The sequence below is a fragment of the Manihot esculenta genome, chromosome 15, assembly GCF_001659605.2.
Source record: "Manihot esculenta cultivar AM560-2 chromosome 15, M.esculenta_v8, whole genome shotgun sequence".
NCBI lineage: Eukaryota > Viridiplantae > Streptophyta > Magnoliopsida > Malpighiales > Euphorbiaceae > Manihot > Manihot esculenta.
The window spans coordinates 20,207,778-20,279,866 of NC_035175.2; the positions used below are offsets into that span (position 1 = coordinate 20,207,778).

The following is a 72,089-nucleotide window of genomic DNA, read 5'->3' on the forward strand; positions in this document are numbered from 1 at the left end:
GCCGCCGAAGGTGCCGCCGAACATGCATGAGTTTCGCCTCTGTCTGGGAGTTTCGGCCGCCGAAGGTGCCGCCGAACCTGCCTGACTTTCGTCTCTGGAGGGACTTCCGGCCGCCGAAGGTGCCGCCGAAAGTGCCCTGTCCAGCCTTTTCTTGCATGTTTCCTAGGAGTGTTTTGAGGTATTTTTAGGAGGTTTTTGGGGGTATGTTTAGAGTTATGTTCTTGTTGTTTGGTGCCTCATTTGAGTCCACCTGTGTAGGTTCGGACCCGAGGAACCGAGACCCCCGGTTGTGAGAGAGTTCGTTGTTAAAGCTTCAGTCACCAGGTGAGTGGAACATCCCCTTAAGTTTTAAAGTAAATGAATAAATGAATAAATGAATGAATCATAAAGCATTGCCCATGCATCATTATGCCATGCAATATTTCAGGATGTTTGCATTAGAATTCACGAATATGCTGCATTGCATAAATTGATGTTGATGTGGATGGTTGTTGGGTGATCCATAGTCCTCTGATGTTATGTTATGATGATATGTTATGGAAGACCAGTGAGGCCCATTCTACGCCCCTGGCACTATGTAAGAGAAAGACCAGTGAGGCCCATTCTACGCCCCTGGCACTTTGGAATGTTATGTTATGTAAGAGAAAGTCCAGTGAGGCCCATTCTACGCCCCTGGCATTTGGAGATGTTGAGGACTAATGGTGACAATACCATCCTTTATGTGATTAGCTGTGATGTGTTGCATTTCATGAAAGCATGAATAAGAAAGAAAAAGTTAAATAATAATAATATACCTAAAAATGGAGGAATTAAAACAAATAATAATAATAATAATAATAAAAGGAATAATAATATACCTAAAAATGGAGGAATTAAAGCAAATGTTTTTAGTTTCTGCTCACTGGGCTTTATAGCTCACCCCCTCTCCCCTAACCCCAGTCTTGCAGGTGCAGAGTAGATAGAGAAGTCAGCAGAGTAAGAGAAGTTTATGTAATAGCTTAGCTGTGGACATGGTTTGTTGATAATGTAAAAGTATGAGATGTAATGTAATGTAAGTTTGATAATGTGCTTGACTAGAGTCTGTTGTATTCCCTGTACACATGGTCTTGTATGAGATATAATGTTTTTATGATGCCTATGTATTCCAAGCCTACGTTATTTTATGTTACCCCATTGGAGTATTTGATGAGGACTCCAATGAGAGGTTTATGTTATGTTTGTGCATGCACAGGCTAGGCTTGGCAAAGAAATGTTTGAATGAAAGAAAAGTTTTAATTTTTATGTATGTTGTTGACCATGTATGGGATTAAACAGGTTCACAGGATGTATGTTTGGCTTGCTACGGGTTCTGGCGGCCTTAAGCCGACCCGAATCCTAGCGCCGGTAGCGGTCCGGTTTCCGGGGCGTTACAGAGTGGTATCAGAGCCCTAGGTTCATATGGTCGGACCTAGAGTGTCGGGCTCATAGATGTGATAGAAAGTCAAGCACAATAGGAAATCATGTCCACTAGGATAGGATGTAGAGTCTTGTCTAGAATGAAAGTATGATATGCCATGAGATATGCTATGTATATGATGTGGGTTCATGTGTTTCCACGTGAACCATTGGATGCTAATGTTTTGTTATCTGTGCCGTTTTCAGTAAACAGAATGCGAGGAACTCGTCGATCAGCTAGATTGACCAGAGTACCACCGGAGGATGAGGGCACGAGCGCCCGTCCTCCAGCATTGCCAAGGGCAATGTCAAGTAGGTCCAACAGGGACAGAGCAGTGGGAGATCCTAGAAGATCTCTGGATCTGGGTAGAAACAGATCAGTAAGAGGAACGGTTCAAGGAGGTAGGTCAGTGGATGTGGGAGAAGAGATGGATGTGGACCAGAGGAGGGATGGTAGTCTTGGTGTGAGCATGCCAGAAGAGGGCATGGGTGAGTCTCAGGGAGGCACTCAGGCCTCGGGGTTTGTTCCACCACCCCAGTACCCACCTTTTTCACCATACCCCGGGTATTCGATGGGAGGTACATCGGATTACCCCAGTTTTAATCCTTACCCTTCTCACATGCCATACCCACCTTTCTACCCACAGTATCCACAGTACCCTATGTACCCACCTTCATCCTTCCATCCAGGCACAGCAAACCCTATCCCAGGGGATGCCGCACCTCCACCACCAGCAGAAACCGCAGTTACAGAAACCCAAAGACCTCAACCTACCTCATCTGGAGGGAGCAAGGCCAAGATGACCGACTATATGAAGTTGGGTGCTCCCCAGTTTGATACCGGTGATGATCCGTTTGTGTACCTGGAGAAGGTCAAAACAATTACAGATGAGATAGGGGCTGATGACAGTAGAGCCATTCAGATGGCTGGTTTCACTCTGAAATGCAAGAAGGCACGAGAGTGGTTCAAGAACTATGTGAAACCAAAGGTGGACAGTCTGTCATGGGAGGAGTTTGCGAATGAGTTCGCAGGATGGGCTTTCCCTGACAGTTCCAGGGAGCTGAAGGTGATTGAGTTTGAACAGCTGAAGCAGACAGATGAGATGGGTGTCGATGAGTACACCGATAGATTCTTAGAGTTGTTGCCGTTTGCTGGGCAACATCTGGACACAGATCCGAAGAAGTCGAGGAGGTATATCATGAGGCTCAATTCCAGGTATTCCTCTTTGATTCAGTCAGCTGATAGAGAAAGTTTCCATGCCATTATAGACATGGCCAGAAGAATGGAGGCTAGTGCCGTAATAGAGGGAAAAGTCAAGCAGTCAGTGGCACAGCCTTCTGGTTCTAAGACCCCAGGTGGGGGAAGGATAGACCCTTCATCCTTGAGTTCAGCTAGTAAGAAGTGGGGCAGTACCACTAAGAAACCAAAGAAGAATAAGTTCTGGAGCAAGATCAAATCAGGTTTGGGATTAGGAGGTGGCTCAAGCTCTGGTGCTGATAATGCAGTGTGTGCAAGGTGTGGTAAGCTACACAGGGGGGTATGCCGGTTTGGGACGACAGCCTGCTACAGGTGTGGGCAAGAGGGACACATGTCTTGGGAGTGTCCGAGGGCAGTTCCTACGGCACAGCCCCAGCAGACAACTTCGGGTAGCGTAGCACAGCCAGCAGCTTCAGCCGCAACACAGGCTAGTGGCAGAGGCCGAGGGAGAGGGTCAGCCTCTTCTTCATCAGTTTACAGAGGGGAAGGTCCGTCAGCTCCAGCACGGATCTTCACAATGACGCAGCAGGAGGCAAACGCATCCAACACCGTGGTGTCAGGTAATATCATCATTGGTTGTTTAGATGTTTATGCCTTAATGGACCCGGGTGCATCCCATTCTTTTGTTTCTCCGAGAGCAGTCGAGAGGTTGGGCTTGATGGTCTCTGGGTTAGAGTGTCCCCTATGGGTCAGCGGACCCAAATGTGACCCGTCAGTGGCAGAGTCAGTTTGCCAGTACAGTCCAGTTTTCATAGAGGGAAGATGCCTATCCGCCGACCTAGTGGTTCTAGACTTGACAGATTTTGACGTCATTCTAGGGATGGATTGGCTATCTACCCATGGTGCTACCTTGGATTGCAGAGACAAGGTAGTTAAGTTCAGATGTCAGGATGGGTCAGAGGTTGTCTTTAGAGGAGACAGGGGGAGTACACCTAAAGGTTTGATATCAGCCCTACAGGCTCGTAGGCTGCTCAGGAGGGGTTGTCAGGGTTATCTAGCTCATGTGAGAGAGCTAGACAGAGATGTCAGAGAGCTCGCCTCGGTGCCTGTGGTTAGAGAGTTCTTAGATGTTTTCCCAGACGAGCTGCCAGGTTTACCGCCTCCTAGGGAGATAGAGTTCGAAATAGAATTGATGCCAGGAACCAGACCGATCTCTATCCCTCCCTACAGGATGGCGCCAGCAGAGCTGAAAGAGCTTAAAGAACAGTTGCAAGAGCTGGTAGACAAGGGTTTCATCCGACCGAGTGCCTCGCCTTGGGGTGCTCCAGTGTTGTTCGTGAAAAAGAAGGATGGATCCCTCAAACTTTGTATCGACTATAGACAGTTGAACAAGGTTACTACCAAGAACAAGTACCCGTTGCCTAGGATCGATGATCTATTCGACCAGCTAGCAGGAGCAGGTTGTTTCTCCAAAATAGATCTGAGATCTGGGTATCATCAGCTGAGGATCAGAGATGAAGATGTGCCAAAGACAGCATTCAGGACCAGATATGGGCATTTTGAGTTCCTGGTGATGCCGTTCGGGTTAACAAACGCCCCTGCAGCATTCATGGATCTCATGAACAGAGTATTTAGCCAATACCTGGATCACTTCGTTATTGTCTTCATAGATGATATCTTAGTGTATTCCAGGAACGCAGAAGAGCATGCCCATCATCTGCGGTTGATCTTGCAGACTTTGAGGGAACATGGCTTGTATGCCAAGTTCTCTAAATGTGAATTCTGGCTGAGGAGCATTTCGTTCTTGGGGCATGTAATGTCAGAGAATGGTATTGAGGTGGACCCCAAGAAGACAGAAACTGTGGCTAACTGGCCTAGACCCACTTCAGTGACAGAGATTAGAAGTTTCTTGGGTTTGGCAGGTTACTACAGGAGGTTCGTTCAGGACTTCTCAAAGATAGCAGCTCCTCTGACCAGGTTAACCAAGAAGAATCAGAAGTTTCTGTGGACCGACCAGTGCGAAGAGAGCTTTGAAGAGCTTAAGAAGAGGTTGACTTCAGCACCAGTTTTAGCTCTGCCATCTAGTGATGAGGACTTTACAGTCTTTTGTGATGCGTCCCGTGTGGGACTGGGTTGCGTACTGATGCAGAATGAGAGGGTGATTGCTTATGCTTCTAGGCAGCTGAAGAAGCATGAGTTGAATTACCCCACACACGACCTGGAGATGGCAGCAGTAATCTTTACACTCAAGATGTGGAGGCACTACCTCTATGGGGTAAAATGTGAGATCTTTACAGATCATAAGAGCCTGCAGTACATCCTGAGTCAAAGAGATTTGAATTTGAGACAGAGAAGATGGGTAGAACTGCTCAGTGACTACGATTGCAAAATCCAGTATCATCCGGGTAAGGCTAATGTTGTAGCTGATGCCTTAAGCCGGAAATCACTCGGCAGTCTATCCCACATCACAGCAGAACGAAGACCAGTAGTAAAGGAGTTCTACAAGCTCATCGAAGAAGGGCTACAGTTAGAGTTGTCGGGTACAGGTGCCTTGTTGGCTCAGATGAGAGTGACACCCGTGTTCCTTGAGCAAGTCGCTCGGAAACAGCATGAGGACCCCGAGTTAGTGAAGATTGCCAGGACTGTTCAGTCAGGCAAGAATAATGAGTTCAGATTTGACAGCAAGGGGATCCTCCGCTATGGGAGTCGATTATGTGTACCAGATGACATAGGGCTAAAAGGAGACATTATGAGAGAGGCTCATAATGCAAGATACAGCATTCACCCCGGAGCCACCAAGATGTATCAAGATTTGAAGAAAGTTTATTGGTGGCCAGCGATGAAGAAAGAAGTGGCACAGTTCGTGTCAGCCTGCGAAGTGTGTCAGAGGGTGAAGCTGGAACATCAGAAGCCAGCTGGAATGCTTAACCCGCTACCGATTCCAGAATGGAAATGGGAAAACATAGCTATGGACTTCGTAGTAGGGTTACCGGCGACGTCCAACAGAGTGGACTCCATATGGGTGATTGTGGACAGACTCACCAAATCTGCTCACTTCATCCCTGTCAGGAGTGGCTACTCTGTGGACAAGTTGGCGCAGGTGTATGTGGATGAGATTGTCAGGTTGCATGGGGTTCCTGTTTCGATAGTGTCAGATAGAGGGCCCCAGTTCACCTCCAGGTTTTGGCGGAGTCTGCAGAATGCCATGGGTACTAGGTTGGATTTCAGTACTGCCTTCCACCCCCAGACTGATGGACAGTCGGAAAGGACCATCCAAACTATCGAGGATATGCTTAGGATGTGTGTGCTGGACTTTGGCGGTTCTTGGAGGCAGCATCTACCTTTGGTGGAGTTTGCCTACAACAACAGCCATCATGCTAGCATCGGGATGGCTCCATATGAAGCTTTGTACGGAAGGAAGTGCAGATCACCTGTTTGCTGGGAGGAAGTTGGAGAGAAGGCCTTGGCAGGGCCTGAGCTAGTAGAGATTACCAGCAGGGTGGTACCCATAATCAGAGAGAGAATCAAGACTGCTGCAAGCAGACAGAAGAGTTATGCAGACATCCGCAGAAGACAGTTAGAGTTTCAGGAGGGGGACCTGGTATTGCTCAAGGTGTCTCCAATGAAGGGAGTGGTTCGCTTCGGGAAGAAAGGTAAACTAGCCCCACGATACATCGGACCCTTTGAAATCTTGCAAAGGATTGGGAATGTGTCGTACAAGCTGGATTTGCCTGCTTCAATGGAAAGGATCCATCCGGTTTTCCATGTTTCCATGTTGAGGAAGTTTGTGTCAGATCCGAGCAAGGTTCTTAGTGAGCCGGATGTGGAGGTCCAAGAGGATCTCACCTATGTTGAACAGCCAGTACGGATCATAGACACCCAGATTAGAAAGTTAAGAAACAAGGAAATCCCGATGGTGAAAGTCCTGTGGAACCACCACAATTTAGAGGAATGCACTTGGGAGACACGGGAGTCTATGCTCCAGCAGTACCCTTATCTCTTTTAAGGTTAGATCCCTATGTGTTTATGTGCCTAGTATGTGGGTTATGTTCTTTGCCATGCTATGTGTGCTAGTTGAGGAACATTCTGGGACGAATGTTCTTAAGGGGGGGAGAATGTAATACCCGGCTAGACTCCGGTATCGGAATTCCTACCGTCCGGTGGAATCTCGGATGTCGGAGACCTCTAGAAGGGTAGAACCATGTTTTATAAAATGTTTTCATGTATTTTAATGTTTTAAAGTATGAAACTAAATGAGTTTTGCATGAAAAGTCTTTGGAGGAAAACCCAGGTTCGGCCGCCGAAAGTCAAGTTCGGCCGCCGAACATGCATGCGTTTTGGAGGCACGTTAGGCCCCCGAAAGCATGAGTGAGGAAAGTGCAGGTTCGGCCGCCGAACCTCATGTTTGGCCGCCGAACATTTGCATGGATGTGGAGGCACATTCGGCCCCCGAACGTGGCCTGGCCAGCCACTATAAAAGGGTCCCTTAGCCGAAAACGGGCGAGCTTTTTCTCCCCATTTCGGCCAAGGTGAGCTCTCCGCCATCTTTGCTCAATCTTGAGTTTTTCCTTCCTTTTTCCATGATCTTTACAAGTTTATAACTTTGGTTTTGAAGATCTTTGAGCTTAGAACGAGTTTTGGAGCTTGGAGACCAAAAGTTGGAACTTCTCCCATCTCCAAGTTTAGATCTCCTCAACCCTCGATCTTCAAGAGGTAAGGGCCGATCTTAAGCTCCTTATGTGTTTTAAGTAAGTTTTAAGTTGTTTTATGGGTAGAGATGCATGTTTAGGCTTGTTGATGAGATTATGGGTTTTGATGTTTTGATGAACAATGTATGTTGGTTGTGTGTGTTGAAGTGTTGTAGTTGGGGTAATTGTTAGTTTGAGACCCCTAGGTGTGATGTATGGTGTTTATGCATGTTTTAGAACAAGTTTATGCATGATTTGAGAGTTGGGAGGCAAATGTGCTTTAGGGAGCCAAGTTTCTGCCCTTTGGCAGAAACCAGGTTCGGCAGCCGAAGGGAGTTTCGGCCGCCGAACATGGCTTGAGAGGCAGCTTTAGGCTGCCGAAGCTTGCCCCCGAAAGTTGGAGTTTCGGCTCTGTCCGAGACTTTCGGCCGCCGAAGGTGCCGCCGAACATGCATGAGTTTCGCCTCTGTCTGGGAGTTTCGGCCGCCGAAGGTGCCACCGAACCTGCCTGACTTTCGTCTCTGGAGGGACTTCCGGCCGCCGAAGGTGCCGCCGAAAGTGCCCTGTCCAGCCTTTTCTTGCATGTTTCCTAGGAGTGTTTTGAGGTATTTTTAGGAGGTTTTTGGGGGTATGTTTAGAGTTATGTTCTTGTTGTTTGGTGCCTCATTTGAGTCCACCTGTGTAGGTTCAGACCCGAGGAACCGAGACCCCCGGTTGTGAGAGAGTTCGTTGTTAAAGCTTCAGTCACCAGGTGAGTGGAACATTCCCTTAAGTTTTAAAGTAAATGAATAAATGAATAAATGAATGAATCATAAAGCATTGCCCATGCATCATTATGCCATGCAATATTTCAGGATGTTTGCATTAGAATTCACGAATATGCTGCATTGCATAAATTGATGTTGATGTGGATGGTTGTTGGGTGATCCATAGTCCTCTGATGTTATGTTATGATGACATGTTATGGAAAACCAGTGAGGCCCATTCTACGCCCCTGGCACTATGTAAGAGAAAGACCAGTGAGGCCCATTCTACGCCCCTGGCACTTTGGAATGTTATGTTATGTAAGAGAAAGTCCAGTGAGGCCCATTCTACGCCCCTGGCATTTGGAGATGTTGAGGACTAATGGTGACAATACCATCCTTTATGTGATTAGCTGTGATGTGTTGCATTTCATGAAAGCATGAATAAGAAAGAAAAAGTTAAATAATAATAATATACCTAAAAATGGAGGAATTAAAACAAATAATAATAATAATAATAATAATAAAAGGAATAATAATATACCTAAAAATGGAGGAATTAAAGCAAATGTTTTTAGTTTCTGCTCACTGGGCTTTATAGCTCACCCCCTCTCCCCTAACCCCAGTCTTGCAGGTGCAGAGTAGATAGAGAAGTCAGCAGAGTAAGAGAAGTTTATGTAATAGCTTAGCTGTGGACATGGTTTGTTGGTAATGTAAAAGTATGAGATGTAATGTAATGTAAGTTTGATAATGTGCTTGACTAGAGTCTGTTGTATTCCCTGTACACATGGTCTTGTATGAGATATAATGTTTTTATGATGCCTATGTATTCCAAGCCTACGTTATTTTATGTTACCCCATTGGAGTATTTGATGAGGACTCCAATGAGAGGTTTATGTTATGTTTGTGCATGCACAGGCTAGGCTTGGCAAAGAAATGTTTGAATGAAAGAAAATTTTTAATTTTTATGTATGTTGTTGACCATGTATGGGATTAAACAGGTTCACAGGATGTATGTTTGGCTTGCTACGGGTTCTGGCGGCCTTAAGCCGACCCGAATCCTAGCGCCGGTAGCGGTCCGGTTTCCGGGGCGTTACAGTGGGGGAGTGTGTTTCAGCTGTAATCCAAAGGAAACTTCCAACCAAATGCAAGGATAGAGGGATGTTCGCGGTTTCATGCAAGATAGGCAATGTGGGAATAAAGAAGGCCATGTGTGACCTTGGAGCTTCAATAAATGTCATGCCACTTTCCATTTTTAACTTGTTGAATGCAGGTACACTCAAGGGCACCAGTATTGTGATCCAATTGGCTGACCGATCCGTCGTCCATCCCAAGGGAGTGCTAGAAGATGTGTTGGTACAAGTTGACCAACTAGTCTTCCCAGCTGATTTTTATGTGATTGACATGGAGGAGGATAAGGGCAACATCACCTCTGATATCTTACTTGGGAGACCATTCTTGAGCACAGCAAGAACAAAAATTGATGTGCATGATGGCACATTGACTATGGAGTTTGAAGGGGAAGTTATCAAATTTAATGTTTATGATGCCATGAAATTCCCCAATGATGTTTCTCCTGTTTATGGCCTTGATGTTATTGATGATTTAAGTCAAGAAATTTTTGATTTTGATCAAGAAAACTTACTTTATGAAGGTCTTTGCAGGAAAGGAGAAGTGGACAGCAACATCACTGAAGCAGAAAAAACAACAGACTGCTGTAACTTGCTGGATGTGGGAGATTTGCCCAGTGATTTGCCCAGACCACCAGATAATCTGCTCAAATCACAGACCAAATCACTGAAGCAGACAGACTTGACAGAAAGTGATTTGCCCAGACCACCAGATAATCTGCCCAAATCACAGCCCAAATCAGACAGCAAACAGCAGAAATCAGCACTAGAACTGAAACCATTGCCAAGCCACCTCAAATATGCCTACTTGGGAGCTGGAAATTCACTTCCAGTCATTATTTCTAACTAGCTCAGCCAAGAAGAAGAGGAAAAGCTCATTGATGTGTTAAAGAAGCACAAAAAAGCAATTGGGTGGACCTTGGAAGACATAAAAGGCACCTCAAGACCATTCGGTGGAGGCTCATCTCACCAGAATCAGAGACAGGATACAGCACATGAAGCTATTGACATACGAAGTCCACAAACAAGCAAGGTTTTCAAGGTTAATGGGCATCGTTTGAAGAGATTCTATGAAGGTTTTATTGTCCATGTTGTGGAGGAGGTTCCCTTGGATCCCCCTTCCCAAGACTGCTGAGCAAGACACTGAAGTCCAGCCCAAGACAGAAAACAGGGCGCTACTGGGAGGCAGCCCAGATGTAGTGATTTGCCCAGTGATTTGCCCACTGCTTGCCCAAATCGCCGGGCAAATCGACTGAATGTACCATAGTCACAAGTGATCGGGGCAGTGATTTGCCCAATTGCCCAGATAATTTGACCAAGATCACCGGTCCAATCGCAAAATCAAGCACATCATCAGAAAAGGGCGTGAACAGTACCAGCCCAGCAACTGCAAAGGAGCAGCGATCTGGCCAAGTGATTTGCCCACTGCTTATCCAAATCAGTGGTCAAATCACCCTGTCAAGAATCTAGAGGGCCAGCATTAAATGATCAGGGCAGTTCACATACCCAAATCACTTTAAGTAGTCTTTTCTTTTATTTTTACTTTTTACGCAATTTACTGTTTTTATCTCTTCTTCTTCAAGATCTCTCCTCTCCGACCCACCACTCACCCACCGGCAAACTCAAGACCACCATGGTCCGAATCAAGATGAAGGCCACCGGCGGACCGTTCATGTGGAAGAAACTAGGGCTGCCGAGGCCCATCCCTTCCGACAGTGATGACGAAGCACGGGACACCCCTCCACCAGCCACCACCAGCACTGAAACACCACCGGCCACTGGAACAGAGACAGGACGCACCGACTCACCGGCCGTCCAGACATATCACCGGCAAAGGAAATGGCCAAGAACGCCGACACCACCTCCACCGTCCACATCCCCAATAACCCCGACGGCGAACCCTAAGGGCGAAACGCCACCAGAGGCCACCACTTCCTCCGGCCACGGCCAGAAACGGCTAAGAACTCAGTCGCCACCTCCACCGCCGATATCAGAGCTAGAACCAGAAACCACCATTGCTACACATCCCGCAGGACATGAGGAAGGCGATGCACCCACTGAAGTGCCCAGCAATTTGCCCACTGACGCGCCCACTAGTACGCCCAGTGATTTCACCAGCAATTTGCTAAGCGCTATGCCTAGTGATATGCCCACTGATGCGCCCAGCAATGTGCCAAATGCTATGCCCACTGATGTGCCCACTGATGTGCCCATTGATGCGCCCACAGACTTACCAAGCGACACACTCAGTGATATGCCCAGCAATTTGCCCAGCGATTTGCCCAAGCCAGTATACCCAGATCACATCGTTAAAGCCCTGACATTCAACAAAATTTCTGAGCGCACCAGGCTGGTTAAAGTTTCATCTCTACCATATCACCCAGGTAAGTATATCCACCATGGCACACTAGGAGCATTGAGACTCCATTCCCAGATGATATGGGGTTGCTTTGCAAGGTGGGGGATGCTTTTTCCATTGCACCTGCAGGTCCAGTAATGCCACGCCATGAGCGTGTTTTCAGAAGGAAGAAGGCCACCACAAACACCACCACTCAGCAGCCAGCCTCCACAGCAGCCCCTACAGATGGGACAACACAGGAAACAGGGCAAGAACCAGCAAATACACTTCCAGCAGACCCCAGCAGGATGCTCCTCAGCCACCAGAAGACGAAGCCCCCAACCAGACAGTAGAGGCTCGTCTCAGTAGGATTGAGGACCGAATGCAAAGGATGGAGCACTTGTTGGACCTGCTGGTGGACCATTTTCTGCCCCAGCACCGTGACAGATAGCGATCTGCCCAGTGATTTGCCCAGTGCTTGCCCAAGTCACTGGTCAAATCACCCACAGGCCAGGAAGTCCCTTTCCCTTTTCTCCTTCATTTCTCTGTATATATATATTCAAACATTGAGGACAATATTTGGGATAGGTGTGGGGGTACTGGAGAGTATTTATTCACTGATCACACCATCTTTTGATTTCTATTTGTTTCTTATTGTTTCTTTTTGTTTCTTTTTACATTATTCTTACCCCTTTTTGCACACACCAGAATTTTTTTCACACTTTTAGCACACACACACAGAATTTTGTCTTGGTTTTTGCTCTACTCAACATAGATAACAAGGTTAAAAGAGTTTCCTTATCTCATGACCCCATTGATTTGCCACCCCTTTAAGCCTAAATTGAATCATTCACAGTATGTTACCTTCACTTAGAAAGTTCTTTACTTGAATTGAATCCTTAAATTTGTTGTGGTCAAGGGAAATAAAAATAAAAATACATGCAAACACAAAGTTAGTGTAACTCCCTATGAGCTGATTTGCCCAAACTATCATAAAAAACCAGCATAAAGCACAAATCATAAACTTGTTCCAATGGTTTAAGACTATGAACTGAGCCTAATAGCCACTTGGAGAAGTGACTGACTGAGTAACCGGGGGAGTATCACCCATGTACACAATCGCGTAAAAAGGTCAGTGACTTTTCCAAGCAAATAAGTTTCGATGGTCTAGACTATGAACAGAGCTAGTAGCCACTTGAACAAGTGACTAACTGAGTAACCGGGGATGTATCACCCATGTACACAATCGCGTAAAAAGGTTAGTGACTTTTTCAGGCAAGGATAAGAATAAGTGCTGCTGAAAATAAAAATAAAAAAATAAAAAGGAAGAAAGAAGAAAAGGGGCAAGTCACTCCTAGGGGCTGCACTAAACCTAACATAAAAGAATAAGCATGATTGAGTCAAAAACCTTTCTCTTGACTATGGTAGGTGAAAGGAAACAAGGAAAGGAGAGGACGACCTTGGTGCATGTACTCTATACTGTGATACTTCAGCTTAGGAGTCTAGGGGGGGCTGATTAAGTGGTACTTAGGCTCAAAGGAAAAAGGAACTTGATTAACTAAGTTATTTGTTGCTTGAGGACAAGCAAAAAGCTAGGTGTGGGGGTATTTGATCAAGCATAAATTAGCCGCATTTTTATTATCTTTTCTATTGCTTATTTACACATTTTTTAGTTTAATTTATGGTTTTTATCTTGTTTTTACAGAAAAGGAAGAAATTGGAAAATTGGAGAAAAAGTGCAGAAAATTGACAGAAAAGTGATTGGGTCAGTGATTTGCCCAGTGATCTGCCCAGATCAAGCTGAAGCAGAAACCTGGAGGCAACAGGCAGAAGTGATATGGGCAGTGATTTGCCCAGGACACTCGAAGACACTGGCCAAATCACTCGCAGAAGACAGAGAGAACTGACTCGCAGAAACGTGATCGGGTCTGTGATTTGCCCAATCACTTGAAGAAACTGGTCAAATCACCGGGCAAATCACTTTCACAACAGAAACTGACAGCAGAGCGGGAATTTGGGCAGAAAACAGAAATTCGAATTTTCAGAAGTCCAAATCTAACTCAATCACTATCAATACAAATCCAAGAGCCACGAAAAGAACTTCTCATCCAAGGAATTCCAATTGCAATTAAATTCAACATCAAAAGAGGAGTCAAACACCAAATCAAAAAGGGATTTTGAAACCCTAGATGGATGGAAATCTGCAGCTATAAAAGGAGAGCCTCCAAACCAGCAAGCCATCTTCTGATCAGCAACTCAACTCGCCAGAAACTCTCCAGCATCTTCCTTTTTTCCTTTCTTTTCATCTTTTGTGTACTTAGTCCACCATGAGTGGCTAATTTCCTTCCTTTCTAGTTGAAGTTGGTGAATTTCAGATTTTGTGATGAATTGGGAGATTTAAATCTCCATTGTCAAACTTCTATTTATCTTCAATATTTATGCAATTTGAGCTTTCCATAATTATTACTTTGCTTTTAGAATCAATAAGGGCCCATTGCTTTTAAATTGCTTAAGTAATATTGTTTGAATGATTTAAGTCCGTAATTGCTTAGGTTGTTCAAATACACATTTAATCAAATTGCATAATCTAAACTTGACCACGCGGTTGGCAAGGATAGAATTGGGTTTCTCTAAGTCTTAATGCAGTCAACAGTTGTTCGATGCTACAATGCCCCAAGGACGTTCCTTGGCAATTTGTTGATTAGTGTTTGATTAGCGAAAGTTTCCTAATCAAACTAGAACTAAGGAGGAATTTGGATTGTGAGAAGCGTCTTCCACATCCTAAACTAATTTATTGAGATAAATAGGAGTATTAAAGAATCAATGATCAATTCTAAACAATCTGAAATAAGATCCATACTTCAACTAGAAGCTTTTCTCTTATTGATTTACTCATCTTTAAATTATTTTCTTTTGCTATTTAGTTTTAATTCATCAACTCAAACCCCCCTCTTTTAATTATTTGTTATTTACTCATCTTGGTTATTATTAGGAGGATCTTTAGTGTCAATTCCCTGTGGTTTGACCCTATTGCCACTATCTACAAGTTTATTGTTGATTGTTTAATAGGTTTATTTTTTACGGCTTCGACAACCGCCTATCACCTTGTTATATATGGAGTGTAGTATGATGAACTACATTGATTTACCTATCTTCTTACAGGAATATAAAATAGAAATGACTTTGTATCTTTTAAATTGAGTTTCACCTAATTCAATTTCAATAACTCCATAGAGACATGATTTGGTAGAAAATTTGAGTTTTAAGCATGTCAAATTTGGGGTTATCTTGCCTATATTAAAAGGTTAAAAGTTGGCAAGTTAGAAATAAGGTTTGTAATGGGTTGTTTTGTTGGATAATTAAGAAAAGAATTTCGTGTATCATTTCTATTTTCTTAAGGAACAAAGAGTTGCCATTAATTGTAATATCATAGTAAATGGGTTCTTTAAGAGAAGGGAAAAAGGAAGTGAGACAGAATTAGATGAAGAGTCATTTAATCAATAGAGCAAATAAATGGATATAGATCTAAACCCAATGAGATTGCACCCACTAATGATGTCACCACACTTGTTCCATCTCTATATAGATTGGTAAGATATTTTTTCACTAGATATATATGGATTTTTTTTATGTGAATGAATGTTTCATTCATGATGCTATTGCTTATGAAGAAGATATATCCAATATAAATTCTTTGAAATGGTCAGAATCCATGATTCCCAAATAAGGAGAAAAAGGTCTAGGATCTTATTGACCCTCCTAAAAGGTATAGTGCCTATAAAATACAAATGGATCTTAAAAAGAAAGACTGGTTTTGATGGAAAGATAGAGATCTTTAAAATAAGGCTAGTAGCAAAAGATTTTATTTAAAGGTAAGGGATTGCTTATGAAAAAACCTTTTCACTTGTAACCATGCTAAAATTCATTAAGATTGTTCTACCCATAGTTGCACACCATGACTATGAGACTTGGTAAATAGATGTCAAAATTGTATTTCTAAATTGACACATTTAAGAAGACATTTTCATAGATCAACCCAAGGGTTTTGAACCTAAGAAATATTGTAAGGTGTGTAAGTTTAAGAGGCCAATTTATAGCCTTAAGTAGGCTTCTAGGATAATAACATAAGGTTTGATGAAGTAGTTCAATACTTTGAATTAATCAAGAATATTAATGAACTATGTGTATAGGAAAAGGTTGGTGGGAGCGCACTACTTTCCTTATTTATCCGTGAATTAAATATTATTAATAAAAAATAACATAGAGATATTAATGAGCAATGGTTTTCTAGTAATTTCTCCATGAAAAAAATTAGGAGAAGCAACTTGTATTCTTGGGATTCATCTCTATGAAGATAGAGCGAAAAAGAATAATAGATCTCTCCTAAAACACGTGCTTGGAAAAGGTGTTAAAAAGATTCAACATGTTTGATTATGAAAAAGGACTATTTCCTATGAGGCATGATCCATGTGCTTTGACTATTGGATATCCGATATATGCTATATCATGCATAAGTTCATATTTCACATATGTTGTTAGTGACAAGTAGATTTCAATCTAACCCAGGTACTTTCAAAACCATGGTTTTTATAGATTCTAACTTCTGGCTAGATGTTGATGATAAAAAGTATATCTATAATTTTGTGTTCACTTATAATAGAGGATTTGTTAATTGAAAGAGTTCCAAGCAGATAATAACAGTAGAATCTACTAAATAAACTAAATGTATTTATTGTTCCTTGAAGCAATAAAAAAAGGGAGTGAATTGAGTTTATAAAAATTTAAAGACTAAAACCACAAGTTAAAAAGGAATAAGGAAGAGTGACAATGAACAAAAGGATTTATAGAGATTCAGCTAACCCAAACCTACTTTCTCTCCTCAAGGTCCTCTTTGAGAGTTTAAATCCATTATTAAATCATCTTTTGGTGAAGATTAAAATCCCTTACAATTCTAGAGAAAAACCCTTACTCTTTATAATTCTCTTTTTCTCACAAGATAAATCATTTGCGCAAACCCATACCTAATATAATAAATTCACTCAACAACCCTCACTCAATTTTAAAATATAAACCAATTACAATTCAAAACTATTTTTTGAAAAATTAATGCTATGGCTCAAGGTTTAGAGAGAGAAAGACTGACAAGTGCTTTAATCTCAATAAATATATGCTCAAATAGTTGTAACTTTTTTCAGATGAAAAACACATTATAATGTATAGCTCTAACATAAATATGACCATTGGGGGTGCATTAAATACAAATAGAGCTGTTTATGTACTGAAATAAATGTTATTTCATGCTAAAAAAAATTTTGGTTTAATGGTCTAAAGTTAAAGTTCAGGGGTCGAACTATTGGAGGTGAAAATAAAAACCTTTGAAAATAGACTTTCGGTAGTCTAAAGTCTCCACTTTCAGTGGTCGAACATTGTAACTTTTGCCTTTATTTCTCTTTTCCTCTGCCGCCTAAAGTTCATTTTTGGGCACAAAATCCTTCGTTAAATCTTTCAAAAATCATAACTTAAACTACAAAATTTCAATTTTTAATCCGTTTGAATTCTTATAACTTATATTTTAAGATCTTTTATTTTATTAAAAAATAATTTCAAAAGCACTCTATTTGTAAAATTTTTATTTTGGTCCCTCAAAGAGTTATGTAGGAAAAACTTAAGTTATAAACTTCTAATTTTTATTCTACTTGAATTGTTGTAACCTATAATTTGAATTCTCTTATTTGATAGAAAAAATTAATTTTCAAAAAGACTATATATCAAATTTCATTTTAGTCCTCAGAAATAATTTCTTAAAAATTGACCATATTTATAAGTTTTAGAATTTAAAACATGAACTTGAGCTAACACAAATAATTAATTGAAATTCATAATGCATAAAATAAAAATTACATTTTTGTCTCTTTCTTGTAGTATGCTTTCAATCTTGATACTTTTTATATTTGAAATTAAAATAATTCCATTTATTTGAATTAGAAGCCTACAAGCTTATATGGATTTATTTGAATTAGAGGCCTACAAGCTTATACAAACACTTCTAAAGATAATTAGTAGCTTACCAATTGTTTATTAGCATTAAAATAAGAATTAAGACACTTAAGTCCAACAAACTCTCCCTTTTTGATGATGACAAACAATTGGTGGACTCCCCCTTTCAAAAATAATTTGTGCTATATTTAAAATTTGAGTAGACATATAAGGGAGATTTTGACTCAATGAAATGAGATATAATAAATCATATATAAATGAATGAATCTTTTAAAATTAAATCAATCGTAAAATGTGAGGCAAATCCAATATTTTCAAAATTATATCAAAGAAGCAAAAAATATCAAGGATCCACAAAAATATAAATTGATGTAACTTAAAAAATGAATATTATCAACTATTGCTCCAAAACTATGGCTCATGAACCAATATGTATAGATTTCCTTCTTTTGACATGATCAAAAACCAAAAGTACCAAAAGGCATAAAAAAGAAGTAAGAAAATATATATTAATGAAAAATTTTAATTAAAGGATAAAATTAAAAAAATTCAAATATAAGAGAAAAAATTACAAGAGATCCAAAAATAAAGAAAAAACAATAAAATATAATGTATTCAAAGGTAAATATCAAAAAATTATTAAAAATTAAATTTTCTTGCATATTTTAGTGTGCCCGCGAAAGTGAAGTTAGGGGGCCGAAAGTACTTTTGAAACTTATTTTTTTTTTCGGCAGAATCAACATTTCAAAGACTTTAAAATTATTCACTTTTCTCAAATTCAAAAGTACTTTTTTCTAATAAAACCAACTTTAAAATAATTTGAAATAATCTATATAAACTTGAAAATGATACAAGACATTTGTAAAAAAGAACCAAAATATTTGAAGTAAAAAATGATAATTTTTTAAAACACTATTTACTGCACTATTTATAAAGTTTAAATATTCAACCAATAGGTATTTTAACAAAGAGTGGATATATACTTTCAAATGCTTCATATATAAAAAATATATTAAAATAATCTTAAAAAAATACTTTCAATATAGTAAAATTGTATCAAAGATCTTGAAATGAAATTTCACAATTTTAAAATACTATTCACAACAAAAATAAAAACCACAACAAGCTCGCATTTTAGAGAAAAATAATTTGATAACCATTTTATATAATGTTTAAACTTGAGAAAAGACTAAAAACACTTTCAAAACTAACAAAAACTCTTAAAACAAAAATTTACCAAACTATAGTACTATGCACACTACTATTCAATAAAACACATAAATCATGATGAACTTGCATTTCTAACAATCAATATGGTATAAATCACATTTGACATACTCAAATAAGGTAGAACAAATAAAGGTATTAAAAACACAAAAAAAATTCACATACTCAACAAACAACACCATCTAATATTCCCAATTACCTTTTAATGAAGTTAAATCTTTCTTCATTTAAAGGTTTAGTATAAATATTAGCTAGTTGGTTGTTTGTATCCATAAACTCAAGAATAACATCATTTTAACACATAATCATGAATAAAATGATGTCTAATATCAGTATACTTGATTCTAGAATGTTAAATGAGGTTTTTGGTGAAATTGATTGTACTTATATTATCACATTTAATAGAAATATAGTCAAGAGACACTTCAAAGTCTCTCTTTGCTTAATCCAAAGAATTAAATTATAATAAAGACCTGTTGCCACATATTCGGCTTCGGCGGTTGAAAGTGCAATTGAATTTTATTTCTTACTATCGAATTTTGTTTCTTACTATAAAATTTTGTTTCTTACTACATTAGGAAACAAGAGATTGTCCTAGAAGTTGACAAGTAGTTAGGGCACTTTTCCTATCAAAGATGCTAGAGGTAAAATCAGAATCCGAGTAGGAGCACAAATTAAAAGATGCACTTCTAAGATATCATAACCCCAAATACAATGTACCATTTAAATATTTAAGAATGCATTTAACGACATGCAAATATGAAATGCATTTAACGACATGCAAATATGACTCTTTAGGACATGATTGAAAACATGCACATAAATATACGAAAAACATAATATCTATTCTAGATGCAGTGAGATATAAAAGGCTTCTGATCATACCTATTGATAGCGGTTGTCGAAGCCGTAAAAAATAAACCTATTAGACAATCAACAATTAACTTGCAGATAGTGGCAATAGGATCGAACCACAGGGATTTGACACCAATAATCTTCCTAATAATGACTAAGGCAAATAAATAACAAATAAGTAAAAGAGGGGGGTTTGTTTTGATGATTTAAATCTAAAAAGCAAAAGAGAGCAATAATTTAAATAAATGAGAATTTCAATGGGAAAGAGATTCTAGTTAAAGTATGAGTCTATTTCAGTTTGTTTAGAATTGATCATTGATTATTTAAGACTCCTGTTTTATTTTAATAAATTAGTTTTGGTTGTGGAAGACGCTTCTCACAACCAAATTCCTCCTTAGTTCTAGTTTGATTAGGAAACGTTCGCCAATTAAACACTAATCAACAAGTTGCCAAGGAACGTCCTTGGGGCATTTAGCATCGAACAACTGTTGACTGCATTAAGACTTAGAGAAACCCAATTCTATTCTTACCAACCGCGTGGTCAAGTCTAGATTATGCAACTGATTATATTTGTGTTCAAATAATATAAGCAATTACGGACCTAAATCATTCAAACAATTTATTACTTAAGCAAATTAAAAGCAATGGGCCCTTATTGATTCTAAAAGCAAAGTAACAATTATAGGAAAGATCAAGTTGCATAAATATTGAAAGCAAATAAGAGTTTAACAATGGAGTTTTAAATCTCCCAATTCATCACAAATCTGAATTTCCTCAACTTCAACTAGAAAAGAATGAATTTAGCCACTCATGGTGGACAAAGTACACAAAAGAAAGAAGAAAGGAAGGAGAAGGAGAGTCGGCTGTAATTCTGCAGAATTTCCGAGGAGGAGAGGATGATGCTTTGCTGGTTTGGAGGCTGCCTTCTTATAGCTGGAGAGTCCAAGTTCAATTAGGGTTTGAAATCCCTATTTTGACTTGGTCTTTGTGGTATTTAATTCCTCTTTTGTTTTTGAATTTTGTTGTAGATGGAATTCTCTTGGTAGAAGGATATCCTCGTGACTTTTGAAATTGAGCTGGTGGTGTTTGAGGTGGATTTGGGCTTCTTTTCTTTTGAATTCTGAATTTCTGCACTTTTTCCGCCTCTGCTGTCTTTTCTGTGTGAAAGTGATTTGGGCGGGTGATTTGGGCAGATCGCTTTGACCCAATCACTTTTGAAAATTCACTTCCAGGTTTTTCTGCCTCAGCTCGATTTCTCTGCTTCCTCTGTCTGATTTGGCCAAATTGCTCTGACCCAATCACTTTCCTGTGAAATGGTTCCAGGTTTCTGCTTCAGCTCGATTTGGGCAGTGATTTGGCCAAATCACTTTGACCCAATTACTTTTCCAGCTTTTTCTGCACTTTTTCTACAATTTTCCATTTTCTTCCTTTTCTGTAAAAACATAACAAAAACATAAATTAATCTAGAAAAATGTGTAAATAAGCAATAATAAAGATAATGAAAATATGGCTAATTTATGTTTGATCAAATACCCCCACACCTAACTTTTTGCTTGTCCTCAAGCAACAAACAACTTAGTCAATCAAGCCCCCCTTTTCTTTTGAGCCTAAGTACCACTTAATCAGCCCCCCTAGACTCCCAAATTGAAGTATTACAGTATGGAGTACATGCACCAAGGTTGTTCTCCCTTTTTCTTGTTTCCTTTCACCTACCATGGTCAAGAGAAAGGTTTTTGTTTCAATCATGCTTATTCTCTTTGTATAGACTCAATGCAACCTCTAAGAGTGATTTGCCCTTCTTTTTAATTACACTTTTTATTCAGCAGCACTTATTTATTCTTGCTTGAAAAAGTCACCAACTTTTTTACGCGAAGGTGCATATTGGTGATACCCACCCCCGGTTACTCAGTTAGTCACTTGTTCAAGTGGCTACTAGCTCTGTTCATAGCTCATTTGACCATTGGAACAGGTTTATGATTTGTGCTTTTGTGCTGGTTTTTCTTTTGCTTTTCTTTTCATAACAGTTTGGGCAAATCAGCTTTTAGGGAGTTACACCAACTTTTTATTTGCATGTATTTATATTTTTATTTCCCTTGACCATAGCAAATTTAAGGATTCAATTCAAGAAAAGAACTTCCTAAGTGAAGGTAGCATACTGTAAGTGATTCAATTTAGGCTTAAAGGGGTGGCAGATCAATGGGGTCATGAGATAGGAAGCTCTTTTAACTTTGTTATCTATGCTGAGTAGGGCAAAAGTTAAGTCAAAATTCTGTGTGTGTGTGCAGAAAGTGAAAAAATGTGTGAAAGAAAAAATTTTTGGTGTGTGTTATAGGGTAAAAAGATGCAAAGAGGAACAAAAAGAAAGCAAAAGGTAGAACAAAAAGAAAGCAAAAGATAGTGCAAAAATAAGCAAAAATAATCCAACAGTACCCCCACACCTATCCCAAATATTGTCCTCAATGTTTGAACATATATATAGAAAAATTAAGAAGGGAAAGGAAAGGGACTTCCTAGCCTATGGGTGATTTGGTCAGGTGATTTGGGCAAATCACTCGGCCAAATCACTGTCTGTGCTGATCTGTGGGCAGGAAATGGTCCACTAGCAGTTGCAACAAATGCTCTATATGATGTATTCTATCCTCAATTCTGCTGAGACGAGCCTCTACTGTCTGGTTTGGGGCTACGTCTTCAGGGGCCTGATTTGCTTCCTGCTGGGGTGCCATTGGAGGTGGTTCATCTGCTGGGGGTGCTTGCTCTGTTTCCCCTGCTGTCCCATCTGCTGGGGCAGGCTGCTGGTGTACTGTGGTAAGGGTGGCCTTCTTCTTCTTGAATACACGCTCATGGCGTGGTGTTAGAGGTCCTGCAGGTGAAAGAGAAAAAATGTTCCCCACTTTGCAAAGCAACCCCATATCATCTAAAGATCGCAAGTCCAAGGGGGTTGGTTTGTTGGTGGGGGTGAGGTCAGTGTGGTCTGGGTGTAATAACTTTTGATTTACTGCTATGGCAGTGATCAAATGGCCCAGAATTAGGGGTTTGTGGTACTGGATGGTGCTGGAGATTTATGTAGCTACCCAATATCCAAAGTGGATTTTCTGGTGTTTGTGCATGCACCACAGAATGTACAGCTCTATTCTGGTCAGGATGTTGGGTGCATCCTTCCTCCCAGAAAATGTGTAAGCCAAGAATCTGTGAAGGTATTTCAGGCTGGGATTTTTCAGGTACAGGTCCTTGGACCTGGTGGGCGAGTAAGAATCAGGGGGGTTATCACATAACTCCAAATAGGCATTGCTGGGATTGAATTCAGTAGAAAAATCCCAGGTGGAGTCAGGGCATTCACAACCCATGGCAGTGCTAAACTCCTGCAGGGACAATCGAAATCGCTGTCCCAATAGCCTGAACCCAATGACATCTGGTGTGTGCAGGTTGTGCATGGCTGGTCTATCAAAGTAGAAAGTTGTAACGACCCGAAAATCGGACCGCTACCGGCGCTAGGATCCGGGTCGACTTAAGGCCGCCGGGACCCGTAGCAAGCCTAACATGCATCTGTTAATCTGTTTAATCCCATACATGATCGACAAAAATACATAAAAATTAAAACTTTTCTTTCATTCATACACCAAACTCAACCTGTGCATGCACTATACATAATCATAGTCATAATCATGACCCCTCTGTGGGATCTCATCAATACCCCAATGGGCGATACAACATATGTTGAGTTGGTTTACATATACATCGTAAACATCTGAGATCATGTAATAAAAGGGGATAACAACATCCATAGGGTCAAGCACAACTTCTAATCCTCAACATCATTATACATAACATGACTATTCAACTTTACATCATCTTACAATTTATCATGTCCACTTTTCTATCTATTACAAACATATGACTTTACTCTTCTTGACTTCTCTGTCTAGCCCGTACCTGCAATCCTGGGGGATTAGGGAAAAGGGGTGAGCTACTAGAGTCCAGTGAGCAGAATAATGAAAAACAACATTTAAATTCTCATGCCATCATGTAATGCAACACATCACAACAAATCACATCTCGGATGGTATTGTCACCAATAGTCCTCTACATTCCAAAGTGCCGGGACATAGAAAGGGTCAACCGGTCTTTCTCTTAACATAACATAACATAGCATTCCAATGTGCCAGGGACGTAGAATGGGTACAACCTGGACTTTCTCTTACATCGTGCCAGGGACGTAGAATGGGTACAACCTGGACTTCCATACCGTATCATGCCGTAACATCATCATATCATATGAGGACTAAAGGATCATCCAATAACCAATCCACATCAACATCATAAATGCAATGCAACATATTCGTGAATTCTAATGCAAACAACCTAATTCATCACATGGCATTCATGATGCATGAACATGCTAAAAACTTTATAATTTATTTGCTTTAAATCGTAAAGGTTTATTCTACTCACCTCTTGGCTAGCTCTGACAATGACTGAAGCAGCTGACTCACTGCTGGGGTCCTCGGTTCCTCAGGTCCGAACCTACACAGGTGGACTCAAATGAGGGACCAAACAACTAGAACATAATTCTAAAAACATCCCCCAAAAACCCCCTAAAAAAACCTGAAAACAATCATGCAAAAACATGCAAAGGAAGGCTGAACAGGGCACTTTTGGCGGCAGGTTCGGCGGCCGAAAGTCCCTCCAGAGCCGAAAGTCAGGCAGGTTCGGCGGCCGAAACTCCTAGACAGAGGCGAAACTCATGCATGTTCGGCGGCACTTTTGGCGGCCGAAACTCCCAGACAGAGACGAAAGTCTCCTTTCGGGGGCAGGCTTCGGCAGCCGAAAGGCTTGCCTCCCCAGCCATGTTCGGTGGCCGAAAGTCCTTCGGCTGCCGAACCTGGTTTCTGCCAAAGGGCAGAAACTTGGCTCCTCTTGCCTCCAAAGCCTCCCAAACCTTACAAACATGCATAATCCTATTCTACAACACACATACTCAAGCATACAAGCTCCTAGGGGCTTCAAACTATCTTAAACCCCATCTACAACACATCAACCAACACAAATCCAACATACATTGCCCATAAACCAACATAAACCCAAAAACTCATAAAACCCTACACATGCATTTCTACTTCAAGAATTAAAAACATGTAGTGAGCTCAAGATCGGCCCTTACCTCTTGTAGATCGAGAGGAAAATGACCCTAGCTCGGAGATGGAAGAGATTTGAGTTCTTGAACCTCAAAGCTCCAAAACTTGCTTTAAACTCGAAAATCTTCAAAACAAGATGAAAACTTGTAAAAATCGTGAAACATTTGAGGGAAAAACTCAAAGATTGGTGAGGAACGGCGGAGAGCTCACCTTGGCCGACAATGGGGAGAAAAACTCGCCCGTTTTCGGCTAAGGGACCCTTTTATAGTGGCTGGCCAGGCCACGTTCGGGGGCCGAACGTGCCTCCGCATGCATGCCATGTTCGGCGGCCGAACTTGAGTTTCGGCGGCCGAACCTGGACTTCCCTCACTTATGCCTTCGGGGGCCTAAGGCACACCCGAAATGCCTGCATGTTCGACGGCCGAACTTGAGGTTCGGCGGCCAAACCTGGGTTTTCCTCCAAGGTTGTTTTCATGTAAAAACTCATTTCCATCTTGTTTAAAACCATAAAACACATTAAAACATTTTATGAAAACATGGTTTTACCCTTCTAGAAGTCTCCGACATCCGAGATTCCACCGGATGGTAGAAATTCCGATACCGGAGTCTAGCCGGGTATTACATTCTTCCCCCCTTAAGAACATTCGTCCCCGAATGTTCCTCAACTAGCACATAGCATGGCATACACATATCATACGTACAAAGCACATAAAACTCACAAGGAACTAACCTCAGAAAAGATAAGGGTATTGCTGGAGCATGGACTCCCGTGTCTCCCAAGTGCATTCTTCCATATTGTGGTGGTTCCACAGGACTTTCACCATCGGGATTTCCTTGTTTCTTAGCTTTCTGATCTGGGTGTCTATGATCCGTACTGGCTGTTCAACATAGGTGAGATCCTCTTGGACCTCCACATCAGGCTCACTAAGAACCTTGCCCGGATCTGACACAAACTTCCTCAACATTGAAACATGGAAAACCGGATGGATTCTCTCCATTGAAGCAGGCAAGTCCAGCTTGTACGATACATTCCCAATCTTTTGCAAGACTTCAAAGGGTCCGATGTACCGTGGAGCCAGCTTACCTTTCTTCCCGAACCAAATCACCCCTTTCATTGGAGACACCTTGAGCAATACCAAATCCCCCTCCTGAAACTCTACTTGCCTTCTGCGGATGTCTGCATAACTCTTCTGTCTGCTTGCAGCAGTCTTGATCCTCTCTCTGATTATGGGTACCACCCTGCTGGTGATCTCTACTAGCTCAGGCCCTGCTAAGGCCTTTTCTCCAACCTCTTCCCAGCAAACAGGTGATCTGTACTTCCTCCCATACAAAGCTTCATATGGAGCCATCCCGATGCTAGCATGATGGCTGTTATTGTAGGCAAACTCCACCAAGGGTAGATGCTGCCTCCAAGAACCGCCAAAGTCTAGCACACACATTCTGAGCATATCCTCTATTGTCTGGATGGTCCTCTCTGACTGTCCGTCCGTCTGTGGATGGAAAGCAGTGCTAAAATCCAACCTGGTATCCATAGCATTCTGCAGACTCCGCCAAAATCTGGAGGTGAACTGGGGCCCTCTATCGGACACTATCGAAACAAGAACCCCATGCAGCCTGACGATCTCATCAACATATACCTGCGCCAACTTGTCCACAGAATAGCCACTCCTGACAGGGATGAAGTGAGCAGATTTGGTGAGTCTGTCCACAATCACCCATATGGAGTCCAATCTGTTGGACGTCGCCGGTAACCCCACTACGAAGTCCATAGCTATATTCTCCCATTTCCACTCTGGAATAGGTAGCGGGTTAAGCATCCCAGCCGGCTTCTGATGTTCCAGCTTCACCCTCTGACATACTTCGCAGGCTGACACAAACTGTGCCACTTCTTTCTTCATCGTTGGCCACCAATAAACTTTTTTCAGATCTTGATACATCTTGGTGGCTCTGGGGTGAACGTTGTATCTTGCATTATGAGCCTCCCTCATAATGTCTCCTTTTAGCCCTATGTCATCTGATACACAAAGTCTGCTCCCATAGCGGAGGATCCCCTTATTGTCAAATCTGAACTCACTATCCTTGCCTGACTGAACAGTCCTGGCAATCTTCACTAATTCTGGGTCCTCATGCTGTTTCTGAGCTACTTGCTCCAGAAACACAGGTGTCACTCTCATTTAGGCCACTAAAGCACCTGTACCAGACAACTCCAACTGTAGACCTTCATCAATGAGCTTGTAAAACTCCTTCACCACTGGTCTCCTCTCTGCCGTAATGTGGGATAGACTGCCTAGTGACTTCCGGCTTAGGGCGTCTGCCACGACATTCGCCTTACCCGGATGATACTGAATCTTGCAATCATAGTCACTCAGTAGCTCTACCCACCTTCTCTGTCTCAAGTTCAAATCTCTTTGACTCAGGATGTACTGCAGGCTCTTATGATCTGTAAAGATCTCACATTTTACCCCATAGAGGTAGTGCCTCCACATCTTGAGTGCAAAGATTATTGTTACCATCTCTAGGTCATGCGTGGGGTAATTTAACTCGTGCTTCTTCAGCTGTCTAGAAGCATAAGCAATCACCCTCTCATTCTGCATTAGTACACAACCCAGTCCCACACGGGACGCATCACAAAAGACTTTAAAGTCTTCATCACTAGATGGCAGAGCTAACACTGGTGCTAAAGTCAACCTCTTCTTAAGCTCTTCAAAACTCTCTTCGCATTGGTCGGTCCACACAAACTTCTGATTCTTCCTGGTTAACCTGGTCAGAGGAGCTGCAATCTTTGAGAAGTCCTGAACGAACCTCCTGTAGTAACCTGCCAAACCCAAGAAACTCCTGATTTCTGTCACTGAAGTGGGTCTAGGCCAGTTAGCCACAACTTCTACCTTCTTGGGGTCCACCTCTATCCCATTTTCTGACACTACATGCCCCAAGAATGAAATGCTCCTCAGCCAGAACTCGCACTTGGAGAACTTAGCATACAAGCCATGTTCCCTCAAGGTCTGCAGAACCAACCTCAGATGATGGGTATGCTCCTCTGCATTCCTGGAATACACTAAGATATCATCTATGAAGACAATAACAAAGTGATCCAGGTATTGGCTAAACACTCTATTCATGAGATCCATGAATGCTGCAGGGGCGTTGGTTAACCCGAACGGCATTACAAGGAACTCAAAATGCCCATATCTGGTCCTGAAAGCTGTCTTTGGCACATCTTCTTCTCTAATCCTCAGCTGATGATACCCAGATCTCATATCTATTTTGGAGAAACAACCCGCTCCTGCTAGCTGGTCGAATAGATCGTCGATCCTTGGCAATGGGTACCTATTCTTGGTAGTGACTTTGTTCAACTGCCTGTAGTCGATACAAAGTCTAAGGGATCCATCCTTCTTTCTGACAAACAAGACTGGTGCACCCCAAGGTGAGGTGCTCGATCGGATGAAGCCCTTTTCTACCAGCTCTTGCAACTGTTCCTTCAATTCTTTCAACTCGGCTGGAGCCATCCTGTAGGGAGGAATAGAGATCGGTCGGGTTCGAGGCATCAGTTCTATCTCGAACTCTATCTCCCTAGCAGGTGGTAAACCTGGCAGCTCGTCTGGGAAGACGTCTAAAAACTCTCTAACCACTGGCACCGAGGCGGGCTCTCTAACCTGACTGCTGAGCTCTCTCACCTGAGCCAAATACCCCTGACATCCCTTCCTAAGCAACCTACGAGCCTGAAGATCTGATATCAGACCTCTAGGTGTACCCCTCCTGTCTCCCCTGAAGACAACCTCTGACCCATCCTGATCTCTGAACCTGACTACCTTGTCCCTGCAGTCCAAGGTAGCACCATGGGTAGATAACCAGTCCATCCCTAGAATGACGTCAAAATCTGTCAAGTCTAGAACCACAAGGTCGGCGGAAAGGCATCTTCCCTCAACAAAGATTGGACTGAACTGGCAGACTGACTCTGCCACTGATAGATCACACTTGGGTCCACTGACCCAGAGAGGACACTCTAACTCAGAGATCATCAACCCCAACCTCTGGACGGCTCTCGGAGCAATAAAAGAATGAGATGCACCAGGGTCCATCAAGGCATACACATCTGAACAACCAATGACTAAGTTACCTGCCACCACGGTGTTAGATGCATCGGCCTCCTGCTGAGTCATGGTGAAGATCCGTGCTGGAGCTGATGGACCTTCACCTCTGAAGCCCGCTGAAGAAGAGGCTGCCCCTCTCCCTCTACCTCTGCCACTGGCCTGAGTCACAGCTGGAGCTGCTGGCTGAGCCACACTGCCAGAAGCTGTCTGCTGAGACTGTGCTCCAAAAGCTTCCCTAGGACACTCCCGAGCCATGTGACCCTCTTGCCCGCATCTGAAGCAGGCTGCTGTCCCAGCCCGGCAAACTCCCCTGTGTGGCCTACTACACTTTGCACAAACTGCATTATCCGCATCAGAGCTCGAGCCACTCCCTAGTCCTAGACTGGATTTGACCTTGTTCCAAAAATTGTTCTTCTTGGGCTTCCTAGTGGTATTACTCCACTTTTTGCTACTTGAAGCTGCTGCACTCAGAGAAGAAGAGCCTGGGGTCTTGGAACCAGAAGACTGTGCCACTGACTGTCTGACTATTCCCTGAACGATGGCACTGGCCTCCATTTTTCGGGCCATATCCACTATGGCATGGAAGCTCTCCCTATCTGCTGACTGGATCAAGGAGGAATATCTGGAGTGGAGTTTCATGATATACCTCCTTGACCTTTTCTGGTCTGTGTCAAGGTTTTGCCCTGCAAATGGCAACAGCTCCAAGAATCTGTCTGTGAACTCCTCTACACCCATCTCATCAGTCTGCCTCAACTGCTCAAACTCTATCATCTTCAGCTCCCTTGAACTATCTAGGAAAGCCCATCCTGCAAACTCGTTTGCAAACTCCTCCCAAGACATGCTGTCCACTCTCGGGTTCACATAATTCTTGAACCACTCTCGTGCCTTCTTGCACTTAAGCGTGAACCCAGCCATCTGAATGGCTCTACTGTAATCAGCCCCAATCTCATCTGTGATCACCTTAACCCTTTCAAGATATACAAATGGGTCATCCCCTTATTCATACTGAGGAGCACCCAGTTTCATGTAGTCGGTCATCTTGACTTTGCTCCCGTTGGCTGAGCTAGGTCTAGAAGGTTGAGTAACTGGGGCTGCTGGTTCTGTAGGTGGTGGAGGTGGGGGTGCAGCATTCCCCGAAGTGGGGTTCGCCGGGTGAGGATAAAAGGGTGAGGGTGGATAAACTGGGTACTGGGGGTGAGGTGGATAGAAAGGTGGATAAGGCATGTAGGTAGGGTAGGGGCTAAAGCTGGAGTAATCCGATGTGGCTCCCATCGGATACCCTAAACCCTGTGGGAAGGGTGGATAATGGGGTGGAAAACCATACCCCAAGGCCTGAACGCCTCCCTGTGACTCCCCTGTCCCCTCTTCCGTCATGCTGACATCCAGATTCCCATCCCTCCTCTGATCCTCTTCCATAACCTCCCTCACATCTGAAGAACTTCCTCCTCTATCTGTCCCCCTTCTGCTAGCATCAAAAGACCTTCTAGGGTCCCTTGACACTCTTTCTCTGCTTGATCTACATGACATTGCCCTAGGCAATGCAGGAGGACGGGCGCTCATGCCCTCATCCTCAGGTGGCACTCCAGTCAATCGTGCAGATCGACGAGTTCCCCTCATCCTGTTTTCTGAAAGGCAGCACATAACAAGCAAACATTAGCATCATATGGTTCATGTGGGCACACATGAACCCACATCACATATCATTAATGCACATGTATATAATCATGGCATTTCACATCATCATTCAAGACAGGACTCTACATCCTATCCTAGTGGACATGATCTTCCTATTGTGCTTGACCTTCTATAACATCTATGAGCCCGACACTCTAGGTCCGACCATATGAACCTAGGGCTCTGATACCATTCTGTAACGACTCGAAAATCGGACCGCTACCGGCGTTAGGATCCGGGTCGACTTAAGGCCGCCGAGACCCGTAGCAAGCCTAACATGCATCCTGTTAATCTGTTTAATCCCATACATGATCGACAAAAATACATAAAAATTAAAAATTTTCTTTCATTCATACACCAAACTCAACTTGTGCATGCACTATACATAATCATAGTCATAATCATGACCCCTCTGTGGGATCTCATCAATGCCCCAATGGGCGATACAACATATGTTGAGTTGGTTTACATATACATCGTAAACATCTGAGATCATGTAATAAAAGGGGATAACAACATCCATAGGGTCAAGCACAACTTCTAATCCTCAACATCATTATACATAACATGACTATTCAACTTTACATCATCTTACAATTTATCATGTCCACTTTTCTATCTATTACAAACATATGACTTTACTCTTCTTGACTTCTCTGTCTAGCCCGTACCTGCAATCCTGGGGGATTAGGGAAAAGGGGTGAGCTACTAGAGCCCAGTGAGCAGAATAATGAAAAACAACATTTAAATTCTCATGCCATCATGTAATGCAACACATCACAACAAATCACATCTCGGATGGTATTGTCACCAATAGTCCTCTACATTCCAAAGTGCCGGGACGTAGAATGGGTCAACCGGTCTTTCTCTTAACATAACATAACATAGCATTCCAATGTGCCAGGGACGTAGAATGGGTACAACCTGGACTTTCTCTTACATCGTGCCAGGGACGTAGAATGGGTACAACCTGGACTTCCATACCGTATCATGCCGTAACATCATCATATCATATGAGGACTAAAGGATCATCCAATAACCAATCCACATCAACATCATAAATGCAATGCAACATATTCGTGAATTCTAATGCAAACAACCTAATTCATCACATGGCATTCATGATGCATGAACATGCTAAAAACTTTATAAGTTATTTGCTTTAAATCGTAAAGGTTTATTCTACTCACCTCTTGGCTAGCTCTGACAATGACTGAAGCAGCTGACTCACTGCTGGGGTCCTCGGTTCCTCAGGTTCGAACCTACACAGGTGGACTCAAATGAGGGACCAAACAACTAGAACATAATTCTAAATACATCCCCCAAAAACCCCCTAAAAAAACTTGAAAACAAACATGCAAAAACATGCAAAGGAAGGCTGAACAGGACACTTTTGGCGGCAGGTTCGGCGGCCGAAAGTCCCTCCAGAGCCGAAAGTCAGGCAGGTTCGGCGGCACCTTCGGCGGCCGAAACTCCTAGACAGAGGCGAAACTCATGCATGTTCGGCGACACTTTTGGCGGCCGAAACTCCCAGACAGAGACGAAAGTCTCCTTTCGGGGGCAGGCTTCGGCAGCCGAAAGGCTTGCCTCCCCAGCCATGTTCGGTGGCCGAAAGTCCTTCGGCTGCCGAACCTGGTTTCTGCCAAAGAGCATAAACTTGGCTCCTCTTGCCTCCAAAGCCTCCCAAACCTTACAAACATGCATAATCCTATTCTACAACACACATACTGAAGCATACAAGCTCCTAGGGGCTTCAAACTATCTTAAACCCCATCTACAACACATCAACCAACACAAATCCAACATACATTGCCCATAAACCAACATAAACCCAAAAACTCATAAAACCCTACACATGCATTTCTACTTCAAGAATTAAAAACATGTAGTGAGCTCAAGATCGGCCCTTACCTCTAGTAGATCGAGAGGAAAATGACCCTAGCTCGGAGATGGGAGAGATTTGAGTTCTTGAACCTCAAAGCTCCAAAACTTGCTTTAAACTCGAAAATCTTCAAAACAAGATGAAAACTTGTGAAAATCGTGAAAGATTTGAGGGAAAAACTCAAAGATTGGTGAGGAACGGCGGAGAGCTCACCTTGGCCGACAATGGGGAGAAAAACTCGCCCGTTTTCGGCTAAGGGACCCTTTTATAGTGGCTGGCCAGGCCACGTTCGGAGGCCGAACGTGCCTCCGCATGCATGCCATGTTCGGCGGCCGAACTTGAGGTTCGGCGGCCAAACCTGGACTTCCCTCACTTATGCCTTCGGGGGCCTAAGGCACACCCGAAATGCCTGCATGTTCGGCGACCAAACCTGGGTTTTTCTCCAAGGTTGTTTTCATGTAAAAACTCATTTCCATCTTGTTTAAAACCATAAAACACATTAAAACATTTTATGAAAACATGGTTTTACCCTTCTAGAAGTCTCCGACATCCGAGATTCCACCGGATGGTAGAAATTCTGATACCGGAGTCTAGCCGGGTATTACATTCTCCCCCCTTAAGAACATTCGTCCTCGAATGTTCCTCAACTAGCACATAGCATGGCATACACATATCATACGTACAAAGCACATAAAACTCACAAGGAACTAACCTCAGAAAAGATAAGGGTATTGCTGGAGCATGGACTCCCGTGTCTCCCAAGTACATTCTTCCATATTGTGGTGGTTCCACAGGACTTTCACCATCGGGATTTCCTTGTTTCTTAGCTTTCTGATCTGGGTGTCTATGATCCGTACTGGCTGTTCAACATAGGTGAGATCATCTTGGACCTCCACATCAGGCTCACTAAGAACCTTGCCCGGATCTGACACAAACTTCCTCAACATTGAAACATGGAAAACCGGATGGATTCTCTCCATTGAAGCAGGCAAGTCCAGCTTGTACGATACATTCCCAATCTTTTGCAAGACTTCAAAGGGTCCGATGTACCGTGGAGCCAGCTTACCTTTCTTCCCGAACCGAATCACCCCTTTCATTGGAGACACCTTGAGCAATACCAAATCCCCCTCCTGAAACTCTACTTGCCTTCTGCGGATGTCTGCATAACTCTTCTGTTTGCTTGCAGCAGTCTTGATCCTCTCTCTGATTATGGGTACCACCCTGCTGGTGATCTCTACTAGGTCAGGCCCTACTAAGGCCTTTTCTCCAACCTCTTCCCAGCAAACAGGTGATCTGCACTTCCTCCCATACAAAGCTTCATATGGAGCCATCCCGATGCTAGCATGATGGCTGTTATTGTAGGCAAACTCCACCAAGGGTAGATGCTGCCTCTAAGAACCGCCAAAGTCCAGCACACACATTCTGAGCATATCCTCTATTGTCTGGATGGTCCTCTCTGACTGTCCGTCCGTCTGTGGATGGAAAGCAGTGCTAAAATCCAACCTGGTACCCATAGCATTCTGCAGACTCCGCCAAAATCTGGAGGTGAACTGGGGCCCTCTATCGAACACTATCGAAACAGGAACCCCATGCAGCCTGACGATCTCATCAACATATACCTGGTCTCTGTCTCTTCGACTGGTCCTGTGTCGGCGTCATTGGGAACGGGAGGAGGGTTTTCCATTACCTCTTCATCACTATCGGTAGGAATGCGTATCGGTCTGGGCATCCCGCGCCTCCTCCACATACCGGGACCGCCGGTAACTTTCATCTTTGTTTTGGCCATGGTGTCTTGATGTCGCTGATGGAGTTTCTTGGAGAAGAAGAAGAAGATGAAACAGAAAGAGATAGCGTGAAAGGGAAGAAAATAAAAAAAAATTATTTAAAGTGATTTGGGGTAGTTGAACTGCCCTGATCATTAAATGCTGGGTCTCTGGCTTCTTGACAGGGTGATTTGATCGGTGATTTGGGCAAATCACTTGGCCAAATCACTTTCTTCATTGCAGTTGCTTGGACAGTACTGTTCACGCTTTTTGCTGTTGGTGAGCTGAGCTGACGATTTGGCCTGTCGATTTGGGCAAATCACCTGGGCAAATCACTTCTTCGGTGCAATTGCCTGGCTAATCTTGTTCTTTCTGAGATGGACCTTGTCGATTTGGCCTGTCGATTTGGGCATATCACCTGCCCCAATCACTTGTGACTATGGTACACTCAGTCGATTTGCCCCAGTGATTTAGGCAGATCGCTTCAGCTGGATTGCCTCCCAGTGGTGCCCTATTTTCTGTCTTGGGCTGGACAGCAGTGGTTTGATCAGCAGTCTGGGGAAGGAGGATCCAAGGGGACCTCTTCCACAAGGTGAACAGTAAATCCTTCATAAAATTTCTTCAAACGGTGTCCATTGACTTTGAAAACTTTGCTTGTTTGTGGACTCCGTATGTCAATAGCCCTATGTGGATAGATGTGCTCAACCAAGAATGGCCCAATCCACCTAGACTGAAGCTTTCCAGGAAATAATTTGAACCTTGAATCAAAAAGCAAGACCTTATCACCAACCTGAAATTGTTTTCTGGAGATGTGTTTGTCATGAATGGCTTTAGTCTTAGCTTTATAATCCCATGAAGCTTCATATGCATCACGCCGAATTTCCTCAAGCTCTTGAATTTGCAACTTTCTATGGATTCCAGCTTCTTTTTCATCAAGATTACACCTTTTGACAGCCCAATAGGCTTTGTGTTCAAGTTCTACGGGTAGATGGCAAGCTTTTCCATAAATCAGCCTATATGGAGACATCCTAATTGGAGTTTTATAGGTTGTCCTATATGCCCACAAGGCACCATTGAGGCGCACCCTCCAATCCTTGCGATTTGGGCAAACTGTTTTCTCAAGGATGGACTTGATGTCCCTATTTGAGACTTCGGCCAGCCCATTTGTTTGAGGATGATAGGCAGTAGAGGTTCTATGGATGACATGGTGCTTTTTGAGGAGAGTTTCTACCACCTTGTTGCAGAAATGGGTGCCTCGATCACTGATTATTGCCTTGGGCAGACCGAACCTGGAGAATATGTGGGATTTTACAAAGTCAACAACACCTTTGCATCATCAGCTCTTGTTGCTTTGGCCTCTATCCACTTGGACACATAGTCCACAACTAGCAATATGTAGGTGTTGCCAAAGGAAGGTGGGAATGGTCCCATGAAGTCAATGCCCCAAATGTCAAAGATTTCACAAACCATGATGGGTGCTTGTGGCATTTCACTTCGGTTGCCAAGGTTTCCCATTTGTTGGCATCTTGCACATGACCTACTAAATAAATAAGAGTCTCGGAAGATGTTAGGCCAATATAACCCACTTTCAAGGATTTTTAAAGCTGTCTTACGTGGCCCAAAATGTCCTCCACAGCCATATGAGTGGTAGAAGGCTAGGACAGAATGTGTTTCTTAATCCGGGATGCATCTCCTTATGACTTAGTCTGCACAATGCTTCCATAGGTAAGGCTCATCCCACACATAATACCTTGCATCTTTCTTGATCTTGTCTCTCATGTGTTTAGGCAAATCAGGAGGTAAAGCACCTGTGGCAAGATAATTTACCATATCAGCATACCATGGTTCTTCTTCTTGGACAGCAAAGAGGTGCTCATCAGGAAAATCTTCGTTGATGGGGCAGGTCTCCATCTCGGTCAGTATCCTACTGAGGTGGTCAGCTACAAGGTTCTCTTTTTCCTTTTTGTCACGAATCTCCAAGTCAAACTCTTGCATAAGCAATATCCATCGCACTAGCCTTGGTTTGGACTCCTTTTTCTTGATTAAATATCTCAATGCAGCATGGTCTGAATAAATAATCACCCTTGTCCCAAGTAGATAGGACCGAAATTTCTCTAATGCAAACACAACAGCTAGCAACTCTTTTTCTGTGGTAGAATAATTGCATTGTGCAGCATCTAGGGTGCGTGAGGCATAGTGAATGACATGAGGAGAGTTACCTTTGCGCTGTCCCAACACTGCACCTACAGCAAAGTTGTTGGCATCACACATGATCTCAAATGGAAGAGTCCAATCAGGTGGCTGGATGACTGGGGCAGTGACCAGTAGTGATTTGACCAAATCAAAAGCTGTTCTGCAGTTTTCATCAAACTCGAATGGGACATCCTGCTGTAATAATCTACACAAAGGCTGAGTTATTTTGGAGAAATCTTTAATAAACCTTCTGTAAAACCCAGCATGGCCTAAGAATGAACGAATCTCCCGGATGCTAGTTGGATAGGGCAGCCCTTTGATGTTGTCTGTTTTTGCTTTGTCAACCTCTATTCTTTTTGCTGAAACAATGTGGCCGAGAATCAGGCCATGGCTGACCATGAAGTGACACTTCTCATAGTTCAAAACCAGATTTGCCTCCAAGCATCTTTGAAGTATCTTCTCCAAGTTGGCTAGGCATTCTTGGAAAGAGTTTCCATATACCGTGAAATCATCCATGAAGACTTCAATAATTTTCTCCACATAATCAGAAAAAATACTAATCATACACCTTTGAAAAGTGGTTGGTGCATTGCAAAGACCAAATGGCATCCTCCTAAATGCAAAGGTGCCAAATGGGCATGTGAATACTGGGATTTGATAGAATCCCGAGTATCCATCAAGACAGCAGTAATGGCTTTTTCCAGCAAGTCTCTCAAGCATTTGGTCCATGAAGGGTAAGAGAAAATGGTCTTTCCTTGTGGCTGTGTTGAGCTTCCTGTAATCCATGCACACTCTCCACCCATTTTGCACACGAGTGGGTACTAGCTCTCCTTCAGAATTAGGGACAATAGTAATCCCAGTCTTCTTGGGTACCACATGGATGGGGCTCACCCATTTGCTGTTAGAAATGGGGTAGATCACCCCCATATCCAAGAGCTTCACTATTTCCTTCTTCACAACCTCCATCATTGGTGGATTCAACCTCCTTTGAGCCTCACGGACAGGTTTGCACTCCTCCTCCATGAGTATTCAATGCATGTATGTTGATGGTGATATGCCCTTTATGTCTTCCAAGGTCTACCCAATTGCTTCTTTGTGCTTCCTCAACACTTCTAGGAGGCTGTCCTCTTCTTGCTGGTTTAATTGGTTGGAGATTATGACTGGAAGTGTTTTTCCAGCCCCGAAGTAGGCATATTTGAGGTGCCTTGGCAAAGGTTTCAAAGCTTGTACAGTTGCTGTCTGGTCTGATACCTGCTGTCTGTCCACTGATTTGGGCAGATTGTCTGGCGCTGGGTCTGGTGATCTGGGCAGATCACTTTCTGTCTTGTCTGTCTGTTCCAGATTTGGGCAAGTCAGGATCTGCTTGTACTGGTGATTTGGGCAGATCATCTGCTACTAGTAAGGCACAGCAGTCTGCTGTTTCCACTGTCTCGGTGCTGTTGTTGTCCACTTTTTCTTTCCTGCAAAGACCATCATAAAGTAAATTTTCTTGATTAAAATAAAAAATTTCTTGACTTAAATCATCAATAATATTAAGGCCATAAACGGGAGAAACATCATTGGGGAATTTCATGGCATTATAAACATTAAACTTGATAACTTCCCCTTCAAACTCCATGGTTAATGTGCCATCATGCACATCCATTTTTGTTCTGGCTGTACTCAAGAATGGTCTCCCAAGTAGGATGTCAGAGGTGGTGTTGCTCTTATCTTCCTCCATGTCAATGACATAAAAGTCTGCTGGGAAGACTAGTTGGTCCACTTGTACCAACACATCTTCAAGCACTCCTTTGGGGTAGACAACAGATCGGTCGGCCAATTGGATTACTATGCTGGTGCCCTTGAGTGTACCTGCATTCAATAAGTTAAAAATGGAAAGGGGCATGACATTGATTGAAGCCCCAAGGTCACACATGGCCTTCCTTATCCCCACATTGCCTATTTTGCATGAAACTGCGAACATCCCTCTATCCTTGCATTTGACTGGAAGCTTTCTTTGAATCACAGCTGAAACACACTCCCCCACACTTACTTTTTCACGTTCAACAAGTTTCCTTCTATTGGTGCATAGCTCCTTAAGGAATTTGGCATACCTTGGTATTTGCTTGACAACATCAAGTAGAGGTATGTTGATTTCCACCTTACGGAGTGTTTCAAGTATCTCTTTTTCCTCTTTTTCTTTTTGAGATCTTGCAAATCTTTTGGGAAAGGGAGGAGGTACCTTGAATTTCTTTGCTGGTTGCTTTTTCTGCCTCTGACTGGATTCTGCCAGGTCTGTTGATTTGGGCAGATCTAATTCTGCCTTCTTGGGCGATTTGGGCAGATCGCTGCTGGACAGCTCAGTCTGCCTTGCAATTGGGTCAGTGATTTGGGCAGATCGACTGCCCTGATCACTTTCTGGCAGATTTTCTTCCATGGCTTGTTTTTGCAATTTTTTAGCCCTACTGTCTTGCAACTCTTTTCCACTTCTCAATGTGATGGCAATAGCATTTGCCTTGGATTTATCTCAGTTTGGGAGGGTAGCTTCCCTTGTGACTCCAATTTGCTCATTGAAGTGGCCATTTGGCTCACTTGTTGCTCAAGATTTTGCATAGTATTTGCTAGGGTTTTCACAATCTCTTCAAGGGGTGCATTGGACTTTTGAGGTGTAGCTTGAGCTTGATTCCTCTGCTGATAGCTTGGATATTGATTTCCCCTTGCATAACTAAAATTTGGATGGTCCCTCCAACCTGGATTATAGGTGTTTGCATAGGGATCATACCTTCTTTGCCCATTGAAGCCTCCAACAGTATTGACTTGCTGGTCTTCTTCTTGAAGGGATGGACAGAGATGAGTTGGGTGATTTATGTTTGCACATACCCCACATGGCCTTGGTTGCTGAATTTACTGGACTTGTTGGGCTTGACCCACAACAAGACTACGGACAGCACTGGTGAGATCAGAAATTTGGGATGCCAAAACGGATGTACTTACCTCATTCACCTTTCTTGGTGGCTGCTCTTGGTCTCCAAACTGTTGAGATGCTGCTGCCATGGTGGAAATTAAATTCCTAATCTCTCGAGGTGATTTGTCTTCAATTGACCCTCTACAAGCTGCATCAATAAACTTCCTTTCTGCCGGTAGTAATCCTCCATAGAAATATTCGATGAGGGATTTGTCAGAAATATCATGCTGGGGGCAGCTTGTGCACAGCCTCTTGAATCTCTCCCAGTACTCATATAGGCCTTCAGAATGCTTTTGCCTTATGCCACTTATTTCACGACGGATGCCAATGGCTTTTGAGGTAGGAAAGAATTTGCTCAAAAATGCCCTTACCATCCCAGCCCATGATGTGATGGAACCGGGTGGTAAGTAAAATAGCCAATCCTTGGCATAGTCTTCAAGAGAGAAAGGAAAAGCTCTAAGTTTGACATGGTCTTCTGAAATTCCTTGAGGTCTCATGGTTGCGCACACAATGTGGAATTCCTTCAAGTGCTTGTGAGGATCCTCATTTTCAAGGCCTCTAAATTTGGGAAGGAGATGTATCAGACCTGTTTTCAATTCAAAAGGTGCTGTTAGTTGGGGATAAGTTATGCATAATGGTGCTTGGTCTTCAGCTGGCATAGCCAGCTCTCGGAGTGTTCTCTCCCGTGGCTGTGGTGCTTGGACAGGTAGGTTCCCAGCTTGAATTTCAGCTTCTTCACGTGCAACAGGGGGTTCTACCATTGCTGGATTTTCTGCAGTACCCTGGAATCCTGTTTCTGGTGCAACTTCAGCAGTGGCAGATGCGGCAGTAGGCGAGTCTGCTGGTGAAAAAATTTCTGCAGCAGGGGCAGTAGGTGATTTTGCTGGTGCAGTGGCAGATCGGACGACAGGCTCCAAATTAGTTGCTGTTGCTGATGAAGATGCTTTTGAGGCTTGGTTCCTCAAGTTTGCTTGCTTCCTTAAGCTTTTGGCGGTGCGTTCTATCTCCGGATCATAAAGAAAATTTTCTTTACGGCCAGCCCTGGTCATAAAGGGAAAATACGTTAGTTTAAATCAAATTCCCGGCAACGGCGCCAATTTTTGATAGCGGTTGTCGAAGCCGTAAAAAATAAACCTATTAGACAATCAACAATTAACTTGCAGATAGTGGCAATAGGATCGAACCACAGGGATTTGACACCAACGATCTTCCTAATAATGACTAAGGCAAATAAATAACAAATAAGTAAAAGAGGGGGGTTTGTTTTGATGATTTAAATCTAAAAAGCAAAAGAGAGCAATAATTTAAATAAATGAGAATTTCAATGGGAAAGAGATTCTAGTTGAAGTATGAGTCTATTTCAGTTTGTTTAGAATTGATCATTGATTATTTAAGACTCCTATTTTATTTCAATAAATTAGTTTTGGTTGTGGAAGACGCTTCTCACAACCAAATTCCTCCTTAGTTCTAGTTTGATTAGGAAACGTTCGCCAATCAAACACTAATCAACAAGTTGCCAAGGAACGTCCTTGGGGCATTTAGCATCGAACAACTGTTGACTGCATTAAGACTTAGAGAAACCCAATTCTATCCTTGCCAACCGCGTGGTCAAGTCTAGATTATGCAACTGATTATATTTGTGTTCAAATAATATAAGCAATTACAGACCTAAATCATTCAAACAATTTATTACTTAAGCAAATTAAAAGCAATGGGCCCTTATTGATTCTAAAAGCAAAGTAACAATTATAGAAAAGATCAAGTTGCATAAATATTGAAAGCAAATAAGAGTTTAACAATGGAGTTTTAAATCTCCCAATTCATCACAAATCTGAATTTCCTCAACTTCAACTAGAAAAGAATGAATTTAGCCATTCATGGTGGACAAAGTACACAAAAGAAAGAAGAAAGGAAGGAGAAGGAGAGTCGGCTGTAATTCTGCAGAATTTCCGAGGAGGAGAGGATGATGCTTTGCTGGTTTGGAGGCTGCCTTCTTATAGCTGGAGAGTCCAAGTTCAATTAGGGTTTGAAATCCCTATTTTGACTTGGTCTTTGTGGTCTTTAATTCCTCTTTGTTTTTGAATTTTGTTGTAGACGGAATTCTCTTGGTAGAAGGACATCCTCGTGACTTTTGGAATTGAGATGGTGGTGTTTGAGGTGGATTTGGGCTTCTTTTCTTTTGAATTCTGAATTTCTGCACTTTTCCCGCCTCTGCTGTCTTTTCTATGTGAAAGTGATTTGGGCGGGTGATTTGGGCAAATCGCTTTGACCCAATCACTTCTGAAAATTCACTTCCAGGTTTTTCTGCCTCAGCTCGATTGCTCTGCTTCCTTTGTCTGATTTGACCAAATTGCTCTGACCCAATCACTTTCCTGTGAGATGGTTCCAGGTTTCTGCTTCAGCTAGATTTGGGCAGTGATTTGGCCAAATCACTTTGACCCAATCACTTTTCCAGCTTTTTTCTGCACTTTTTCTACAATTTTCCATTTTCTTCCTTTTCTTTAAAAACATAACAAAAACATAAATTAAGATAGAAAAATGTGTAAATAAGCAATAATAAAGATAATGAAAATGTGGCTAATTTATGTTTGATCACCTATATAGAGCTTTTCATCAACCAATTTACCCTTTTCATTCTTGTCAAGCTTGGTGTTTGTACTCATTGGAGTTCTATTAGGCTTGCTATTCTCCATTCTGAATCTTTTAGTTAGCTCCTTTGTGTACTTAGCTTGGTTGATGAAGATGTCATCCTTAGCTTATTTGATTTGAAGCCCAAAGTAGAATTTGAGATCTTCCATCATGCTCATCTCAAACTTACTTTTCATTACTTTTAAAAATTCTTCACACAAATACACATTAATAGCACCAAATAAAATATCATTAATATATATTTGCATTACAAGGATGTCATTTCCATGATTTTTGACAAAAAGAGTTGCATCTACCTTACCTTTTGAAAAATCATTTTGCAAAATAAAATTACTTAATCTTTTATTCCAAGCTCTTGGAGCTTATTTTAAACCATATAAAGTTTTTTACAATTTAAAATATGCTTTGGAAAATAATAATTTTCAAAATCGGGAGGTTGCTCAACGTAAACCTCCTCCACAATAAAACCATTTAAAAATGCATTTTTCACATCCATTTAAAAAAACTTAAAATTCATGTAAGATGCATATGCAAGCATGATTCTAATGACTTATAATCTAACTACGGAGGCAAAAGTCTCATTATATTCTATGCCCTTCTCTTAGTTATAACCTTTAGCTACCAACCTAAATTTGTTCCTAGTAATATTTTCATCTTCATTAAGCTTGTTTCTAAACACCCATTTGATGCCTATGGTAGAGTGATATTTAGGTCTAGGAACTAAGGTCCAAACCTTATTCTTTTCAAATTGGTTGAGTTCTTCTTGCATAGTAAGAACCCAACTCTCATCACTAATGGCCTCATCTATGGACTTAGGTTCTATATGAGATATGAATGCAATGTTATTATATACATATCTAATAGAGGATCTAACTGTTACCCCCTTATAATGCATCACTAATTATTTGATCCTTGGAATGATCATTTTTGTAGGTCCAATCCTTTGGCCAGTCATGTTAGACTCCTTGGCTTTGTATAAGTTGCATTTATTACTTTCAGAGTCTAATCTCATCTTCCTTTGCCTCCATAGGATCCGCTTTGGGTTGAATTTGATCTATATGGATTGAGGATCTTCAATAGTCAACTCATCAAGGTTACTTACAAGATTATCATCACAAACTATCTCCTTTCTAAGAGCAAAGGGATTAGATTCATAAAAAATGCATTAACTCTTCAACTATCAGTGTTCTCTTATTGAATACTCTACGTAATTTACTAGATGTAAAGTATCCTAAGAAGATACATTCATCAGTTTTAGAGTCAAATTTACCTAAATTATCCTTATGTTTAAGATAAAGCATTTACAACCAAAAACTCTAAAATAACCAACTCTAGATTTTCTTCCATTCCAAAGCGCATAAGGGATTTTATTTAGAAGAGGTCTAATTAAAACTTGATTTGAAACATAACAAGCCGTATTAATAGCTTCTACTAAAAAATAGGTAGGTAGATTATATTTTCTTAATATAGTCCTCCCCATATCTAAAAGATTTCTATTTTTTCTTTCAATAACACCATTTTATTGGGGAGTCCTAGGAGATAAAAAATTATGAGTGATTCCTAACTTGTTATAAAAAAATTCAAACTTCTCATTTTCAAATTATCTACCACGATCACTCTTTATTAAAGCAGTTGAAAACCTTTTTTGCTTTTAACTTTCTTGGTAAGACTTTTAAAAGCATCAATACAGTCATCCTTATGAGTAAGGAACACAATCCAAGTATATCTATAGTAGTCATCTACTATGACAAAATCATAATGCATGCCACCAAGACTAACTTCTGTAGTTAGACCCAAAAAAATCTATATGCAAAAGTTGTAGAGGTCTAGAAGTGGTTACCTTATTAATAGATTTAAAAAAACTTTTAACTTGCTTATTCATTTGACAAGCATCACACACTTTGTCCTTTTAAAATTTGATCTTTGGAAGGCCATCAACTAACTCATCCTTACTCAAATTTTTTAGAAGATCCACGCTAGCATGAGAGAGTCTCTATGCCAAATCCAAGAGTTATCACTATTCCTACAATTCCACCTTTTTAATTATCTCCAAAGGTCACTTGTCCATTACCATCCTTCTCTTCAAAAGAGATTAAGTGACTAGAATTTATGGTCCTGTTCCTTGAACATCTATTATCCAAATACCATTTGCTTTCAAGTTTTGAGAATTTCAAGCACACCTACAAGAAGAGATTCAAATAACTTTAGGTATCCAAATTTACTTGGGTCCTTGGGGCTTAGTCATTTCATTTTTCTATTTCCATATACTTCCATATCCAAGATTTACTTTTCTAATAGCACATCTATAGTTGGTGTGATCAAATTTGCCATAATAGTGACAATGACCATTTAACCTTCTTGTTCTAGGTCCATAGGTAAATTAGTGTGCTTGTGTTCTTATATAGTCATTTCTCTTTTGTCCATTATAAGCATGTGAGCAAGAAGTATGATGAGTGTGATGATTATGTGAACTAGAAATATGTGGTCTATAATTAGCATTTCTTTTATATGAAAATTGCCTAGGTATATATTGTTGTATGAACATTGTGTCTAGTGGATTGATGTACATGTGCATTCTTTATAGGTGCATTTCCACTGGGAGCTTTAAGTTCATGCCCATTAGAGGTAGACACCTTAGGTTCATTCAAATTAGTAGTTTTAATAAAAATAGTTTTGGAAGGACTTACTTGAGTTGATTTATTATAGCCAAAGCCTACTTGATGCTAGGAGATATTTAAGAGTCTAATATTTCATCAAGTTTATCCTTATCTTTTAAAAATTTTGAAAGAGAATTTTTCAATCTAAGGATTTCATTTTTAAAATTTTTGTTTTCTAGTGAGAGCTCATCTAAGGATTTTTGTAAATCATCATTTGAGGGTGAAGAATCCTTAGGTGAGTTCTCACTTTCTATTCTTAAGCTAACTAATTTATGTTTCAAAACTTTATTTTTCTTACAACTCTTTTCTAGTTCATCATTCATCAATTTTAAAGCACTAACAAGTTCATCATATGAAAATTCAACAACATCATCACACATGGTAATATCATCAAGTGTAGTTACCTCATTGGAGCTTTTCTCTAAGGCCATGAAGCAAATGCTGATAACTCCTTCACCAACGTCCTCCTCTTCGATGTCACTTGACTCATCTCATGTTGCTTAGAATGCCTTCTTCTTGAACTTTTTAATAGGCTTCTTCAACTTGAATAATCTACTTTTAGTGACTCAGTTTATTGCACTCATAATAAATAATCAATTTCTTCTTGCTTGATTCACCTTTGTCCTTTCTAAACCTTTTATTTGGGATGAAATTTTCATTTTGAAAGAGCAACTTTCTTATCCTCCTAGTCACCAAGGATAATTCTTCTTCATTTAGCTCTTCTTCTTCCTCACTAGAGTCTTCAGAAGATACCCTTAAAGCAATGTTCTTTTTCACTTTGCTAGGTTCCTCCACTTGCTCTCTCTTTAGTGTCATCTCATAATCAATGAGATTTCCTAAAAGCTCATCTAATTTTACCTTATTTAAGTCTTTAGCATCCTTTAAAGAGGTCACCTTAGGTAGCCAATCCTTAGGTAGACATCTAAGAATTTTCTTCACCAATTCCTCATTTGTGAATGTCTTCCTAAGGGATTTTATCACTCCAATAATCTCAATGAACCTATCATATATTTGGATAATGGTTTCATCGGATTTCATTTTGAACAATTCATATTGGTAGATAAGGGATTCTATCTTATTTTTTTACTTGATTGGTAACTTTATGAGTGACAAATAAAGTATCCCAAATCTCCTTGGTGGTAGACTTCATGCATACTTTGTTGTACTCACTTCTACTAAGAGCACAAAATAAAATGTGAATGGATTTATCATTAAGGGCTACTTTTCTCTTCTTTAGTTCACTCCATTCGCTCTTAGGCTTTTGCTCTTGTTTTTACTCTACCATTTTATTAGAAAGAAAGGGTCATTCTCCATAATATCCCACAAATCAACTCCTACTTATTTTAGAAAATAGTACATTCTATTTTTTTCAATATAAAAAGTCATTTCCATCAAAGAAGGATGGTCTCACAATAGATTGACTTTCTTGAGTATTGAGGGTTGCCATTAATTTTTACTCCAAGATTATTAAATCTTTTAAAAAGGGAGACCAGCTCTAATACCACTTGTTGTCCCTTGAAGCAACTTAAGAGAGAGGTGTATTGAGTTTATAAAAATTTAAGGGCTAAAAACACAAGTTAAAAAGGAATAAGAAAGGAAGAGTGATAATGAACACAAGGATTTATAGAAGTTCAACTATCTCAAGCCTATGTACTCTCTTCAAGGCCCTCCTTGAGAGTTCAAGTCCACTATTAAATCTTCTTTGGGTGAAAATTAAAATCTCTTACAATTCTAGAGCAAAACCCTTAATCTTTACAATCCTCTTTTTATCACAAGAGCAATCATTTGCTCAAAACTACACCCAATATAATAAATTTACACAACAACCCTCACTTAATCTCAAAACACAAAACAATTACAACTCAAAACTATCTTTTAAGAAATTAATGCTATGACTCAAGGTTTAGAGAGAGAAAAAGTGACAAGTGCTTTAATCTCAATAAATATATGCTCAAATGGTTATTGTAAATTTTTCCATATGAAAGACACATTATATTTATAGTTCTAATATAAATATGGCCATTGGGGGTACATTAAATACAAATAGAACTGTTTATATACTGAAATAACTGTTATTTTGTACTTAGAAAAACTCAAGTTTGGTGGCCTAAAGTTAAATTTTGGGGGTCGAACCATTGGAGGTGAAAATAAAAACCTTTGAAAATAGAATTTTGGAGACCTAAAGTCCTCACCTTTGGTGGCCAAATATTACAACTTTTGCCTCTGTTTCTCTTTCTCTCTGTCGCCTAAAGTTCACTTTAGGGGGCACAAAGTCTTTCATTAAATATTTAAAAAATCACAACTTAGACTACAGAACTCTGATTTTCAATCTGTTTGAACTCTTGTAACCTATATTTTAAAATATTTTACTTTTTAAAAAAAGAAAAATAAAAGCACTCTATTTGTAAAATTTTATTTTGATCCTTCAAAGAGTTATGGAGTAAAAACTTAAATTATAAAATTTCAATTTTTATTCTACTTGAATTGTTGTAACCTATAATTTGAAGTCTCTTATTTGATAGAAAAGTATCTTAAAAAAGGCTCCATATATAAATTTTATTTTGATCTTACAAAAATAATTTCTTAAAAATTGGTCATATTTTTAAGTTTTAGAGTTTAAAACATGAATTCGAGCTAACACAATTAATTCATTGAAATTCACAATGTGTAAAAAAAAATTACACTTTGGTCTCTTTCTTGTAGTATGCTTCCAATCTTGACACTTTTCATTTTTGAAATTGAAGCAAGTCTATTTATTTAAATTAGAGGCCTATAAGCTCACACAAACACTTCTAAAGATAATTAGTAGCTCACCAATTATTTATTAGTATCATAATAAGGATTAGAATACTTAGGTCCAATAATATCGATGCATACGATGCTGTAAAGAAAGGTATTAGATAAGAAAGTTTGACATAAAACTAGATGTTGTTCCCTCCATTGTGTCACTTATTTCCCTCCATTGTGACAACAATGGTAACATAACTCAAGCAAAGGAACCTAAGTGTTAACAAAAAATACAAACACATAGAGAGGTGGCTTCATATTAGTAGATAGATAATTGGGAAAGGTGACGTGGATGTGTAAAAAGTAGTTTCAGAATGAGAATGTAGCTGATCCACTTACAAAAGCTATGAGCCAGTGATAGTTAAGCATCTCATGAAGTTGAGTTGACTGTGCGGTTGTCGAAGCCTGTCAAAAATAACCTTTCTAGTTATCTACAATTTTACAACTGTAGATAGTGGTAAAAGAATCGAATCCACAGGGAATTGATACTTACTTATCTTCCTATCAATGACCAAGTAAATAAATAGACGATAAAAGTAAAAAGGGGATTTTTGAAGTTTGATGATTTAAACTAGAATTAAAAGTAATAAACTAAAGCAAATAATTAAAGTAAAGAGAATTCAATAATAAGAAAACTCTAGTTGAAGAATTGGATCCACTTCAGTTGTTTGGGATTGATCATCGACACTTAGGTTTTTTTATTTGGCTCAATAAATTAGTTATGGAGGTGGAAGACGCTTCTCACCTCCATATGCCTCCTTAGGCATAGATTAATTAGGGAACATCCTCTAATTAATAACTAATCAACAAGTTGCCAAGGAACGTTCTTGGGACTTTTAGCATCTAACAATTGTCAATTGCATTAAGAGATAGAGAGACTTAATTCTAGCTACCCAAACGTATGGTGATCTTGCTAGATTATGCAATCTACTTGGTTTTTATACCAAGAGTTACTTGTGTTTGAACAATTCAAGCAATTATGGACTTAAAACTATCCAAACAAACAAATTATTACTTTGCAATCAAGAATCAATGGGCCCTATTGATCTAAATAACAAAGCAACAATGGAATTAAACATGAAATTGCATAAATATTGATAAATAAAATGACATAATAGGTTCAGATCTGCCAATCCATAAACAACTTAAAGTTTCACCTAATCTTCAACTAGAAAAAAAGGGTTTCAGCCACTCATGGCTGAAACTAACACAAAAGAAAAGAAAGAAAGCAAGAAAAAGGATGAAGAAGGGCTGGCTGGTGCGCACAGCTACTGTGCGAGTTCTGTCGAAGATTATCTGTTGATGACAACCTCCTTTGTTGCTGGTTTGATCCCCTTTTTATAGCTGAATATGTGAGGCCCTTAGTTTCTTGATTTGAATTGAGTTCTTTTCCTAATTGGAGTTGAATTCTTGGAAGGGAAGTGTATTCTCTTGAGATTTGGCTTCCTAGATATATGGGATTGAGTGCTGAGGTGGTTTGAAGGGTTGCTGAGCTGTCCTCACATGTTTGGGGAGGAAAAGATCTCTTGAAGATTTGAAATTTGAATTCTCGCTTCTCTACTAGCCTGCTGTCGCAGGCCTTGTTTGCCCGGGTTGTGTGGGCAAACAGCTCGGGCAAATAGCCTGTCTTGCTTGCTGTCTGCACTTTGTTTCTGTCTTGCGGGGCTGTTTGCCCAGTTAGCTTGGGCAAACAAGCTAGTCAAACAGCAAGTCTGTGCTTTCTCATCTATCTCCCATTTTAGCTTCAACTCGGTTTGGGCAAACAACTTGGGCAAACCAGGCTTGTCCTCTTTTGCTCTCTTTTGGGCTGTTTTAAGGCCATTTTTACCAAATTACTCTTTTACACAATTTTCTGTAAAATAATATCAAAACCACAAAATTAGGTAGAAAATGTATAAATTAACATAAATAACAACATGAAAAATGGGTCTAAATTTGGCTTGATCAAATACCCCACACCTAACCCTTTACTTGTCCTCAAGCAAATAAACTTAGTCAAACAAGCTCTCTTTACTACTTGATCCTTTATTTCCACTTAAACTCTTACCCTAGACCCCCTACTTTGAAGCATTGCAGTGAAGAGTGTATGCACCAAGGTTACTTTCCTTCTTTCCTTGTTTCCCTTTACCTGCCATGGTTAGTAATTGTTTTCCTCATTAGAGAGATTATACATGCACATATTCTTGTTTAGTTTAGACTCTTTCTAGCTTTCGGAGTGATTTGCCCTTACTTGAAGCACCTTATTCAGCTTTTTGCACTTTTATTTTTACCTAAAGAAGTCACCAACCTTTTGACGCGAGAGTACATATTTGTGATACCCACCCCCGGTTACTCAGTTGGTCACCTGTCCAAGTGGCTACTAGCTCTGTTCATAGTCTTTAACCATTGGAATAGTTTTTATTTTGTGCTTTTAAGGTCTTTGCCTTTGCTGAATTTTTCTTTTTTTTTTCTTTTTCTCAATGAATTGGGCAAATCAACACCAATTGCTAAAATACATCATATTTTGTTATTCACACATCTTTCATTTTATTATTCTCTCTAATGAGTAATGTCATATATTTTTCACCATGGCAAGCTCAAAGATTCAATTCAAAAGGAAATTCCCAAAAATGAATACAACTCACTATAATTGATTCAACTTAGATTTAAAGAGTCATCACATCAATGGGGTCATGGAAAGAAAACTTATTCAACATAACCTATGTGTTTGAGTAAAGCATATGAAAACAGAAAATAGAAAAAAAAACTGTGGCTACATGTGTGTGAATTGAAAACAAAAATAACAAAAATGAAAAAAATTCACCTAATGTGTGCTAATTTAAAAATTAAAGCTTAAATGGATATAAAAGAAATAAAAAAGAGTGCATGAAGCATCAAAATTCAGAGATATGCACCCCCACACCTAAATCATGCATTGCCCTCAATGTATTGAAAGTATTAAAGTTTAAAAGAAAAAGTGAATACTCCCCTAGTGTGGTTGTTTGCCCAGTCTGTTTGGGCAAACAGCTTGGTTGAACAGCGTCAGGTAGCGCTTCTGGTGGGTCGCTGGCAATGTCGCGCGTGAGGGCCTGTTGTTTGCCTAGTTGCGTGGGCAAACAAGCTGGTCGAACAAGTGTCCCGCGTTATTGCAGCGTGCTGCGTGCGTCTCTGTGGTGTGGGCAGACTGTGTGCCAATCCGCTTTCTGTCTCATGGGTTGTCTCCGCTGTTTTCCATTTTGTTTGGGCAAACAGTTTGGCCAAATAGCTTTGCACCTGCAAAACAACTAAAACTTGAAAGTGGGTTGAGGCGCTAGTTCCTGCACACCTGGTCTTGTTTGCCCCTGTTGTTTGGGCAAACAATCACATATCTCTGTTTTTTTTTATTTATTTTACAAGCTTTGTTCCTATGGAGGATGATTTAGTGGAACTTCTTCTACTACTTGTACTGTAAACTTCTCATAGAACGGTTTCAGACGATGTCCATTTACTTAGAAGACTTTTCTGGTTTCCAGACTGCGGATATCTACGGCTCCATGGGGATAAGTATGCTCCATAATCAATGGCCCAATCCACCTAGACTGTAGCTTACCTGGGAATAATTTTAAACAAGAATCAACGAGTAGAACTTTATCATCGACCTTGAATTATTTTCTCGAAATATGGTGGTCATGGAAGGCTTTGTTCCTGGCTTTGTAGTTCCAAGAAGTCTTGTAAGCATCTCGTCTTATCCCTTCTAGTTCTTGTAGTTGCAACTTCCGATGTGTTCTAGCCTCCTTGAGATCCATGTTGCAATTCTTGACAGAGCAATAAGCCTTATGTTCAAGCTCGATTGGAAGATGACAGGCCTTACCGTAGATCAATCTGTAGGGAGACATTCCTATAGGCGTTTTGTAGGCTGTCCTGTATGCCCACAAGGCATCTTTCAGCCGTACACTCCAATCTTTTCTATTGGGGCTCATTGTGTTTTCTAAGATGGCCTTGATTTCTCTATTAGATACTTCAGCTTGCCCATTCGTTTGAGGGTGGTAGGCTGTGGATGTTCTGTGTATGACATGGTACTTTTTGAGAAGATTTTCCACTATCTTGTTACAAAAGTGAGTCCCTCTATCGTTGATGATTGCCTTAAGCACCCCATGCCTAGCAAAGATGTTAGTCTTCACAAAATCCACTACCGCCTTTACATCATCGGTTCTTATTGCTCTGGCCTCTATCCATTTGGACAAATAATCCACTGCGAGGATTATATAGGTATATCCGAAGGATGGCGGGAATGGCCCCATGAAGTCTATACTCCATACATCGAATATCTTGCCAACCATGATAGGATTTTGAGGCATTTGATTTTTGTTGCTTAGATTTCCAGTCTGCTGGCATGGTGCACATGATCTGCAAAACAAATAGGCATCTCGAAAAATGTTAGGCCAAAATAGTCCACTTTCGAGGATTTTGTGGGCTGTCTTTTGTGGTCCAAAGTGTCCACCGCAACTGTATGCATGGCAAAATTTAAGGACTGAGGCTATCTCCTGATCGGGTATGCACCTCCTTATCACTTGGTCAGAACAATGCTTCCAAAGGTATGGTTCATCCCAAACGTAGTACCTTGCACTCTTCTTTATTTTGTCTTTTGTGTGCTTGGGCATATCAGAAGGTAAGTTAACTGTGCCTAGGTAATTCACAATGTCTGCGTACCATGGTTCATCAACTTGGGCATAGAACGAATGTTCATGGAGGTGATTGTCATTTTCTGCATATTCCAAAAGTTGCTGTGTTGAGATCTGCTGTTCGGGCAAACAATATTCTGCCTCATTTTGCTGTTCAGGTAGACAGCTTGCTGCTTGTGTCGTCTGCATGGCTTGTTTGGTCAAACAAGTGTCTGTTTGCTTTTCATCTGCTGGGTGCTTGGTCGAACAGCAACTCACCTGTGCTAACGATCTAGTCTTGCTGGATTCTGCCCTCTCTTGCTGTTTGGGCAAACAGCAATCTTCTTCACACCTCCTTGCTGGTTGTTCATGTAAACAGTATTCTGACTTTCCAGGTGACTCTGCTGCATGCTCAACTAATCTGGGCATGCTGTTTTCTGCTTGCTGAGGTGGTATGGAGGATTCTGCCCTCTCTTGCTATTTGGGCAAACAACAATCTTCTTCACACCTCCTTGCTGGTTGTTCATGTAAACAGTATTCTGACTTTCCAGGTGACTCTGCTGCATGCTCAACTAATCTGGGCATGCTGTTTTCTGCTTGCTGAGGTGGTATGGATGGACTGCAATCTGTCTAATTTGGCTGCTAGACCTATTTGGGCAAACAACAGTTTGCCTGTTTTTTCTCTACTGTCTGTTTGGGCAGACAGCAGTCTAACTGCTATACATAGCAAATTGCTTCAGTCCTTCCTAGCTCTTTTCGACCTCTTTCATCTTCTTGGCTGGCCTCCCTGCAAAAATCATCGTTTAGCATATCATTTTGATTCATGTCAAAAATTTCTTGGCTCAAACAATCAATGATATCTGATAGCGGTTGTCGAAGCCGTAAAAAATAAACCTATTATCAATCAATAAAATAATTTGTAGATAGTGGCAATAAAGTCGAACCACAGGGATTTGACACTAAAGATCTTCCTAATTATGACTTGGACAAGTAAATAAAAAAAAATAAATAAAAAGAGGGAGGTTTGTTTTGATGATAATGAATTAAAACTAAATAGTAAGAGAAAACGATAGTTAAAAAGATGAGTAAATCAATGGGAGAAAAGCTCTAGTTGAAGTATGGATCTATTTCAGTTGTTTAGAATTGATCATTGATTCTTTGACACTCCTATTTATTTCAATAAATTAGTTTAGGTTGTGGAAGACGCTTCTCACAACCAAATTCCTCCTTAATTTTAGTTTGACTAGGAAACGTTCGCTAATCAAACATTAGTCAACAAGTCGCCAAGGAACGTCCTTGGGGTTTTTTACTTTTCAACTATTGACTGCATTAAGACTTAGAGAAACCTAATTCTAACCTTACCAACCGCGTGGTCAAGTTTAGATTATTCAACCAAGTGTGCTTGTGTTCAAACAATCTAAGCAATTACGGACCTAAATTATTTAAACTAACAATTTATCACTTATGCAATTAAAAGCAATAGGCCTTAATTGATTCTAATAGCAAAGCAATAATAGCGTGAAGAACAAGTTGCATAAATATTGAAAAATACAAGTTTAACAATGGACACAAAACTGAAATTTCCTAACTTCAACTAGAATAGAAGGTGTTTAGCCACTCATGGTGGACAAAAATACACAAAAAGAAAGAAGAAAAGTAGAAGAAGAGAGCTGCTGTGTTGCTTGCTGAATTTCTGCAGTAAATTCTATGTCCCCCCTGCTGGTTTGTGACTGTCTCCTTTTATAGGTGAAGAGTCTTAGTCCAATTAGGATTTAGAATCCTAATTTGACTTGGTCTTTTGTAGTCTTTTATTCCTTTTTGCTTTTGTATTTAATCATGAATAAATCTTCTTCTTGGAGAAAGTCTTTCTTGAGAGTGACTCTTGGAGATGTCATAGGATTGGTCTTGTGGTGTTTGAAGTAGGATAGGACTCCAACATATTTGAAATTTTGATTTTTCCTTCTTCCCACGCTACTGTCCTTGTCTGCGTCATTTTGATTTGGGCAGTTGGTTTGGGCAAATCGCTTGCCCAAATCGTTTCTGTGAGTCACTTCCAGGTTTCTGCTTCAGCCTTCTGCTTTAGTTTTCTGCGGGCGATTTGGCCAAATCACTTCGACCAAATCAATTTTTCAGCTTTTTCTGCAATTTTTCTCCAAGTTTTCGGTTTTCTCATTTTCTGTAAAAACATGAATTAAACTAGAAAATTGTGTAATTAAATAGTAATAAAGATAATAAAAATGTGGCTAAATTATGTTTGATCAAATATCCCCATACCTAGCCTTTTGCTTGTTCTCAAGCAACAAGTAACTTAGTCAATCAAGCCCCTTTTTCTTTTGAGCCTAAGTACCACTTAATTAGCCCCCCTAGACTCCTAAATTGAAGCACTATAGTGTAGAGTACATGCACTAGGGTTGTCCTCTCTTTCCTTGTTTCCCTTTACCCACCATGGCCAAAAGTTTTTGATTTGATCATGCTTTATTCTTTCGTTTTAGGCTTAATGCAGCCCCTAAGAGTGACTTGCCACCTTTAAAGAATTTTTATTCAGCAGCACTTATTCTTGCTTGAAAAAATCACCAACCTTTTTACGCGAAAGTGCATATTGGTGATACCCACCCCGGTTACTCAGTTGGTCACTTGTTCAAGTGGCTACTAGCTCTGTTCATAGTCTTTGACCATCCAAACAGGTTATGTTTTGTGCTTTTTGATTTTGCTGAGTTATTTCTTCTCTTTTTTCTTTTCTTTTTCTTTTTTCATAACAGTTTGGGCAAATAAGCTCATAGAGAGTTACACTAACTTTTTATTGTATGTATATATATTTTTCCCTTGACTATAGCAAGTGCAAAGATTCAATTTAAGAGAAAAACTCCCTAAGTGAAGGTAACACACTATAAATGATTCAATTTATGTAACGACCCGGAAACCGGACCGCTACCAGCGCTAGGATTCAGATCGACTTAAAGTCGCCGGGACCCGTAGCAAGCCTACTATACAACCTGTACACCTGATAAAATTCTATACATGATCAAACATTTTCATAAAAACTTTAAACTTTCCATATACCAAGCTTGACCTGTGCATGCACCATAACTATAAACATAAAACCCCACACTAGAGCCCTCATCAAATGCCCTAGCGGGGTAGCATATTATATGTCAAGCCTGGTTTAACATAATTCATCATCAAAACATTAACACAAGATCATGTACAAAAAGGGGATTACCACTACTATTAGGGCCAAGCACAAAACTAAACCATGAAACATTCTTTACATTACATTACATCATACCATTTTACATTTCATGTCCGCTACTAATCTATTACAATAACACAACTTTCAACCTTGACGACTTCTCAATCTATCCTGAACCTGCGAACCTGGGGGTTAGCGGAAAGGGGATGAGCTACAAAAGCCCAATGAGCAGAATAATAAAACAATTTAAATATCACATGCTTTTATGAAATGCATCACAACACAAGTAAATCACCTTAAGATGGTATTGTCACCAATAGTCCTCTACATATCCAATAAATGCCCAGCCTTCGACGGAGCTCCTCAAGACTTCCCCTTAAACATAACATAACATGTCCAACTGTGCCAGGGGTGTAGAATGGGCAACCCTTGTCTTTCCCTTACTCTATGCCAGGGGCGTAGAATGGGCAGCCCTGGTCTTTCCGTATCATATCATCACATATCGAGAGCTAATGGATCATCCAATATCCATCCACATTAACAACAAATTATGCAATGCATCATATTCATGAATTCTAATGCAACAACCTATAAACATGGCAATCGTGATGCATGAACATGCTTAGGAGTTTAATTACTTTAAAAATAGAAAGTAGTTCTGTTCTACTCACCTCTAGCAGATACTGGACTGACTCTGAAGTAGCTATCTCACTGCTGAACTCCTCGGTTCCTCGGGTCCGATCTTACACAGGTGGACTCAAATGAGGGACCAAACAAACTCTAACATGACTCTTAGCAACTCCCCAAAAACCCCCTAAAACATCATAAAATATTCATAGAAAACATGCAAAGGAAGGCTGGACAGGGCACTTTCGGCGGCAGGTTCGGCGGCCGAAAGTCCCTCCAGAGCCGAAAGTCAGGCACTTTCGGGAGCAGGGTTCGGCAGCCGAAAGTCCTTCCAGAGCCGAAAGTCACCCACTTTCGGGGGCAGGTTCGGCGGCCGAAACTCCCCTCTAGAGCCAAAAGTCCAAACTTTCGGGGGCGAGTTTAGGCTGCCTAAACTGCCTTCCCTGGCAGGTTCGGCGGTCGAACCTGGATCCTTTTAAGTGGCAGAACCCGATTCTGCCATCCCACATTCAGCCATCCCAACTTTCCAACATGCATTCAACTATTCTAAAATATGCATAAACACTTATTCAAGCATATAGGGGCATAAAACTAGCCTATACCCCAACAAACATCACATTAAGCATACTTTTATCAATAACCACACATAAACTCTAACATTTTTACAACTAGCCTAAACATGCATCAAAACCCTTAACCCCTTCATAAAACTTACTTCAAACATCATAAGAGGCGTGGATCGACACTTACCTCTTGAAGATCGAGAGGAGAGGTGATCCAAACTTGGAGATTGGGAGAAAACGAGCTCCGGGGGTCTCCAAGCTTCAAAACTCTGATCTTAGCTCAAAACCTTCAAAACAAAGTAAAAACTCATCAAAACTTAAAGGGATTTGAAGAAAAACAACAAATTGACCATGGAAGGGCGAAATCTCACCTATGCCCAAAAATAGAGAGAGAAAACTCGCCCATTTTCGGACAAGGGGCCTTTTGTAGGTGGCTGGCCAGACCACCTTCGGGGGCCAAAGGTGCTTCTGCAAACTCCTCATGTTCGGCGGCCGAACCTGGGTTTTCTTCCTTGGTCTTTTTCTTTCAAAACTCAATTTCTTTCTTTATTAAAACCATAAAAACACATGAAAACACTTTAGAAAACCATATTCTACCGTTCTAGAGGGTTACGACATCTGAGATTCCGCTGGAAAGTGGGAATTCCGATGCCAGGGTCTAGCTGGGTATTACATTCTCCCCCCCTTAAGAACATTCGTCCCCGAATGTTCAACAAACAAGCATAGCATAAACAGAACCACATAAACATATAAAAACACTAACCTTAAAAGAGATAGGGGTATTATTAGAGTATAGACTCCCGTGTCTCCCAGGTACATTCTTCTATGTTGTGGTGATTCCAAAGGACTTTCACCATTGGGATTTCCTTGTTCCTCAGCTTTTTGATCTGCGTGTCCAGGATCCGCACCGGCTGCTCAATATAGGTGAGATGTCCTAGGATCTCCACATTAGGCTCATTAAGAACCTTGCCCGGATTTGACATGAACTTCCGTAACATGGAAACATGGAAAACCGAATGGATTCTCTCCATTGAAACAGGCAAATCCAGCTTGTACGATACATTCCCAATCTTCTGCAAGATTTCAAAGGGTCCGATGTACCGTGGAGCTAGCTTACCTTTCTTCCCAAAACGAATCACCCCTTTCATAGGAGACACCTTGAGCAACACCATATCTCCCTCCTGAAACTCTACAAGCTTCCTGCGGACATCTGCATAGCTTTTCTGCCGACTCACAGCAGTCTTGATCCTTTCTCTGATGATGGACACTACTCTGCTGGTGATCTCTACTAGTTCAGGCCCTGCCAAGGCCCTTTCTCCAACTTCTTCCCAGCAGACAGGTGACCTGCACTTCCTTCCATACAAAGCTTCATATGGAGCCATCCCTATGCTAGCATGATAGCTGTTATTGTAGGCAAACTCCACCAAAGGTAGGTGCTGCCTCCAAGAACCGCCAAAATCTAGCACCCACATTCTGAGCATATCTTCTATGGCCTGGATGGTCCTCTCTGACTGTCCGTCAGTTTGTGGATGGAAAGCAGTGCTAAAATCTAGCCTGGTACCCATAGCATTATGCAAACTCCACCAAAACCTGGAGGTGAACTGGGGTCCCCTATCTAACACTATTGAAACGGGAGACCCATGCAACCTGACCACTTCTTCAACATACACCTGCGCCAACTTGTCCACAAAATAGCCACTTTTGACCGGGATGAAGTGACTAGATTTGGTCAATCTGTCCATTATCACCCATATGGAGTCCAATCTGTTGGACGTTGCTGGTAACCCACCACAAAATCCATAGCTATATTCTCCCATTTCCACTCTGGAATCGGCAGTGGGTTAAGCATTCCAGCCGGCTTCTGATGTTCCAACTTCACCCTCTGACATACCTCGCAAGCGGACATAAATTGTGCCACTTCTCTTTTCATAGCTGGCCACCAATAAACTTTCTTCAGATCTTAATACATTTTGATGGCTCCAGGGTGAATACTGTACCTGGCATTATGAGCTTCCCTCATAATGTCTCCCTTCAGACTCACATCATCTGGTACACATAACCTGTTCCCATAGCGGAGGATCCCTTTGCTGTCAAATCTGAACTCTTCATTCTTGTCTGACTAAACAGTCCTGGCAATTTTCACTAACTCTGGGTCCTCATGCTGTTTCTGAGCCACCTACTCCAGAAACACGGGTGTCACTCTCATTTGAGCTATCAAAGCACCTGTACCAGACAACTCCAACTGCAGCCCTTCATGAACGAGCTTATAGAATTTCCTCACCACCGATCTTCTCTCTGCTGTAATATGGGATAGACTGCCAAGCGATTTCCGGCTTAGGGCATCTACCACAACATTTGCCTTACCCGGATGGTACTGAATTTTGTAATCATAGTCACTAAGCAGTTCTACCCATCTTCTCTGCCTCAGGTTCAACTCTCTCTAACTCAAGATGTACTGCAAGCTCTTATGATCTGTGAAGATCTCACATTTAACCCAATAAAGGTAATGTCTCCACATCTTGAGTGCAAAGATCACAACTGCCATCTCTAGGTCATGTGTAGAATAATTCAACTCATGCTTCTTCAGCTGCCTAGAAGCATAAGCAATTACCCTCTCATTTTGCATCAACACACAACCTAGTCCCACACGGGACGCATCACAAAACACTGTGAAGTCTTCATTATTGGTAGGCAGAGCTAACACCGGTGCTGACGTCAACCTTTTCTTCAGCTCTTCAAAGCTTTCCTCACACTGCTCAGACCACACAAACCTCTGGTTCTTCTTGGTCAGTCTGGTCATAGGAGCGGCAATTTTGGAGAAGTCCTGAACGAACCTCTTATAGTAACCTGCCAAACCCAGAAAGCTCTTAATCTCTATAACTGTAGTGGGTCTAGGCCAGTTGGCTACAGCTTCCACCTTATTGGGGTCCACTTCAATTCCCTATTCTGATACAACATGCCCCAAGAATGAGATGCTCCTTAACCAGAACTCACACTTGGAGAACTTGGCATACAAGCCATGCTCCCTCAGGGTCTGCAAAACTATCCTCAGATGATGGGCATGCTCCTCTGTGTTTCTGGAATACACTAAGATATCGTCAATGAAAACGATAAAAAAGTGATCTAGATACTGACTGAAAACTCTGTTCATGAGATCCATGAATGCTGCAGGGGCATTAGTCAGCCCAAACGGCATCACTAGGAACTCATAATGCCCATATCTGGTCCTGAACGCCGTCTTCGGTACATCTTCTTCTCTGATTCTCAGCTGGTGGTACCCGAATCTCATATCTATCTTGAAGAAACAACCTGCTCCAGCTAGTTGGTCAAATACATCATCGATCCTAGGTAACGGATACTTATTCTTAATAGTGACTTTGTTCAATTGCCTGTAGTCGATACAAAGTCTAAAGGATCCATCCTTCTTCTTTACAAACAGCACTGGAGCACCCTAAGGTGAGGTACTCGGTTGGATGAAACCCTTGTCTACCAACTCTTGCAACTGTTCCTTTAGCTCCTTCAACTTTGCTGGTGCCATCCTGTAGGGATGGATAGAGATTGGTCTAGTTCTAGGCATCAATTCTATTTCGAACTCTATCTCCCTAGCAGGTGGTAGTCCTGAAAGCTCGTTTGGGAAGACATCTAGAAACTCTCTAACCACGGGCACTGAGGCGGGCTCTCTAACCTTACTATCCAGCTCTCTCACAAGAGCTAGAAACCCCTGACAACCCCTCCTGAGCAACCTACGAGCCTGTAGGGCTGCTATCAGACCTCTAGGCATACCCCTCCTGTCTCCTCTGAAGACAACCTCTGACCCATCCTATCTTTTGAACCTGACTACCTTGTCTCTACAGTCCAAGGTAGCACCATGAGTAGATAGCCAATCCATCCCTAGAATGAAGTCAAAATCAGTCAAATCTAAAACCACTAGGTCGGTTGGAAGGCATCTGCTCTCAACAAACACTGGACTAAACCGGCAGACTGACTCTGCCACTGATGGATCACACTTGGGTCCACTGACCCAGAGGGGACACTCTAACCTAGAGACTATCAAACCCAACCTCTCTACGGCTATCGGAGCAACAAAAGAATGAGAAGCACCAGTGTAACAGCCCGGAAACCGGTACCCTCTTTGTAACGGTCCGACCCGTTCGGCACTAGGATCCAGATCGGCTTAAGGCCGCCTAGACCCGTAGTAAGCCTATCCTGAACTCTGTGTAGCTGTTAAAATCCCATACACGATCCGACTGGACTATTAACTGTTAAAACTTTACTTTTAAACCACCAGACTTAACCTTTCAACACACTCTCTATAGGTCCAATCATATGAACCAAAATGCTCAGATATACTATCTGAACTAGCCCTTTGGCTATCTATAATACACCAGTGATGCTCTACCAAGTAACCTCCATACCCTATGCGCTCTGCAGCATAGAACCCACTCTGTAGGGTCAGCATATCATAAGTTAACTTGGCTACCATAGAGTCACAGGAATCAAACCTGGTTTTCTCTAGTGGACTCCTCTGTGGATCACAGGAATCAAACCTGGTCTTTCCTATTGCACTGGTCTTGGGTCAAAGGAATTAAACCCTGTCTTCCCTCACAGTTATAATTCACTGGGTTTTCAAAGCACAACATATATTAAGTCTGGTCTGACTCATTTCTCATCAAGAAACTGTAAAACAGGATACATGCATACACTAGGGATTAACATACACTAGACAATAGGCAAAAGCACATTCTAATACATTTATACATTAACTGACTAACTATTACATCACTTTTACATATATCCCTTTAAGTACATCATGTCCACACTATACAAGTACATATGCAATCCTTTAGCAACTCTGATGCTTCTACCCTTCCCAGCTACTCTGAACCTGCAAAACTGGGATTAAGGGAAAGGGATGAGCTTCTAAAGCCCAGTGAGTAGAAACACTGAAAATAGTTCATTCATACGCACTATAAATGACAATGCATTACAACACAAACATCTCAATATATCTTGGAGTAGACATGACCCCAAAACTCCCTCGACGGGCTATTGAAGTCGCCTTGGTCCAATCTCCACTAAGGTAGACATGACCCCAAAAATACCCTCTGTCAAACACTGGCCCCCCCAAAGGAGCTACACAGGGCATTCCAACATGTACTTGCCCAACTGACCTGACACAATGACAGGAGCCGAAGCTTAGGCTATTGGAGTCGCCTGGGTCCACCTAATCTCTGATCACATCATATGCAATGCATCACATTCGTGAATCTAATGCAATCACCCTAATATATATCATAGCATTCATGATGCATGAACTATGCTAAAGCATTCTGTTTCTTTAATAAAAGATTAAGGTTAGTTCTACTCACCTCTGCTCCGCAAGCAGAAACCTGACTGACGCTGCAACTGCTAATCCTGACGACCTCCCTGAACTGTCGGGTCCAATCCTACACAAATGGACTCGAATGAGGTGTCAAACATACTCTTATCAATTCTTAAACCAAGCCCCTATAATCCCCTCTGAACCTCTGAAAACAATCACATAAACATGCAAAAGAAGGCTGGACAGAGCACCTTCGGCGGCACCTTCGGCGGCCGAATGTGCATGACAGAGCCGAAAGTCCATTCTTTCGGAAGCAGCCTTAGGCAGCCGAAACCTGCCTCCACAAGGGGTTCGGCGGCCGAATCCTCCCTTCGGCAGCCGAACCTGAGTTCATCCAGAACTCAGATTCGTGCATGAACAAGCCTGCCAAGCACCAACCCCACTCCATACATGCATACCTCCTCCTTCACTCACATATACTCAGGTATATGAACCAAGGGGTCCAAAACTACCTATTAACCCCAACAAAACAGCAACTATAACACATATACATACTTACACCATTAAAACATCAAAACTAACCCTATATACATAACTCTCCCCCTAAAGCTATTATAAATCATTAAAACAAGTTGAAAGACTTCCCTTACCTCTAGAAAACAGAAGAGGAACAACCTGAACACTGAACTCAGCCACTCCTCTTCAAAGATTACCAAAACCTCCCTTTTCTCTCTTTTTCTCCACAACGTTCAATCCTTTGCAAATGACCAAACCCTCTGCATGAGCTGTTTAAAGCTTGCAGATGAGTCAAGGGAGACGTGGCCTAATCCTATAGCCATGATCTGGAGGTGAACATCTGGCCAAATCACGGACTGAGGAGCATGCACAGTTTAGCCGACCATCCCAGCTTCGCCTGCCGAACCTGCATGCAAAACCATGCAACGTTCGGGGGCCGAACATAAACTTCGGGGGCCGAACATTGGGCACTTTCGGCGGCCGAACTTCACATTCGGGGGCCGAACATGACAGAAACTCCTTAGGCCACTTCTCCTCCACACTTAACTCTTTTCTGATCACACCTTATAAACACTTAAAAACCTTTTAGAAAACCTTCACTCTTACCCTTCTAGAACCTCTGACATTCTGGAATTCCACCGGATGGTAAGAATTCTGATGCCTGAACTAGCCGGGTATTACAATCTTCCCCCCTTATAAAACATTCGTCCTCGAATGTTAAAAACAAACAGCTAAAAACAAACAGATAAGCAAGTAAGGCCTATCACTCTTCTCGAAAGAGAGAATCTATACCTCTACCTTTTTCTGAACGTCACAGCTTTCGCTGCGCTACTCTGATCCTTACTCTGCTCTTTCTCTTTTCATCTTAATTAAACTGATCTCTTTACTCCTTAATCGGCAATATACTTCTCTGTAGGTTCGATACCAAACTGTACTCCTAATCCTTGCCTGCCTTTCCTCTTCGTTATTAAACTAACTTGATTTCTAACTCTTAACAGGTCGTACTCCATCTGTACTCTGATCATACCAATCTGTAATCCAATCTTCTTTGATTAGACCAGGTAGTCGATCAATCAATCTTAACTAGGAACACCTGTAACTGCTTAGTAGTGACCTTGTTAACTGTAACCAGTCATAACAAAATTTCAAGAGTCTATCCGTCGTTTCCCACAACAATACTGGAGCATTCCAGGGTGAGGTACTAAGTCGGATAAAATCTTTATCTACTAAGCTTCTACCCTACTCTTTCCACTCTCTTTCTTTCTCTATCTCTTTCTCTCTGCAGGTGCCATCCTGTAGGGTAGAAGGACAGAAATGGTTCCGCGTCCAGATACCATTCTCATTCCAATCCTACCTCCCTGACAGATGGTAAACCTGACAGCCTACCTGGGAAACATCTAGTACTCACTAGAAAAGGGCACTGAGGCTGATTCCCTGTCCTGACAAACTTGCTCACAAGAGCTAAGAGAACCCGCTGACAACCTTTCCTGTATAACGATGAGCCTGGAGGACTGATACACACTTCTAGGCACCTATATTCTGTCCCCCTAAAGGACTGCCTGACCCATCCAATTTCCCTACCTTGTCTCTATGGACACAGGTAGTACCATGAGTAATGCATCAATCCGCCCTAGAAGGACATCATACAGTCACCTCTAGAACCATAAGGTCAGCTGGATTGCATCTACTCACCACAAACGCTGAACTGAACTGACTGCCTCTACCTCAGATGGATCATACTTAGGTCCATTGACCCAAGAAACACACTCTAAGCCCAGAAGTCACCAAACCCATGCTATCATCGGCTCACAAGCGACAAGAAAAGCGAAGACACTGGGGTTCAAAACAACTAGCATACACATTTCACTACTTTCATGTGAACGCACCTGACGTCACCGTGTTTGCTGTAGTAGCTTCTTACTGAGTCAGGGTGAAGATCCAAGCTAAAGCAAATGGAACTTCTCTTGGGAATCCACTGAAGAAAAGACTAACCTTTTCCTCTGCCTCAACTACCACCTATTCCCAGCCTATCTCGAAACTTTTTTTTCTATCCCACTTTTCTTTCTGCTTTTATCTTCCTTACCTTTACTTCTTATTTGAGAGAACCATTCTCACTATGCCTGCCTGAAACGTAGCATCGTATACCCATTCTCTCTCTTTCACTCTTTTTTTCTGAGCCGCTATTTCTTTAACTCTTTTCTCTAACTCTTCATCTCTTTAACTTTTACTCTGACCATGTAATTCTATTCCATTCTATTACTTTCCAGCCTACGTAGGATCCACAAAAACAAACATATACATCAAAACTCACAAGCATACCTGGCACCACTGGACCTGAGGGTGCTATTCCCTGCTGTATAGCTCTATCAGAAAATGTTCGCTGGGACTGAATCAACTGGGGCGCAAAAGGACACTCACGCATCATATGTCCCTCCTGTCCACACCTATAACATCCTGGCGTGCCAACAAGACAAACTCCCTTATGTGACCTTCCACACCTCAAACATTTTGGTTTGCCTCGAGCAAAACTCGGACCAGCACTACTAGTCCCTAATTCTCTCTTTCTTGACCTTCTAAGGCCCCTGACCTTTTTCTTGCTAGTGTGCCCCCATTTCACTCCTTTCCAGGTAGCTGTACTCCAAGTGGAGGGTTCACTCTCTCCTATCCTAGAGTCCTTGGTCTGCGTATCCTCTAAAGTCTCTTCGTCTATATTCACATTCACCTGTACACCTACATCCCTTCTTTGCACATCCACTTCTAGCTCTCTCCTGTTTTCTGATTCTAGATTCATTCCTTCTCTACTCTCATCAAAGGACCCTTCAGACGGATCTGAATCACTCTGAGGACTAATTCCACTCATCTTAGTTCTGAAAAACACAAACACAAATAAGCAAACATTAGCACACATATAGTTCATATGAAGACACATGAACATAGGACATATACATGCATAGCATTCAGCATGGCATTTCACATCAGCATGCAAAACAAACTGCCTATCTTAGTGGACATGATTTAACTTATTGTGCTTTGCCTTTCTATAACCTCTAGACCAACCTCTTTCCGATGTGAGATATCTCTGATCCTTGAACAAAAATGCTCAACACACCGTACTTATGAGGCCCTATGCTCTGATACCAACTGTAACAGCCCGGAAACCGGTACCCTCTTTGTAACGGTCCGACCCGTTCGGCACTAGGATCCAGATCGGCTTAAGGCCGCCTAGACCCGTAGTAAGCCTATCCTGAACTCTGTGTAGCTGTTAAAATCCCATACACGATCCGACTGGACTATTAACTGTTAAAACTTTACTTTTAAACCACCAGACTTAACCTTTCAACACACTCTCTATAGGTCCAATCATATGAACCAAAATGCTCAGATATACTATCTGAACTAGCCCTTTGGCTATCTATAATACACCAGTGATGCTCTACCAAGTAACCTCCATACCCTATGCGCTCTGCAGCATAGAACCCACTCTGTAGGGTCAGCATATCATAAGTTAACTTGGCTACCATAGAGTCACAGGAATCAAACCTGGTTTTCTCTAGTGGACTCCTCTGTGGATCACAGGAATCAAACCTGGTCTTTCCTATTGCACTGGTCTTGGGTCAAAGGAATTAAACCCTGTCTTCCCTCACAGTTATAATTCACTGGGTTTTCAAAGCACAACATATATTAAGTCTGGTCTGACTCATTTCTCATCAAGAAACTGTAAAACAGGATACATGCATACACTAGGGATTAACATACACTAGACAATAGGCAAAAGCACATTCTAATACATTTATACATTAACTGACTAACTATTACATCACTTTTACATATATCCCTTTAAGTACATCATGTCCACACTATACAAGTACATATGCAATCCTTTAGCAACTCTGATGCTTCTACCCTTCCCAGCTACTCTGAACCTGCAAAACTGGGATTAAGGGAAAGGGATGAGCTTCTAAAGCCCAGTGAGTAGAAACACTGAAAATAGTTCATTCATACGCACTATAAATGACAATGCATTACAACACAAACATCTCAATATATCTTGGAGTAGACATGACCCCAAAACTCCCTCGACGGGCTATTGAAGTCGCCTTGGTCCAATCTCCACTAAGGTAGACATGACCCCAAAAATACCCTCTGTCAAACACTGGCCCCCCCAAAGGAGCTACACAGGGCATTCCAACATGTACTTGCCCAACTGACCTGACACAATGACAGGAGCCGAAGCTTAGGCTATTGGAGTCGCCTGGGTCCACCTAATCTCTGATCACATCATATGCAATGCATCACATTCGTGAATCTAATGCAATCACCCTAATATATATCATAGCATTCATGATGCATGAACTATGCTAAAGCATTCTGTTTCTTTAATAAAAGATTAAGGTTAGTTCTACTCACCTCTGCTCCGCAAGCAGAAACCTGACTGACGCTGCAACTGCTAATCCTGACGACCTCCCTGAACTGTCGGGTCCAATCCTACACAAATGGACTCGAATGAGGTGTCAAACATACTCTTATCAATTCTTAAACCAAGCCCCTATAATCCCCTCTGAACCTCTGAAAACAATCACATAAACATGCAAAAGAAGGCTGGACAGAGCACCTTCGGCGGCACCTTCGGCGGCCGAATGTGCATGACAGAGCCGAAAGTCCATTCTTTCGGAAGCAGCCTTAGGCAGCCGAAACCTGCCTCCACAAGGGGTTCGGCGGCCGAATCCTCCCTTCGGCAGCCGAACCTGAGTTCATCCAGAACTCAGATTCGTGCATGAACAAGCCTGCCAAGCACCAACCCCACTCCATACATGCATACCTCCTCCTTCACTCACATATACTCAGGTATATGAACCAAGGGGTCCAAAACTACCTATTAACCCCAACAAAACAGCAACTATAACACATATACATACTTACACCATTAAAACATCAAAACTAACCCTATATACATAACTCTCCCCTTAAAGCTATTATAAATCATTAAAACAAGTTGAAAGACTTCCCTTACCTCTAGAAAACAGAAGAGGAACAACCTGAACACTGAACTCAGCCACTCCTCTTCAAAGATTACCAAAACCTCCCTTTTCTCTCTTTTTCTCCACAACGTTCAATCCTTTGCAAATGACCAAACCCTCTGCATGAGCTGTTTAAAGCTTGCAGATGAGTCAAGGGAGACGTGGCCTAATCCTATAGCCATGATCTGGAGGTGAACATCTGGCCAAATCACGGACTGAGGAGCATGCACAGTTTAGCCAACCATCCCAGCTTCGCCTGCCGAACCTGCATGCAAAACCATGCAACGTTCGGGGGCCGAACATAAACTTCGGGGGCCGAACATTGGGCACTTTCGGCGGCCGAACTTCACATTCGGGGGCCGAACATGACAGAAACTCCTTAGGCCACTTCTCCTCCACACTTAACTCTTTTCTGATCACACCTTATAAACACTTAAAAACCTTTTAGAAAACCTTCACTCTTACCCTTCTAGAACCTCTGACATTCTGGAATTCCACCGGATGGTAAGAATTCTGATGCCTGAACTAGCCGGGTATTACAACCAGGGTCCATTAAAGCATACACATTTGAGCAACCAATGATGAGATTACCTGACACCACGGTGTTGGATGTGTTTGCCTCCTGCTGTGTCATAGTGAAGATCTGAGCTGGAGCTGATGGACCTTCACCCCGGGAACCTACTGAAGAAGAGGCTGCCCCTCTCCTTCTGCCTCTGCCACTACCATGAGTCGAGGCTGGAGCTACTGGCTGAGCCACACTATCAGATGCCGTCTGCTGGGATGGTGCCATAAAAGGTGCCCTAGGACACTCCCGAGCCATGTGTCCCCCCTGCCCGCACCTGAAGCAGGCTGTGGTCCCAAACCGACATACTCCCTTGTGTGGCTTGCCACACCTCAAGCATTCTGAACCATCTAAACCTGAGCTCGAGCCACCACCTAAACCCAGGCCTAACTTCAAACGGTTCCAGAACTTGCCTTTCTTGGTCTTGGATCTACCCCACTTTTTACTGCCTGAAGCTGCTGCACTCAGAGAAGAGAGATCTAACTTTCCCCCGCTTGGGGTCTTGGAACCCGAGGACTGTGCCACTGTCTGCTTAACTGTCCCCTGAATAATGGCACTGGCCTCCATCTTTCGTGCTGCATCCACTATGGTGTGGAAGTCCTCTCTCTCTGCGGCCAAAATTAGGGAGGAATACCTAGGGTGGAGCCTCATGGTATACCTCTTGGCCTTCTTCTGATCTGCATCATATGCCTGGGCCCACATATTGCAGCAACTCCAGAAACTTGTCGGTATACTCATCGACACTCATCTCCTCTGTCTGTCGTAGCTGCTCAAACTCCACAACTTTCAGCTCTCTGGAACTGTTTGGAAATGCCCATCCTGCAAACTCATTTGCAAACTGCTCCCAGGATAAGCTGTCCAACCTCGGGTCCACATAATTCTTGAACCATTCTCTTGCTTTCTTGCATTTCAGTGTGAACCCCATCATCTGAATGGCTCTACTGTCATTTGCCCCCAACTCATCTGTAATCATCTTTACCGTTTTGAGATACTCAAACGGATCATCTCCCGTCTTGAACTTGGGAGCATCCAGCTTCAAGTAATCGGTCATCTTTACCTTGCTCCCCACAGATGAGCTAGGCTTGGGTGTTTGGGTTTCAGGGGCTACTGGTTCTGCTGGTGGAGAAGGAGGTGCAGCATTCCCTGGGTTAGGGTTTGTTGTACTTGGGTAGAAGGGTGAGGGTGGATACATGGGGTACTGGGGATATGGTGGGTAAAAAGGAGGGTAGGGCATGTAAGAGGGATATGGGTTGAAGTTGGAGTACTCCGATGTACCCCCCATCGGATACCATAGGCCCTGTGGAAAGGGTTGATACTGGGGTGGATAACCAAACCCCGAGGCCTGAGCGCCTCCTTGAGATTCTCCTATGCCCTCTTCCGACATGCTCATGCCCAAGCTACCATCTCTTCTCTGCTCATCCTCCTTTGATCCCGTTACATCAGCTGACAAACCACCTTGAACTGTTCCCCTTTTGCTCACATCAAAAGACCTTCTAGGGTCCCTTGATGTTCCCTCTCTACTTGATCTGCATGACATTGCCCTTGGCAAAGCAGGGGGACGGGCATCCATGCCCTCATTCTCTAGTGGGACTCCAGTCAATCGTGCAGATCGATGAGTGCCTCGCATCTTACTTCTAAAAAACAACATACAACACATAAACATCAGTATCAAATGGTTCATGTGGAAACACATGAACCCACATCACATACATCACATAACACTAATGCACATGCATATCATTATGGCATTTCACATCATTATCAAGACAGGACTCTATATCCTATCCTAGTGGACATGATTCTTCCTATTGTGCTTGCCCTTCTATAACATCTATGAGCCCGACACACTCTAGGTCCGACCATATGAACCTAGGGCTCTGATACCACTTTGTAATGACCCGGAAACCGGACCGCTACCGGCGCTAGGATCCAGATCGACTTAAGGTCGCCGGGACCCGTAGCAAGCCTACTATACAACCTGTACACCTGATTAAATCCCATACATGATCAAACATTTTTATAACAACTTTAAACTTTCCATATACTAACCTTGACCTGTGCATGCACCATAACTGTAAACACAAAACCCCACACTAGAGCCCTCATCAAATGCCCTAGCGGGGTAGCATATCATATGTTAAGCCTGATTCAACATAATTCATCATCAAAACATTAACACAAGATCATGTACAAAAAAGGGATTACCGCTACTATTAGGGCCAAGCACAAAACTAAAACATGAAACATTCTTTACATTACATTACATCATACCATTTTACATTTCATGTCCACTACTAATCTATTACAATAACACAGCTTTCAATCTTGACGACTTCCCGATCTATCCTGAACCTGCAAACCTTGGGGTTAGGGGAAAGGGGGTGAGCTACAAAAGCCCAGTGAGCAGAAAAATAAAACAATTTCAATATCACATGTTTTTATGAAATGCATCACAACACAAGTAAATCACCTTAAGATAGTATTGTCACCAATAGCCCTCTACATATCCAATAAATGCCCGGCCCTCGACGGAGCTGCTCAGGACTTCCTCTTAAACATAACATAACATGTCCAACTGTACCAGGGGTGTAGAATGGGCAACCCTGGTCTTTCCCTTACTCTGTGCCAGGGGCGTAGAATGGGCAGCCCTGGTCTTTCCATATCATATCATCATATATCGAGAGCTAATGGATCATCCAATATCCATCCACATCAACAACAAATTATGCAATGCATCATATTCGTGAATTCTAATGCAACAACCTATAAACATGGCAATCGTGATGCATGAACATGCTTAGGAGTTTAATTACTTTAAAAATAGAAAGTAGTTCTGTTCTACTCACCTCTGGTAGATACTGGACTGACTCTGAAGCAGCTATCTCACTGCTGAACTCCTCGGTTCCTCGAGTCCGATCCTACACAGGTGGACTCAAATGAGGGACCAAACAAACTCTAACATGACTCTTAGCAACTCCCCAAAAACTCCTAAAACATCATAAAATATTCATAGAAAACATGCAAAGGAAGGCTGCACAGGGCACTTTCGGCGGCAGGTTCGGCGGCCGAAAGTCCCTCCAGAGCCGAAAGTCCGGCACTTTCGAGGGCAGGGGTCGGCGGCCGAAAGTCCTTCTAAAGCCGAAAGTCACCCACTTTCGAGGGCAGGTTCGGCTGTCGAAATTACCCTCCAAAGCCAAAAGTCCAAACTTTCGGGGGCGAGTTTAGGCGGTCTAAACTGCCTTCCCTGGCAGGTTCGGCGGTCGAATCCTGCTTCGGCGACCGAACCTGGATCCTTCGGAGTGGCAGAACTCGATTCTGCCATCCCACATTCAGCCATCCCAACTTTCCAACATGCATTCAACTATTCTAAAACATGCATAAACACTTATTCAAGCATATAGGGGCATAAAACTAGCCTATACCCCAAGAAACATCACATTAAGCATACATTTATCAATAACCACACATAAACTCTAACATTTTTACAACTAGCCTAAACATACATCAAAACCCTTAACCCCTTCATAAAACTTACTTAAAACATCATAAGAGGTGTGGATCGACATTTACCTCTTGAAGATCGAGAGGAGAGTTGATCCAAACTTGGAGATTGGGAGAAAACGAGCTCCAGGGGTCTCCAAGCTTCAAAACTCTGATCTTAGCTCAAAACCTTCAAAACAAAGTAAAAACCCATCAAAACTTCAAGGGATTTGAAGGAAAACAACAAATCGACCATGGAAGGGCGAAATCTCACCTATGCCCGAAAATAGAGAGAGAAAACTCGCCCATTTTCGGACAAGGGGCCTTTTATAGGTGGCTGGCCAGACCACCTTCGGGGGCCAAAGGTGCTTCCGCAAACTCCCAATGTTCGGCGGCCAAACTTGAGGTTCGACGGCCGAACTTGGGTTTTCTTCCTTGGTCTTTTTCTTTCAAAACTCAATTTCTTTCTTTATTAAAACCATAAAAACACATGAAAACACTTTAGAAAACCATATTCTACGCTTCTAGAGGGTTACGACATCTGAGATTCCGTCGGAAAGTGGGAATTCCGATGTCGGGGTCTGGCCGGGTGATAGAGCATATTTTAGTCCATATTATCCATATGTTCTTGATGTTTATTTGCATCTTTTCTGCTTAATTTTGTGGTTTTAATCATGCTTTGCAGATATTAGGTGTAAAGAGACAATCTGGAGAAAATGCTCTTCAAACTGCCAAAAAGTGCCAAATATGGAAAATGCCAAAAAAGGAAAGTTTTCAAATATGGAAAGTGCTAAATAAGGAAAGTTTTC

General features: G+C 41.7%; 2 protein-coding genes across 2 annotated transcripts; one reads left to right on the forward strand and one right to left on the reverse strand.

Annotated features, from left to right (window-relative positions):
- The first annotated feature begins 10,865 nt into the window (after positions 1-10,865).
- Positions 10,866-20,672, forward strand: LOC110619596 (putative uncharacterized protein DDB_G0290521). The gene is made up of 3 exons (XM_043951386.1): positions 10,866-11,577; positions 11,682-11,799; positions 20,639-20,672. Exons 1-3 carry the CDS (start codon positions 10,866-10,868, stop codon positions 20,670-20,672), a joined length of 864 nt encoding a protein of 287 aa, XP_043807321.1.
- Positions 20,673-37,740: 17,068 nt separating this feature from the next.
- On the reverse strand, positions 37,741-45,633 carry LOC122721966. Its single transcript, XM_043951387.1, has 5 exons — positions 45,454-45,633; positions 44,010-44,118; positions 39,319-40,220; positions 37,861-38,689; positions 37,741-37,805 (listed from the first exon to the last, which is right to left on the reverse strand). Exons 1-5 carry the CDS (start codon positions 45,631-45,633, stop codon positions 37,741-37,743), a joined length of 2,085 nt encoding a protein of 694 aa, XP_043807322.1.
- Between the last annotated feature and the right edge of the window lie 26,456 nt (positions 45,634-72,089).

Excerpts from the sequence above, each read along its gene's own strand:
- LOC122721966 (XM_043951387.1), bottom strand. The coding sequence starts at position 45,633 with ATGAAATCCGATGAAACCATTATCCAAATATATGATAGGTTCATTGAG. Across the intron at positions 40,221-44,009 it reads CTCTTTTGAAGAGAAGGATG|CAACAGCAACTAATTTGGAG; the intron begins GTAATGGACAAG and ends CATCTTCATCAG. Across the intron at positions 37,806-37,860 it reads TAATATTATTGATGATTTAA|GAAAGAAAAAGTGGACAACA; the intron begins GTCAAGAAATTT and ends TGGTCTTTGCAG.
- LOC110619596 (XM_043951386.1), top strand. The coding sequence starts at position 10,866 with ATGTGGAAGAAACTAGGGCTGCCGAGGCCCATCCCTTCCGACAGTGAT. Across the intron at positions 11,578-11,681 it reads ATCTCTACCATATCACCCAG|GTCCAGTAATGCCACGCCAT; the intron begins GTAAGTATATCC and ends TTGCACCTGCAG. Across the intron at positions 11,800-20,638 it reads GGGACAACACAGGAAACAGG|ATGGAATTCTCTTGGTAGAA; the intron begins GCAAGAACCAGC and ends ATTTTGTTGTAG.